The sequence below is a fragment of the Lissotriton vulgaris genome, chromosome 1_1 (genome assembly GCF_964263255.1).
Source record: "Lissotriton vulgaris chromosome 1_1, aLisVul1.2, whole genome shotgun sequence".
NCBI classification, from domain to species: domain Eukaryota; kingdom Metazoa; phylum Chordata; class Amphibia; order Caudata; family Salamandridae; genus Lissotriton; species Lissotriton vulgaris.
The window spans coordinates 1,744,143,690-1,744,215,778 of record NC_141685.1 but is presented as its reverse complement, the minus strand read 5'-3'; positions in this window follow the sequence as shown (position 1 = coordinate 1,744,215,778).

The following is a 72,089-nucleotide window of genomic DNA, read 5'->3' as shown; positions in this document are numbered from 1 at the left end:
TACGACTTAAACACATTTTATTGACTGTTTACAGGAGATGCACCAGTGCTGGATTCAGGATCCACCGCTGAGTAAGAAAAAGTAACGACAACACTACTTACCTGCTAAGTGAATTTCCTCCCTCAGGATAACATTGGTGATTCTATGTGAAAAAGTTTCTAAGTGTCAACTTTTAAAATACAAAAATATTCCTTAAAAATCACTACTGTAACCAAAAAGCTTTTACTCAACTGTTTACAGGTGATGTCTCAGGACTAAATTTAGGATCCAGTCCTGTGGTTAGAAAAGTTATCCAATAAGTAACTAATTGCATTTAAGTAGAAATTCACATTGACCTCAATGTTGCATTGTGTCTGAAATTGTGTTGCACATTACAACAACTGTAACTATTGTACTTAGAAGTCTATTGCCTATTTACAAAGTATTTAAATAAAAGTAATTCATTCTGAGAAAGTATATTTTGTAATGTAATGTATAATGTAATTTAAAAAATAAAATATCTAAAAATAAACAGTTTAAAAAAATGTAGAAAATCAGTATAAAAAAATAAAAATAACAATTAATTCATTTAAAAATTGTCATTTACAAAAGCTTTGAGATTCACTGAAAAACCATAGGTTTCAGACAAGTTATAGTTAGGAATTACCATTAAAAAAACCTTAGAAATTCACTGAAATAAACATAGGTTTTAGGGGTGTTAAAGTTAGTTGGACATTTCACTCGTACAAAACCATTGAAATTTCCCTGTTATAGATAGTTGTACTAACTATAACTCGCGTGCCCGCAATCCACTGCTGATGATGTCACATATTACATCATTCATGACATGGTCAGTGACATCACTGATGACATCTCAAATGGCATCACTGATAACATCACTGATGACATCATCCACGTGGCAATCTGATACATCTTAACATACACTAGTATAACTTTTCAACACTCATTATAAAATATGAAGTACCATATTTTAAACCATTGACACACCAATATAAGTTTCTATACACCCACTCAGTGATTCCTACATCTACACACACATCTAAACACTTACCTATAGATTCACTCATACATGCTAACAAAGATCAATAGACCATTATTAAATATACTTATACACCTACATCAACATTACACACCAGCACACATCCTATTCACTTATGCAGTCATCCTACTCACTTATGCAAACACTTGATCAAGCTTATATTTACTAAGCTACACACTTACACAAACACCACTTTATTTATTGGTATAGATAGTAACTCATACTTAGTGTCTTATGAAATCACTATCACAAGTATACAGTTATCCATACGTCACTCATACAATCACTGAGTCTTATGTATACTTATATATATATATACAACAACTGTCACATACACTGCCTTTTATATTTCTAGTGTCTTGGACATGTATAATTGAGAAATATATTTACTCATCACCACACCCATAAAGAGATTCACTCACCCAAACAACTGTTTCCACATACAGTCTTAACCTCATATACCTACTAAATCAAGTATTTACACATCTTTGGACAGTCACACACCTCCCACCCAACCACACACACATTCATTCACTATCACATACAAATACTTACTTAACTAATTAATAACTAATATATACTTTCACATAGCTAGTAACCAACTTATGCAGTAGTTTACACAACAAGAGATAGAGTGATAGAGGTATTCACACAGTTTAATCACTATCCCATATATTTAGTGAGACACTTTAAATTAGTCACTTAGACAGTCAATCACATTGCTACTAAATCCTCTATTCAGACACTTATACATCCACTCAGTCTTCAAGGTAGATTGCTATATACATATACTACTTATTTAAATATCGAACCAAACCGCATTCACTGGATGATGTCATCAGTGATGTCATCAGTGATGTCATTTAAGATGTCATCAGTGATGTCATCAGTGATGTCACTGACCATGTCATGAATGATGTAATATGTGACATCATCAGCAGTGGATTACAGGCGCGCGAGTTATAGTTAGTACAACTAACTATAATGGGGTAATCTCAATGGTTTTGTACGAGTGAAATGTCCAACTAACTATAACACCCCTAAAACCTATGGTTTTTCAGTGAATTTCTGAAGTTTTTTTAAATGGTAATTTCTAACTATAACTTGTCTGAAACCTATGGTTTTTTCAGTGAATATATATATATACAGTTAGGAAAGTGCATCCATCCAGGAATTGTAAAACTTCAACTCACACAATGCTGACGGGCGTGGCATGGCTTACTTAGCTAGCGTGTGGGAGTGCGCACGTATTCTTCGCTTAAAGCCTCTGAGGAAGAAACATTTTGAAACGTGTGGGTGAGACGAAGGAACTGCTGTTATTAAACCTACGTGTGGGCGCTGGTCATACAAAGAATAAAAGGTTCCGGGTCAAACCTTCTCGGCTGTTCGACTGCTTCCCCATTTGTGTGGCAGACCCATGAGCAAGATATATATATATATATATATATATATATATATATATATTCAAAACCAAACGCCCTTGCGCTCAAGTGGGGCACTCGACGCTGTCCTCACAGTGTTTACCTCATGCAGCCCGCTCTCTGTCAGCCCAAAACTGTATTCATACTCGACGCGTTTCGAGGTACCACGCCTCTTAGTCATGAGCTTAGGTACAGAGGCACAGATAACATTACCTGTTTGCTACTTAATTTATTTAGTGAAACCACCTTTAGTGGGCGTGGCTGACAGTCGTTTTTTGCCGGCATGCTGGTAATCGTAGTCCATCAGCTGAGTTCTTAGTGATTGCCTATAGTAGGCTCCGTTCCTCAGTATCAATATTAAATGCATTAATGTCCTTTAGTAGGAAAGGGCTTCCTCAGTGCGGGCTTGTTTTTCGCATCTGGACAGCATGCTTCACACGGAGGGAACATTACCTTCCAAAGCCTTTCCAAACTCCGGAAATGGTGCTCCTCTTGTTATCGCGGCTGGGGTAGCCGCGTTCCAATGTTCAAAACCAAACGCCCTTGCGCTCAAGTGGGGCACTCGGCGCTGTCCTCACAGTGTTTACCTCATGCAGCCCACTCTCTATCAGCCCAAAACTGCATTCATGCTCAACGCGTCTCGAGGCACCACATCTCTTAGTCATGAGCTTAGGTACAGAGGCACAGATAACATCACCTGTTTGCTATTTAATTTATTTAGTGAAACCGCCTTTAGTGGGCGTGGCTGACAGTAGTTTTTTGCCGGCATGCTGGTAATCGTACTCCATCAGGTGAGTTCTTAGTGATTGCCTATAGTATGCTTCGTTCCTCTGTATTAATATTAAAAGCATTAATGTCCTTTAGTAGGAAAGGGCTTCTTCAGTGCAGGCTTGTTTTTCGCATCTGGACAGCGTGCTTCACACGGAGGGAACATTACCCTCCACAGCCATTCCAAACTCCGAAAATGGTGCTCCTCTTGTTATCGCGGCTCGGGCAGCCGTGTTCTAATGTTCAAAACCAAACGCCCTTACGCTCAAGTGGGGCACTCGACGCTGTCCTCACAGTGTTTACCTCATGCAGCCTGCTCTCTGTCAGCCCAAAACTGCATTCATGCTGGACGTGTTTCGAGGCACCACGCCTCTTAGTCATGAGCTTAGGTACAGAGGCACAGATAACATCACCTGTTTGCTACTTAATTTATTTAGTGAAACCGCCTTTAGTGGGCGTCGCTGACAGTAGTTTTTTGCCGGCATGCTGGTAATCGTAGTCCATCAAGTGAGTTCTTAGTGATTGCCTATAGTAGGCTCCGTTCCTCTGTATCAATATTAAAAGCATTAATGTCCTTTAGTAGGAAAGAGCTTCCTCAGTGCAGGCTTGTTTTTCGCATCTGGACAGCGTGCTTCACACGGAGGGAGCATTACCCTCCACAGCCTTTCCAAACTCCAGAAATGGTGCTCCTCTTGTTATCGCAGCTCGGGCAGCCGCGTTCCAATGTTCAAAACCAAACACCCTTGCGCTCAAGTGGGGCACTCGACGCTGTCCTCACAGTGTTTACCTCATGCAGACCGCTCTCTGTCAGCCCAAAACTGCATTCATGCTTGACGTGTTTCGAGGCACCACGCCTCTTAGTCATGAGCTTAGGTACAGAAGCACAGATAACATCACCTGTTTGCTACTTAATTTATTTAGTGAAACCGCCTTTAGTGGGCATGGCTGACAGTAGTTTTTTGCCATTACATGTAATGGGGTGACCCTGTAACCCTCAGAACCTGGGTGGGTAATAGAACAATAATAATGGTTCTGTCGGACTGAAATACACAGTAATATAGTATTTCCTGGTTTGTTACTCACAACATCCGTCCCTATAAGGGTACAACGATAGCGGTACCTATACCAATATGAAACAGAACACACTGACCACACTGACCACAATGAAGATTAGAGTAAAGTTTTAGTCATATACTTTTATCTTCTCTGAATTGTATTAAAACATTGATTATAGCTGTCCAGACAAACACAAAACATATATACCACATACATTTTGAGTAGGACTCATATACATTTAAAACAACATACAAAATTGTCAAGTCACGAAATTATTAGTAGCATCAACTATAAGAGCAATAATCCACTAGGCATATCAATTAATTCTTGGTTCCTAGTAGATTTTATAAAGTTGATTTCACGATAGAGAAAATGCGTCGACGTTTCGACCCTGGGGGGCGATGTGCTGGTTGTGCGGAGACCAAACACCTGGTTTAAGATTAAGAACTACCAGTACTCTTTTTAAAATCAAATCTGCATGTCTAAGCACTGGTTCTTCACTCGCAATTCATTATAACCTCTCCTTCAAATAAATGGGACAGGGACACGCATGGCAATAAAATGCAGGGATGCAGGGTACAATCCTTGATTAATGGTAAACCCACCCCCTTTTTTCAGATCACGGACACAACGCCTTACCGATCGTGTCAACGCTGTATAAATAATCAATACAGAGGTATGTACACACACAGGAACAGTCTTTACATACATCAGTTCCTTACTGTGATAAGCCGAGGTTTTTAGGCTTTTAATGTAAGTAGTGATCATCACAATCTTGTATCATAGATCTAAGAATTATTCCGATATTGGCTGAGTCGGCTGATCACCAATACTACATATATAGGACCAGGTACCCAAGAGAAGCCGAGGTCCAGAAAAGGTGAGCATAGCTAGTGCTATCACCTTTTGTGCTTAGTTCCACTGACCCCCATTTGACACATGTCCATTATGTTCATAGGCTGTCCCACAACCGTACAGTCCTGATGAAGACCCGCCCCTGATGCGCACAACCAGCACATCGCCCCCCAGGGTCGAAACGTCGACGCATTTTCTCTATCGTGAAATCAACTTTATAAAATCTACTAGGAACCAAGAATTAATTGATATGCCTAGTGGATTATTGCTCTTATAGTTGATGCTACTAATAATTTCGTGACTTGACAATTTTGTATGTTGTTTTAAATGTATATGAGTCCTACTCAAAATGTATGTGGTATATATGTTTTGTGTTTGTCTGGACAGCTATAATCAATGTTTTAATACAATTCAGAGAAGATAAAAGTATATGACTAAAACTTTACTCTAATCTTCATTGTGGTCAGTGTGGTCAGTGTGTTCTGTTTCATATTGGTATAGGTACCGCTATCGTTGTACCCTTATAGGGACGGATGTTGTGAGTAACAAACAAGGAAATACTATATTACTGTGTATTTCAGTCCGACAGAACCATTATTATTGTTCTAGTAGTTTTTTGCCAGCATGCTGGTAATCGTAGTCCATCTGGTGAGTTCTTAGTGATTGCCTATAGTAGGCTCCGTTCCTCTGTATCAATATTAAAAGCATTAATGTCCTTTAGTAGGAAAGGGCTTCCTCAGTGCGGGCTTGTTTTTCGCATCTGGACAGCGTGCTTCACACGGAGGGAACATTACTCTCCACAGCCTTTCCAAACTCCGGAAATGGTGCTCCTCTTGTTATCGCGGCTCGGGCAGCCGTGTTCTAATGTTCAAAACCAAACGCCCTTACGCTCAAGTGGGGCACTCGACGCTGTCCTCACAGTGTTTACCTCATGCAGCCTGCTCTCTGTCAGCCCAAAACTGCATTCATGCTGGACGTGTTTCGAGGCACCACGCCTCTTAGTCATGAGCTTAGGTACAGAGGCACAGATAACATCACCTGTTTGCTACTTAATTTATTTAGTGAAACCGCCTTTAGTGGGCGTCGCTGACAGTAGTTTTTTGCCGGCATGCTGGTAATCGTAGTCCATCAAGTGAGTTCTTAGTGATTGCCTATAGTAGGCTCCGTTCCTCTGTATCAATATTAAAAGCATTAATGTCCTTTAGTAGGAAAGAGCTTCCTCAGTGCAGGCTTGTTTTTCGCATCTGGACAGCGTGCTTCACACGGAGGGAACATTACTCTCCACAGCCTTTCCAAACTCCGGAAATGGTGCTCCTCTTGTTATCGTGGCTCGGGCAGCCGTGTTCCAATGTTCAAAACCAAACGCCCTTGCGCTCAAGTGGAGCACTCGACGCTGTCCTCACAGTGTTTACCTCATGCAGCCCGCTCTCTGTCAGCCCAAAACTGCATTCATGCTTGACGCGTCTCGAGGCACCACGCCTCTTAGTCATGAGCTTAGGTACAGAGGCACAGATAACATCACCTGTTTGCTACTTAATTTATTTAGTGAAACCGCCTTTAGTGGGCGTGGCTGACAATAGTTTTTTGCCGGCATGCTGGTAATCGTAGTCCATCAGCTGAGTTCTTAGTGATTGCCTATAGTAGGCTCTGTTCCTCTGTATCAATTTTAAAAGCATTAATGCCCTTTAGTAGGAAAGGGCTTCCTTAGTGGGGGCTTGTTTTTCGCATCTGGACAGTGTGCTTCACACGGAGGGACATTACCTTCCACAGCCCTTCCAAACTCCGGAAATGGTGCTTCTGTTGTTATCGCGGCTCGGGCAGCCGTGTTCCAATGTTCAAAACCAAACGCCCTTGCGCTCAAGTGGAGCACTCAACGCTGTCCTCACAGTGTTTACCTCATGCAGCCCGCTCTCTGTCAGCCCAAAACTGCATTCATGCTCGACGCGTCTCGAGGCACCACGCCTCTTAGTCATGAGATTAGGTACAGAGGCACAGATAACATTTCCTGTTTGCTACTTAATTTATTTAGTGAAACCGCCTTTAGTGGGCGTGGCTGACAGTAGTTTTTTGCCGGCATGCTGGTAATCGTAGTCCATCAGCTGAGTTCTTAGTGATTGCCTATAGTAGGCTCCGTTCCTCTGTATCAATATTAAAAGCATTAATGTCCTTTAGTAGGAAATGGCTTCCTCAGTGGGGGCTTGTTTTTCGCATCTGGACAGCGTCCTTCACACGGAGGGACAAAACCTTCCACAGCCTTTCCAAACTCCGGAAATGGTGCAGCCCGCTCTCTGTCAGCCCAAAACTGCATTCTTTTAAATTGCTAAATTGTATTTATTTTTTACAGTAGAGTTATTAGACATAAAGATCATAAAAATGCAAAAACGATTTTAGTGCAATGAAATATAATAATATTTTACATGTAGTCATTATTGATTGATAATCACTAACCCTTTGGTTGTTTCTATGTATGAAAAGTACGTTTTATTTCTTTCATTTTGTCATCAAATGCATTTATTTATAACACTTACAAAACTTCTTTTGAAGCTAAGTACAAAAGCTTTAATGAAACATTGAAAGTTATTTTACCCTTTGGATGAAAGGAATTATTTACCATCAGATCCACAAATGTGCTTCTTAGGAAAGAAATAGGAAAGAAAGTCCTGACTTTCATCTTTTTCTTTTATCCAAAATAATGAAGCTATATTTCTAACTTTCACGACTAGTTGTCTTTATTGCACATGCTTTTATGTGCCACTTCATACTACCTTAAAACCAAGTTGCCACAGTCTTTCTTGTAGCCTGTGCCTGGGTAGGCTCTGTCTTATTTATCTAGCTGTGTTTTATGACCGGCAGGTGTCAGCTTCAACACTTTCTCAGGAGAGAAGGCATTGTGTTCTAGGACACATAAATCCTCTCTGACAATTAATGACACAGGGCCCCTATGATTCTATCTGTTTCAAAAGGTATATATTGGACTGCCATTTAAATACAAGTCTTCCAGCTGTCCAATATGACAGCAATGTGTTGTATTCTAATGTCCTCATAGAAACCCCAAAAGGGTGATAAACCACTCATTACCTCCCTCTGCTCAGACAGATAGCTTCCTTCAGACAGACAGCTTGAGCAGCTGGTGCTGGGTTTGAGCTCAGTTCATTCTATTAAAAACCAGGCATTCCAAGCCAGTCAAAATCGATTGTTTGCAGTGTGATAAAAGGGAGGACACTTTTATTTTAGGAGTTCACCCCTTCATCAGCCATTTTGCCCAGGAGCCTTTTGAAACCCTAGGCCTGTGTGCACATTTTACTGCCACTTGAGTTGGCCTATGAAACTACTTCCCAAGCTCTGAACTCCTATTTTTCTACAAATAAGATATCCCTAAGTTACTAGGTAGCTGAAAGGCAATACTAACAAAAGGTTGGGCATCTATTTTTAATTTTTGTTATGTCTGAGTTGTGTAAAACATACAAATTCGTTTTTCTCTGTGGGGCCCACTTTTTTCCTATTGAGTGCCTTTTTCTAGGTAAAGTTAGTTTTAACATTACTATGTTAAAAAAATTTAAGTCGTTTTTTAAAAGTATTATATAGCTATACCCAAAGGTATCAGAGCGTTTTATTTGTTATGAGATAACATTTACAAGAGGTACATAAAAAATGAACAATCCCTAATATATCAATTATGTACATTAAAAAAACACAAAATATCTTCCCTGAAACATAGGACAATGTATGCAAAGTCCATTCTCTTTTAATATGGAATACTTGGCAGTCAGTCAGTCAATCCACTTTATTTGATTAGTTAAAATCATAAAAGTACAGAACACATCAGGGACAAACAATATTACAAAACATTTAGACACAATATATAAAACAATATACAGATAAAAAACATCCTGGCTAAAATATTCACAAATATAAAAAATGTCATATTAGCTTGATAATCTTATTTAGACAAAATTCATGATCTGATTTCTATTTTTTTTTATTCTTACAGCAACATCAAGAAAAGGAGCAATGGTAAAAATATCTCCTGGGTTGCACAATGTCTGCAAAAATCTAACACAGGTCTGACCTGGGCAAAACCCATTCCTCTAAAGATAGGTACCAAGAATTTCAATTGAATATTGGAATAAAAATGACAAAACATCATGAAATGTAAAGTATCTTGGGTTTAGAAATGGTTGCACTGACAGGGTTCTGCATCCTCAGGTTTGCACCAGACCGGTAAATCCCCCAATAGGAGATGGATCAAATTGAAACGGAGCCTAATTAAGAGCCAACGATGGAAAGAGTTATTCACCATGACCAAGTAGGGTTCAATAGGAATGGTTGTTTTTAACAAATAGTGAGCCCTAACTAGAGGTTTGGATAGCTCGAGTTCTTCTCACTCCAACATTAGTAAATTCTTTAAATTCAATTTCACCCATAGGACATCCTCCTTCTGAATATTTTCAAGAGCCTCATACAGTTCCGGGCGTCCTATTTTCGATAACATACATTTAACATAGGACAGTTACTTAATTTTAGGAGACTTATCTAAATTAACATAGTCCCTCAGGATCCGCTGGTTCAGGGTTAGCTCGGGATTTAGCCAAATTGTGAGCCAACAAAGCAACGGCGCTGTGCTCAAACTATGAGAGACATAGCCTAGCCCCAGTTCCTGATGTACAGCGTACGTTGGGGTTGACTGTGGTACAGACAGCAGACTTCGTAAAAATTTATTTTAAGCTGTCTGTATCTCAACCCACTCTTTAAAACCCCAATTGCCAAACATTTTGCTTTATAAACCTTTAAAATGGTCTCTATGGGTCTGGCCCCCAAGCGCTGTGCAGACCTAAAAAGACCTAGGGAAGAGCGAATAACTGCATTTTTTTTAGCATTTTGCAGCGGTATCCAGGAGGACCAATCATCGAATAGCACCCCTAGGTAAGTAAAAGAGGACACCGATTTAACTTCCAGCTCATTGCAATAAAAAGATGTAACCTTTTCGGTCTATTCCCTATTGACATAACATGTAACTTTGCGATGTTTACTACCAAATCTAAAGAGTGCATATAGGCCCCAAAGGCATCTAAGAGCAGCTGAAAGCATACCGCAGTACGGGCTAAGAGGACAGCATCGTCCGCATATAAGAGAACAGGAATAGAACAGTCTCCTACATGTGGAATATCTAGTGATGCCTCCACTAAGGATTTGTCAGGGTCATTAATATAAAGAGTAATAAGCAGGGGTGCCAAAATGCAACCCTGTCGAACACCTCTGGTTGATTTAAAAGATCTTGTGCATTTGCCAGCCTGAGAGATCCTAACCATTGCTGTAAGGTCTTGAGGTAAATTGGCCACAAAGAATACTAAACAGGGGCCAAGACCTTTTTCCAACAGAATATTCCATAGCTTTGACCTGTTAACCAGATCAAACGCGGAGGATAGATCCATAAATGCCCTCCTCAAACAACCCTCTTTGGCCATGGTATATTTACTTATTAGAAGGTATAAGTTAAGGCACTGGTCCATGCTGCTTCTACCATGTCTAAATCCATATTGTAGGTTAGACAAGATCTCCCTCTCATTTGCCCAGCCTGTAATCTTGGTTAAGATTACCTTTCCTAAAATCTTCACAGTGGAATCAATGAGGGATATTGGTCTATAACACCGCGGATCGCCTCTCTGACCCTTTTTAAAGATATGGATAATGATTGATTGAGACCATGAAACAGGAAACCGTGCAGAACCTGACGCAATAAAAACTTTTGCAAGAATTTTAGCCCAGAAATTTGTTTTACTTTTATATAAATTTGCAGGAACGCAGTCTGGACTAGGAGCCCTATTACTGGAGGTGTCTCTTATAACTTTCTCCTGATTAAACTCAATTAAGGGTGAAAGTGAAGTCCACAGGAAGCAATCTGTAGCCTCACTAAAATCATAAACTACCTCAAAATGAGAAAGCCACTGGGCCTCTGTGACATTACTTTCCTGGGCCTCATTTTCCTTACCACAAAAGAAAGGGGTATTAATGAATGACCAAAATGTTGAACTATCCCTTAATACGTCAACGGAAAGTAGAGCAGTCCATGCCTCTGCCTTAATCTCTGCTTTCCGACTGAGCACTGCACTCTTATACAGTTTTCGCAACCTGGCTATCAATTCCCTGTCCCGAGGTTGTTTTTTCAATGCTAAGACTAAGGAGCGATGGGCATGTGAACAATTAACATCAAACCATTTTAAACCACATGAAATTCTCGGTTTGGTCGTAACAGTTAAGCCACGAGCTATCTGATTACAGATACCCTCAAAAGCTCCAAGAACCGCATCCTTAGAGCTTAGGGGATCAGCACAGATAGCAAAATTCTATATGCTTTTATCTTGCAAATCCATAAAAAAGGTATCCGAGGTTACTTTGGACCATCTAAGTCTCCTCCCCTGGTCACATGTTACCACCCTGCTTGTGATCGAGTTCTTATCTTTCTTACCCAATAGTCCACAGCTTTTATCAAGAACTAAGGTAACAGGATTATGATCACTAAAAGGCGATTCACAGGCGTTGTAAAAAACTACCTTGTCTAATAGCAAGGGAGACAGAAAAATATAATCTATAATGGTATCTCTAACCTTAGATTTAAATGTAGAACACCGATCTTGAGCACTAACAAAGCCAGGTTTGCATAAATCTGCATCGGTCAAAAGGGTCTCAAGGCCCTCCCGACATGCAGAGTGCTCTAAATGTGGAATCGTAGCATAACTATAGCCAAACAAATCATCAATCGAGCAATGCTGCTCACACAAATGAATATTAAAATCACACATAAGCAAAACATGATATGAAGTGGATTGCTTTATCCTATAATCTTCTAAAAAAAGTTTTAAAATGCTTAAATGCTGGTTCAAAAAATCACTCTCCCCCAAATTATTTAAATTCACTTATAATAGTTTTGGGTAATTTGGCATGCTAACTTCAACTATCAGACAGTTAAAGGAGTCTATTTCCAACCTTTTTAAACAACCCTTTTAATCCAGGGAGAGAAGAATCATGAGGCCGCCTTTTGCTCTGTCCGCTGAAGCTGGACGTGCAGGTAAAAAATAGGAACTGAAACCGTCTAACCAAAGATTGTCCCCCTTATCCCAGGTCTCCTGAAGGGCAATTATATTATATGTTTTTACAAAAGTTAACCAATTTGGGTAATCTCTTTTAGATTTTAGGCCCGTGATATTCCAACTCAAGATTCTACACTGAGCGGGGTATTCACCTACCGTATCAACTCTGCCCAGGTCAATAGTGCCTAAACCAGGTGAACAAACCTCTCTATTATTCATGCTACCATCAATATTGTTAGACCTTACTACAGGTGGACAGTCCTCTTTCTCCTCTAGTCAATCGTTTTAGTCCAGCCCACTAAGTAGGGAGAATCTGTTAGAGAGTGGTAGGTTTACCCCATGAGGCCTTGCCAGCAATCCTAAGCAACACACAGTGCCCACACCACAATTACTCAATACGTGTTTTGTAAAGGGTAAGAAACCAATTTATTGTCGCTTCCCAAGACAACATTACTTTGTGTCCATTATTTTATATCTTTTCTATATTTTCAAAAAATTGATAGCAGAAAAAAGACAATAAATTCAAATATTTACAAGACTAATTGAACTATCTACAAACATTGAAGACAAACATTATTTACACATTGGAAACCGTTTTCACACACATTAGAAACCGTTTTCACATAAAACATTTCACAGAAAAATGATTACAAAGATGATAGAAGTTTTATCACAAACAACAAATATTGCGAACAATAAATGAGAGAAACTAAAGTTGGGAGGAAAAGTATAAGTAACTCAATGACTTATAAGTGTTTGAATACTGGACCAGCCGGCAGCATCGGATTGATAACGCGGGCATTCGGGAAATGCCCGAGGGGCCAGTGTCCGAGGGCTGCTGTGGGCTGCTTTTTTGAGCAGTCTGGGGGGGTATTTGGGTACTGTCTCTGTTCTTCTGATACAGTCAGCGGCCCAGTGGGAGTCTGAGTGGCCTTTCTAGAGGCGGATGGGCGCTCATTACCTCCGTTTAGCACAGGTATCACTCCCTTTGTCTCTCGGGCCGGCCCATTAATGTCTGCACATACTGAGCGGGGGTAGGGGGCGGCCTCACTTGTTTCACCAGTGTAAACTAACGCGTGCATTTTTTTACCCTCCCTAAAGTTTTTTTTAAGATTACACCAACGCAGTGATATGACGAGTGTTTATGCAAATGTGGGCCGATTTTTTTTTTGTGTGTGCCCGGGACGATTTTCAATCCCAATCCAACCCTGAATCCTGGCCTTTTAGATAAAGGTTCTCTCCCCCCAGACAAGCAATCGTAGCGAGGAACTAGACTTAAGGTACTAGACCGGCCCACCGATAGTTGGTGACTACTTTTAGCACTTGCCCTGCCAGGTGCACAGAAGGGGCTCACTGGTGGATAAAAAAAAAACAACAAGAGAGCCCTTATTCCTCCCCCACAGAAATCAATGGCGCCCCAAAACAGCCTGTCAGCTATATCCCATATGTTAAAATTAATTATGATAGTCGCCCTGGACTTGTTTTGGTCGGTTGCATACACAAGACACCCGTCTTGCCATTATGATGTGTTTTGAAATCTCGGATTTCCCAGAACAGTAATTATCATACCAGTTCTTTGCTTTGCGTAGCAAAGCCGCAGTTGATTCAATGTCAGAGACACTTAGGGGGGGAACCCCAACAAGGACTGCAGCCAAAGGTGCAGCCTCTGGGGGGAGGTCAATTCTACTGGTACTAGGGGTTTTGGTCTCGGTATCATGAATTGGGCTCACCCTAGACTCTATGGAACGACCTAATATTTGTGGACTATGGGTACAAAGAACCTTATTAGATACTTTTGCTCCCCTCAGGCCCAAATCATGGGGAACATCAACCATACCTACCTGATTAAAGTTTGCACCCTCCCTTGGGGCGGCAACAGGTGAGGGCCAGAGTTGTTTCCAGCCACAGGTTCATCTATTACTACGGATGGTGTTGGTGGTGGATTTGGCATCATAGTAACATCTGGTACACACATTTTGTCTCTCAGAGATTAATCGAACAGTTATCTAAGCACTCAAATTTTTTCATTAAATCCGCCACACAAGAGTTCATAGTGTCAATAACATCCTTAGCAATTGCAGTCAATAACGATTCAAAACGGGCAGTGAGTAACTTCTCCACGAGTGACAGTATTGTTGATTCAACGTTCTCATCAACTCCCAGTGCCGGCTTTGATACAATATTTTTGGGTCCCTAATGCCGCTTGATTACTTTTCTGGTAATACGTTTAACCCCACCGGAACCTTTCATAATGGCCCGTTGTGACCTACCCTTTGCCAACAAAGAATCCTCCAAACTTTTAATTTTACTGCCTCGATTTTTTTTCAAATTTTTACCATTTTGGGAATATAATGATTGAAGTTTCACACATCTATACTTCGTTACAGCTACACTTTAGATAGTAGCACGTAGCTACTTGACATAGTTTATATAATTAATATTCTTACCTTTATTTGCAGGACTATCTGGTGATGGTTTGTTTTAAACTTTTCTCCCCTGCCAGTTTTTAAACAACTTTCTAGTGGGCTTACCATGCTTTTCTCCAAGATCCACTCTCATGAGATGTGCTTTTTTGCTCACAATGTGCACTTACACCCTGAAAGATAAATACAAAATGTCTTCTACAAAGGAAAAGTTGTTAGGTTGTGGATAGAGGTAGTGAAAAGAGGAACATCAACAGTTATGGACTACTCAGAGACATCACATAAAAACTATTTTGCTTCTCTAATGCAGTAAAGCTCTTATTTTTCATATAATTCAAAGAAACATTTCAAGGAAACTTAGTTTCCTAGTACTGTTGAAGATCAATACACTATTTAAATGCAGTCATTCATCCATGACATACTAACCATATTTCAAAATCATTTCCCTGTGTTCCGGTGCAACCCACAAATCAGAAGCTACACTCACTATATTCTGGGGGGTTTCTTCTTCTGGGGAAAATCAATATCCCATCCTGGCACAGGCTCTTCTGCAGTGGTCCTTATAAGCCCCTAAAGGGCCAGCCACTTGTCAATATTTACCGACATAAATTAACTTTGTTACTTATCAGTCCCATTTCACTTCTTCTTATATGTGTAGGTACACATAAATTATTCTCTAACCCAGGCTCTCCTGCAGTGGAAGACACAAATCAATTATTGTATCAATACAGAAAATATATCAATATTCTCTACAGTCCTCTGGTTTAAATGCCAGTTAATGCCCCTTTTTTGGTCTCGCCTACGCAGCGTGCATGCGCTGCATAGGAAAAAGACGTTTAGAAATGGATTCACTTTTGCCTACGTGCATGTATTGCATTGTTTTCAATGGGAACGTGCGCACGTTTGGCGATTCCCTTGCAAGAGTGAGCTTTCAAACCATCTGTTTGTAATTAACAGATGGTTCCTGTTTGCTCCCGCAAGGGAAACCAGTGCAGGCCCACTCCTCTCTTCCATCTCCTTGCTGCCAGCGCAAGGCGCGTGCGCTTGTTTTTACAAGATCTTACATCATTTCCCACCTGTGCACAATGCAGCACTCTTTGCCACCTGGGTGGGTTTTCGTTAATAAGCCCCAGGTCATGGATACAGGCAACAATTGTCTCCACGATACGAACGATATAGTATATGTCTCTGTACGTTTTCCACTTTACCTTACACTTTGTCCTCCACTGAAGTTTCTCTTTTCATAGCGAGCGCCCTTGCTGGGTCTATGTGTTTGCCATAATAAAACTGACATTCAGGCCTTCCTGACGCCCTCCAAGCGTAGTGTACCACCTGAGGTCCAGGAATGCCCATCAAGTTCCAGGGTTTGCGTTTTGGTTAATTGTATGTACAATTATGGCACGTGGCAATCCTCGACATTCGGCATGGATGAAGTACCCCGGTTCAACGTTTGTTGCCCGTGATAAAAGGTTTTGCATAGTGCTGCTCCTGACTGCACAATCTCTCTCCAGGTGGTCCCTGGCACAATCTCTCTGGCACAGTCTTGCTCCTTGTGCTCCTTGACACACAGTATAACACTCAAACTTCAGTTCAACAAATTATTAAACAATAAATATAACTCAACAGCTTTTCAAATCAAGATGCATAGAAATCACCTTACCAGGGGGAGCCTTGTGTCCGTGAAGTCCCAGGGGTGCTGCCGACCCTTGCCACCTGCAGGGTTGGCAGCTGCTAGCACTTGCAGGTCTGTAGCTGAGTGTGTATGTACAACGTTGTGTGTTTGAGCTACTTGTATAGTTATATGTGCGTGTACGCGTCCATGGAAAGTTGTGCTAGTAATCTGTGTAAAGGTACCAAGGTACAGTTATGCGTAAAGTTGTTTGGGTGGGTGCGTGCGTGCATAAACGTGCGTCTGAAGGTAGAGGCTACCTTTTAGTGCAGGTGCCTTGTTGAGGTGAGTTCTGGTCCTCCGGTCGGTCTGACTCTACCTCCAGACTCCCAAGATTGTTTGTGGAGCGACTTTGCAGCTGCCCTTTTATGGGAATTTGAGGTTTATTGAAAAAAAGTGACTGCAGCGGTGCCCGCCCGCCCGCCTGCTGTTGAATAAATACTTTTAATTGCCTCCTGCGCCAGTCCTCTACACTCGCACACCAAAACCTGCTTCTGTTTAACACATTTCCGAGGTGGGGCTGCTTTGACGGTAGAGTCTGGCTGCGACCCTGGTGAGGGCAGTGGCTGCGCCATGCGCATTCCCACGCCAGGAGTTAGCTGCATAGCACGCATAGTTTGGCGACATTAGAAAGACACAAGGCCTCCGGAGCTCAACTTTCTTCGGAGTTCCTCAGTCTGGGCATCTGGTAGCACCGAAGTTAAAGCAACTAAGGGCCAGATGTAGGTCGGTCTGTAACGGCCGTAAATCGGTATTTTCGGCCGTTACCGATCGGAAAATAGGTGATGGGTATGTAGGGGGCATTATTTTACCGAATCGGTAAAATTACCGATTCAGTAATTTTACCGATTCGGTAAAATAACAAATCGGTAAATTTACCGAATGTGAGCCACCCAGATGTAGGTGGGACTCTTCAGAGTCCCAGAGGCCTTACCGAATCGGTATTTTACCATCAAATCCAATTTGATGGTAAAATACCGATTCCGGTGTGCATGCACATGTGTGCATGCACACCTATGCCATGCGACAGGCAGACCTGCCCTTAGGGCATGTATGCCTGTCACATGGCACCCGAGCCTGTTTTGGGGGTGCCAGAGGGTGTCAAAGTGACACCCCCTGCACCCATGTGAAAATCGGTATTTACCGATTCGGTAAATACCGAATCGGTAATGCCCATTCATTCAATGCCCATTCATTCCTATGGGCTTCAAAGCCCATAGGAATGAATGGGCATTACCGATTCGGTATTTACCGAATCGGTAAATACCGAAATCATCCGATTCGGTATTCCAACACATTTGGAATACCTACATGTCCACCCCATAGATTTACCGATTTTTAATTACCGAATCGGTAAAATTCGGTAATTAAAATTCGGTAAATCTATTTCACCTACATCGGGCCCTAGATTTGGGGCCAAGAAGGTAGGCGCGCGAGCAAGGACATTCGCATAGCTCCTGGCAGACCAGGTGAACTGTGTCTACCCGCGGCGCTGTGGGACCCACCCCACCAAAGGCACTCACTCAGGCCAAGACCCTCAGCGAAATGGCACAACGAAACTACAAGACACGAGCTTAAACTCCCCATTTATCAGGACAGGTATGCAGCAGAAATTCACAATTAAAGGCAATATACATCAAACTCGCCTCACTAGGACATTTGAACAACCTATTCCCACACCCATAAACCTCCCCCAACATGAATAGCCCCCATCCAAACAATGCAAACATTCAGCTCCACCCCCTTCAACGTATGCCCCATCCTTCTACACCTGATCCAAAAGCAGCACCCCTGTACTCCATCTGCCAAGGCCCCCTAGCAAGGCCCCAACCCTTCGTGCCTTGTGCCTGAGCATCATGTTTGTCTGCCACCTATCCTAACATCAGTGACGAGAGATGCATCTATCCACGCCAATAAAGTAGAGCAAAACACTTCTCAAATCTTGCACTACAGCTAACCACGAGAAAGGGAGAGACCAGGAAAGGACGCTGCTTATTATAACCACAGTACAGCTGGCATTGTGCCCACTGCCCTTCACACTGTCCCTGTCACATAAATCCCACCCCTGAACTAAACTGCGCAATCCTGGCGTGCCACTCTCCTTCCGCCGAAGCAACCCACTGTGAATACTTTTCAAGCTGCCACCCACGGGTGCTCCCAGTGGGCAGAACGGAGCTAAATAACCAGGCACTTAAAAGAGCAAAAAGCGCTTTATGAGGTCAGGTATGCAACAGAGCTTCACAGTTAATTACAATATATAGCAAACCTTGCCTCACTAGCCCATTTAGACCTCACCGCAACATGAACCCCTCCTCCCACCGAACAATTCAAACATTCAGCACCATCCCCTTGAATTTACCGTTTTTATTTTTTTTTGCATTGTAATACAGCGTGAACTTGACCCAAAGGGATCAGAGCGCTTTACGTGAGCACCAGTTGCATTATAGATGAACACATTAATTTTTAGGCACGGGGAGATTACGTCATTTGCCCAGAATCACAGGATGCTTGAACCTCACGCCAGACTCGAATCAGGTTCCCCAACTTCAAAGTTGGACGCTGTAGCCATTAAGCCACATCCACACGTGACCAAAGCGTTGCTCTCCTGTACTCCTTCTGCCAACGTACACCCTTCAAGGACCCCACCCTTCGGGCATATTGTCTGAGCCCTATTTTATCCTGCCAACCATGAAAATCCTAACTCCAGGCGTTTCCCTGCACCACCTTTGTTATGAATGTTTATATGTAAATAGTTGGATGTCGCTCCAACACCCTCAGAATACCAAACACAGTCAGTCCTTCAAACAAGCTCAACACTTGTTAGATAATTTGTCCCTTATTTGCAACAAGTACAGCTTGTTTTGTTTTGTGAGTAGCGTTAAAGCAGCCAGTATGCGCTGTGGAAAGGGCTTTTCAGTAACAACAATCATTTGCAATGCAATAGGGATCGCACTTACGCGAGTTTGACCTATTGGCATTGTAAATGACAATGGCTTTTATTTATGTTTTAAAAACCAAAACATAAATAAAAGGCAATCTAATTTACAATACCAATAGCTCAAACTAGCTTTAATGCTAGACCTATTGCATTGCAAACGCTTGTTATTAATACTATGTGTTAAATAGTAATACGCATTTGAAAGACTGAAAGGTCACTTGCAGCAAGGCAAGTTAGTTATTTAGCTTACAGCTCACTTAAAGACCGGTGACATCACAGTCATCCAATATCCCACTTTTTTGACACGATTCTGATAGGGAAATACTAGCACACTCCCAGGAGCAAATTAATGAAACTCACCAGACATAGCAAGGTTGCTCAGAAACAGAGTGAAATGTATTTATTGGTACCAAATGCATGCATCATTACTAATTAGCATAGAATAATTCAAGTCTCATGCTTTAGGGGTTCTCAGACTGCTTCTTCCCAGAGTGACTGGTTTCTGGGTGCTATATACATTTAGTAATGCCATGTCAGCAGAACTAGAATAAGGCACCAAGCCAAATATGGCTAACAGGGATGTGCAAGATCGGTACCATGCCAATTATAAAAAGCTAGATATGGGTAGACCAGAAAGGCTGGCTCGGCACTGTGTAAGCAACTTGCACAACCAGATAAGGAAACTATCACGAAGTCAGGACACTCAAAGTTACCTCTAAGGGGGTTAAGAAAGCTGTTGTAGCCTGTCCAGTCAAGGTCAGATAGGAAGCCCTTTGGAGCTCCAGACCTCATGTTAGTGTGTCTTAGCATGATATCTTTGAAGGGCATACACATGAATTTATAAGGGCATATATAAATATATTTTTCAACACATGCAACCCCATGCACAAGGGTGCCACACTTTTCATGGCAGGCTCAATGCCATGAAAAGTGTGGAGTTCTAGAAAGTGGTAATATGCTTGATGGTGCCACAGCAGCATTGCCAGCATAATGCTGCCTCAGACCACCATGCCACTGCTGAGAGAGAAATCGTGGATCCCCAGTGGTTGTGGCGGTCCCATGGTGGTACAACCACCAAAGTTGTAATACGGCAGTCGGAGCACCACCAGCGCTGCACCACCGAGAGTTTGGTGGACCATGGACTGCCAAACTCATAATCAGGCCCTGAGTCTCTTTCTCTCATAAAACCATTCATTTGAAGTTGCCAGAGCTAAACACGGCATATGTAGATAATAATATGAACCCCTTCCTATTGCATTGGCAAGGTCAAGATAGGTGCGTTCCTGACCGTACCTCCTTATTGGTCCCAGGAGCAATTGCCCTAGTTTGGCTTTGTTCAAGAAAATACTGAAATCCCACTTGTTCAAGGAGGCATTCCCATCCTGCAACTGACCAGTTCTCTTCAAACAAAAAAAACCTCAGAATTGTGGGGTTCCTCAGGACTCAGTCCTACCCATTTCACTGTATCTCCTCTAATGTCTCTATCGAATCTTTTGTTATCACGTCTATATCATATGCCGACGATACCCAATTTGTTTTGTCTTTAGATAAAAAATCTTCTGGCTCTGAGATCAATTTTAAAAACTGCTTTTTAAGTATCATCCGGTGGATGGAACCTAATTCCTTGAAATGTACTGAGACTGAGATTCACTAATTTCGTTAGGATAATTTATTCTCTCCTCTTTTGGAGTGGTCTTACATTCTCCTGTCTCCTCCCTCTCCATTCAAAGTGGCTCACAATTTCAGCATCAAATTCAATTGCTAACTCTCTTTTCACTCTCAAGTAGTATCTGTCTCTGGTACTTGTTCTTCTCTGATTAAATCATTAAAGGAAGTTTTTGAATGCCTTCCTCTGACAAGAAGGAAAACTGTGGTCCAGGCACTGATCTTGTTACAATTAGACTATTGCAATGAATTATCTTGGAATTTATAAAAATGTATCACATGAACTTTAAGTGGTTCAAAATATTGCAGTCAGATTTTCATGCAATAGCTCAGTTTCTCAGGGAATTAGGAAACTGCAGTGGCTTTCGGTCCACAAACAGATCCCTTTTAAGACTCTGTCGTTGGTCTGCAGAGCCTTCCACCGCTCAGGCCATTATATCTTTGTGAGCGTTTTAAACATTACATGCCATTAAGAACTTTGAGATCATCTAACCTTAAGTTGTTAACTGTCCATATTTTCAGATGCAAAACAAAGGGTAGCAAATCTTGCTCTATACTGGGGTCCAAAATCTGGAATCAGATTGCTGTTCAACTCAGGTTTACCAACACTGAAACGGAACTCAGAAAACTTCTCAATACCTGGATTTTCTCTCTATCTGATTATTCCTGCAGGCTCCTGACCAACTGATTTCTAGGTTTCACTTTACTTTCTTCAAGTTGTAATGCTACTGTCAGTCAGTCAAAATAAACCTTATTCGGCTGATTAAAGCCATAAAAGTACACAGCACAAACATTCTATAAAACAGAATAAAAACCTATATAGAGATCATATTCCAATAATTTAAAAAAGCTTTAAGAATTTTAAGCAGAGAAATCACTCTTCCACCTTTTTAACAATTATCTGATAGCACACAGAAACAATTGAATAAACAGTTTCTTCATGGCACAGAAGGACAGTCGATCTAAGACTCAAGTTAACACAAATCATCATAAATTTCATGAGAGGAATATGCATAAAATAAAAAAAACAGCCCATTAAAACTCAATTCATCCTAATAGAAAAATTAGAGATTCTAATATTGCACGGTAAAGTGGCCCTGAATTCACTTTCCCTGGTGGCCGCGAGTTGAAAAGATAATTAAAACAATGATACAACAGCATCATGGAAGCAAACAGATTATCTAATCAGAATTATATTCCATTATATAGCAAGGAAACATAAATATGCTGCCACAATATCTGGGGAAACGAGCTCAATGACAGCCTATTCCTGTGTCTAATAGCCCCAATTAGGAAACTTACCACCCCAGCACACATAAAGGTGAGGCTAGCATTTGTAAATAAATCAGAGCCGCCCTTACATGATTAAATTTGCAGCCTCTAAGCAAGGGGAGGATGAATTTCCTGCACAGGGAATAGTAATAAGAGCAGAAAAACATTAGATGAAGAGTGTCTTGCTCAGAGAAGTTGTCACAAGGACAGGGTTTTAATGAATCCGGTTTAGAGTAGCCTTTGGGAAAAGCCAGTAACCAGGGAACCATATTCAGTTTGAATCTAGTCAAAACAGCAAGGTGGTAAGCTTGGTTTACATATAACCGATGTGGTTGCATCTGCTGGCCCGGGCTCACTGTAACAAACCTTCTCACTGAGGGTTTGATTAGTTCAATCTCCTCCCTTAGACCTTGACGTCTGTCTAAAAATTGCTGTTCAAAAACTCTAATAGCAGTCTTGCCTAGGGTAGTGGAGGTCAAAAACAGACCGGAGTAGCCAAGTTTCTCAGTCTGTTCCTTAATATATTTCAGCTAGGGAATGTGTGATGACTTCTCTTGGGCTAAAAAATCTAGACTGATAAACTGATTTAGATTTGGGGTAGGTTGGGCCCAGATTCTCAGCCAACATAAAAGCGTCGCAACAGCAATCTGGTCTGAAATATAACCCACTCCCAATTCCTCGTGTAAATTAAAAATCGGGCTGGCTACAGGGACCGAGAGAAGTTTCCACATAAAATTATTCTCGGCCCCTTGGATTTCTTTCACATCCTTATAACCCCAGATATCACTGCCACAGGTGGCCATGGGGCTACACTTCGCATTATAGACCTTCAGAAGCGCAACAAATGGTGTTGACCCTATTCTTTTCGCAAAATCTAATGTAGCCCCGGCTGCTCTGGCTAAAACATTATTTTTTTGCGTTGAGCGTACCATGAGCATTGGTCATCGAATAATACCCCTATGTATGGGAACATAGACACTTTTGTTAACTCTGCCCCCTTGCAGTAGAATTTGGCATTGATTGCCTTCCGTGAGCCTATGGTCATGGCATGCGGTTTTTTAAAATTGGAAATTAAATCCAAAGAATCCATAAAATCTATAAACAATGTAAAAGAAGTTGCAGCCCCCTTGCTGTTCTAGACAATAAAACCGCATTGTCTGCGTACAGAAGTGTGGGAATCACTTTCGAACCAGCTCTTGGAATATCTTTACAGCAAGATGTTAAAGAGTCCCCCAATTTGTTAATGTAGAGGGTGAACAGCAAAGGAGCCAATATGCATCCCTGCCTACACCTCTTCTTACTGCTCAGGATTCAGTCAGGCTCCCATCCTCATTAAAGCGTACCGCAGCCGTTGTATTATCACGGGCAGTAGCCAGAAAGGAGATTAAATCAGCATCTAGCCCCATATCGCGAAGGATCAACCACAGCTTGGACCTATTGACAAGGTCGAAGGCTGAGGTTAAGTCCATAAAAGCCAGATGTAAATCCCCTCGCTTGGCAACAGTATACTTACCAATCACCAAATGAAGGTTAAGGCAGGGTCCCTTTCCCCTGCCTAAAGCCATATTGGAGGTCAGAGACAATGTTAGCATGATCAAGCCAGGCTGTTATACGCTCCAAGACTACTTTTCCCATGATTTTAGCTGCAGAGTCAAGGAGCATGCCGGATCATCCCTTGCACCCTTTTTAAAGATGGGGATGATGACCGCCTTTGCCTACGATAAAGGAAAACAGGACACACAAGCTACATTAAAGACTTGTGTTAAGATCTTAGCCCAGGCTTTTGGGTCAGCCTTATAAAGGTCAGCCGGTACTCCATTTGGGCTGGGAACCTTTCCCCCTGAGGTTGAAGTGATGGCTTTGTGGACTTCATCTACAGTAAAAATAAGAGGGAACCTTATTTTGCTTAAGATGAAGGTGTACAGTGTCTGTTGCTGAGCTAGCGCCTGGATGCTCAGTGTTGAGTGATAGTGCTCTTTAGAAGTGCCTCCTTATTGCTGTAGTGTTTCCTTGCTTTCAGTCTGTTAATCTTGATAAAATCGATGCTAATGTATATCGCATCAATATTAACAAACTTGCCTGGCAAGAACTCTTCATCATCCATGACTAAGAAATACTTGGTCAGGTAGGCTCTGCAACATAGGCCTGAGGTTACAGATTGATACATAACGGGTGGGGTGGAACGTAGTTGGCAGACAAACACATGAACAGGAAACACAGGTCCGTCCTGAAGTTGCCATAAGAGGGTAAGAGACCACATCTGCTCCTTAGTCCCCAGCATTTGGCATATGGCAAACTAGGAAGAAGAGCAAAAATTTAACCTGAGTGGCCTGTCACTGACAGAAATCTGGCATGTTACCTACTTTTTGTTCCCAAACTGAGTTGTCGCAAGGCAGCCTTGGGGGCGTTCCCGTGTTGCTATTTTCACAATCATTATTTCATATCACAGTAAAGTCTGATATTTTTCTGCCAAATGAATTTCATGATGCTTTAACAATTGCACTTTCTTCCCGTTTGTGACCCTTCATATGCACTGCTGTTTGTGTTTGTGAAATGCTTGTATTGATGCGTCTGTAAATTCCATTGGGCTCATTGTAAATAGTTAGACTCAGCAATACCTGTATATAAAATTTCCCCACAACTAGCGTATAAGTTAAAAATTACCTAAACCCAGAAAAACTAGGGTGCATCTGTTCTTTTAAAGTAGTACCCATCTGGTCTTGGAGTTGCCACTAAAACACATACAAAGCAGGCTAAAACACAACTTGTGCAGCGAATGCCACGAACACACTATGGTACATGAGTTTCCCTGGCCCAGTTTAGTGCTATTTCGATCCCCCTGCCCGTCGCCTTCTACCCATAGAACCCCAGCGGCACGGAGAGTATGCACTCCCGCCAGGTCAGGTGAACGCACCCGAGTGACATAGCAGTTCTGGATAATAATACAACTAGCGGGGTGAGGAAAAGGATCCCAGTCCTCCGGAATCAAATGACCAGGGTGGGTACTTCCGGCCTCGAGCACATAACAATTAACCCCTCCCACGCTTATGACGGAACCGCTCCGTCATGGCCCTCGGGTGGGCTGTGCTGGAGCGGTTCCGTCATGGCCCGCTCGCCGCGCCTGCGCGGCGCTGATCTCGCGCCTGCGCTGACGTTCTAAAGAACGGGCGGGGCCATGATGGAACTGCTCCGTCACAAGCACAGCCCACCTGAGGGCCATGACGGAGCGGTTCCATCATAAGCGTCGGAGCGCTGCAGCGGAATTGCCGCCGCAGCGAAAGGGTTAAAGGCTGATCCCAAGGGAGAGAGCAGCGAGAGATGAAGGAGAAATGTTTGCACGCCCGTTCTGCGACTTGCTAGCAGACTGGGATCAGGAGTGGAACCAATTTGACCTGTCCTGGCCTAGAGGAGAGTCATTTGAGCCAGAGGACATAACTATGGCAACGGATTGCATCAGATACAGGAGGGGAAAACCAGATTGGAATTTCACCTACATTCAGCAATGCCTCATAAGGTGGGAGAGAAGGCAAGTACAGAAAAGAGGGAAAGGAAAGATAATAGGAAGACGGAACTAGAACACCACAGCAAAATCCCTCAGCTGGGAGCTGGCAGTCCTGGTCAGAACAGCTGTGGTCGCAATGGTGCAAAAGGTGGCTGCAGCAATAAAGGTGCGCCGCAGAGGCTCTGGAAGGACAAAGCGCGTAGTAGCAGCCATCGAGGAAGTAGTACAGAGAACTCCCAAAGCCAGGACAGGCTCGTAATTTCCCCTCCGCTCCCAGAACTAGATGAGCCGCAGGGCCAACATGGATCGGTACTGCACCTGGTGGATGACACACACACACCCATTCTTATGAGCCCCGTGCTGTCAGTGACCTAACGATCCGAGGAAGAACCCACCGTAACGGTGTTGATAAATAACACAAATCTCAGCTTGGAATCTGCTCCTGCTGGCAATTTAGTCTACGAAGCATGTGTTATTGTTTAAGAAGAAACTTAAAACATGGCTCTTTGCACAATTTAAGCCTCTTTTCATATTCTGATCCAGCGGCTTTCGCGCCGGAATACTCCTTGGAGTAGCTGTGTGTGCTATAAAATGAGATCATCCTAATTGACACGGGGCAACAAAGTCATGTCTAAAGAGTCTGTTGACCTGCATGGGTTCTCAGGCACAGTTATGAGGGTCCCCTTCACAAAACCCCTGGAGATTGAGATGGGAGGCAGCAGTGTAAAGGGTCCGCTGCTATATCACCCATTATCCCAAACCAATCTCCTAGGAAGAGACTTAATGGGCAAACTAAACATGACCATTCATTTCTCAGAATATGAGATAGTGACTTGCTCAACCCCTGGGGTTACCCCGTCAAGACTCATGTCTCTAACCTACCCATATCACACAGACAGGCCGATAAGAGTGAAATCCACTGACCTGACGCCCTTCAGTTACGCTGTTCTCACAATCCTTGGTGATGCACTGGAACTGCTGAGTGGAAAGCTACAGCTGCCCTTTTAATTCCTGTTCCGCTGGTATAGTCACCATGATATGGAACCCCTAGAGGAGGTGCTGTTTTGCTTGGGGGCGTTGAAGTGGAACCCAAAGATGAGGTCTTGCTGGCTACCTACCAAGTGATCGTAATCTGGGTATGTATTATCATTGTTATGCCCAGTTTCAGTATACGGGAGGTAACTGATGACCAGTTGTTCAGTGAGTGTCCAGGGACCTCAGAAATCATCTTTGTCGATTCGATTAAATTTAGGATGAAACTGCAAAATGGGACTCCGTAGCCCATGGCGGTATTAGCAATGTGTCAGAAAGTACCACCACAGTTATGGGCAAAGGGGCTCTATGATGTGGGGCTCATCAATACGGCCGAACCAATAAGGATAACATTGCGAGAAGGGACGCCAGTAGCCGTTCTCAAAAGCAGAAGACCCCTCCATCATACTAACCACCATACTCGCAGATGCCGGCTATTTTATCATGACAGACATCAAGCATGCGTACTTTAGCATTCTGATGCATCCCGACAGGCAGTACTTGACTGCATTCACTTTCCAGGGGGTTGCACTGCTATACCAGAGGCTACCACAAGGGTACTGTCTTCAATCAAATACTGAAGAAGAACCTCACCCAACTTTCAATCAAAAAGCACCCTGATACAGTATGGTGATGACAACTTGATATGCAGTTCCTATTTTGGCAGGACATGAGAACTCTCTTGACTGCACTTTGCGAGAGAGGGTACTGCGTAGAGAAGGGGAAGATGCAGAAAGAACAACAGAAGGTTAGTTATCAGGCCAACTGACCCCAGCGGCCAATCGGCGGATCGCGTTAGAAAGCGCCGATTCTTTCAGGGCTATGCCACCATCGAAAATGAAAAAGGGTATGCAAAAGGTTTTAGGACTATGCAACTTCATCCGGCAGTGGGTCTTTGACTACAGCTCACTCATTGTCCCCTTATTCGAGGCCATGGAAAAGGTGAAAGCCTGTCACGAGGAGTTAGCATGGATGCCTAAGATGCATGATGCGTTCGGCAAACTCAAAACAGAAATTAGACACTCCTGCATGCTAGGAATGCCAGACTTTAGTAAGGAATTCTTGTTCAGCCACAGCGACGAGTGATGCATGCCAGCAGTTCTAACACAGGGGCACCCCTGGGGACAAACCCCATGCATACTACAGCGGGCTCTTAGACTCAGTCATGCAGGGCCATTTCCCATGCAGGTAGGCGCTAGCATCAGATGCCCTTTGCCATCATAAACGAACCTCCATTGTGATGGGGGCTCTGCTGACACTGTATGCAGAACACTCAGTGTTTGCGGTTATACGAGCTGATGCTCTCCAGGTCTTCCTTAAAAATAATATGATGCCATCTAGTGAACCCAGCCACCTTCCTAGCCCTTGAGGTTCAGAAGGGGGAGGTGATTCATGACTGTGTCACATACATCCCCAAGGGGATTAGCCAGGCAGAGGAGGTACCCATCCTGGACAGCGAAACATTGTTAATCAACAGTTCCTCCATGATAGATCAAGAGATCGGGTAAGACACGTGGGGGCAGCAGTAGTGATGGCCCATAGCCACGCACCCTCAGAAACACTGCAGGCCACCCAGCTTACTCTCCTCCCCACCTTTCTGCAAGGCAGGGGAGCTGGCAGCACTCATCGAAGCCCTTATCCAAAGCACAAGGGAACCATAACGATCTACTCAGATTCAGCCTATATCATCACCATGTTGCACTCTAGCACAGGAAGGTGGAAAAGGCGAGGGTTTCTGAAATTAGGTCGGCACACCCGTTGCACACATGGACCTCCTAGAATTACTAATCAACACGCTAACTCTACCTAAACCATGGCTGTGGTAAAGTGTGCCGCCAACACTGGGAGAAAGGATTTCATGTCCCGCAGGATGCATTAGCCTACCATTTTGTGAAGAAAGCAGCGGATGGAACGATCGGAGACCCACGTGCTTAAGGGAGTTGCAAAAACAGCATTGCATGACGAAAAGGCGCTATGACTAGCCAGAGGCTGCACTCAGACTGCACACGATCTCATATACAGACACACACCTACAGGGAAAACCATTATGCCCCAAAGCCTTGTCCACATAGTGTTGCACCAATTACGCTCACCAGTACATACAGCAAAAGACAACATGATACCGAAACTCCAAAATTACTGGTTTATTCCCAACCTTGCCGAAACCACGACAATGTATTTTAATGGATGCACCATCTGCCAATTATACTCACCCCACCCTACACTAAAGGTCGTGTCATCAGCTATCCTAAGACCAACAGGGCCTTTCAGGGAGATACACATCGACTTTGTCGACATGATTGATCAATGTGATAAATACAGATACCTGATTGTAGAAGTCTGCCCCTACTCTAGATGGATTGAAGCCGGTCTTTACATGCACTTCACCTCCAAGGCAGCCGCATCGTTCCTTGTCAGGGAAGTAATACCCAGATGGGGGATACCTGACATCATCTGGTCAGATAATAGAAAACACTTTGTTAACTCAATGTTCACTCTCATCTGCATCCTTATGGGGATAACTCATAAACTGGCCTCCATGTATCACCCCCGAAGCAACTGCATAATTGAGGGACTCAATGGGCTGGTGGAAAATAAAATAACCAAACTTTGCACTAGCTGTAATAAGAAAAGGCTCCACTGTCTGCCCCTAGACTTGTTTGTGCTTCAAAAAACACTGGTGAGAGATCACCACCTCACACCGCAGCAGATCACGACTGGTAGTCTGATCGGGATGCCCATCCCAAAAACCAGTACCAAACTGAGCTCCAAGGCTAGCTTTCAAGAATTAGTGGACGAATTGCATGTGTATCTTTCTGAATTAACCAAACCCACCAGATTCCTATTGTAACAGGTCCACCACCAGAACACCAAGTGCACCAATGCGAAGCTACCATACCAAGCACCTCAACCTGAACAGGAAGTCCACATTCAAAACTTTGTAAGGAAGTGGAGCAAAATTTGAAGGGCCTTACCAAGTAGTTCTAACAACACCAACCACCCACAAAGTGGAAGGGGAAAAGGCATTGGTCCACCTCTATGATGCGCGGCTGAAGCCTTCCAAGACAAATCCCTCATGAACTGCACCCTGCACTTTTTATCTTGAACTTTTTGCTTCAAACATTCATGTAAATAACCCTAATCACCAGAAGATTACAGACGTATCCCCTGGATCCAATCCTAAGACTTGCAATGTTCAATAAGTTAAGTATTGTTGCACTTCTATGTACCCTATGTTTACTATGGGTGTTTTCGCATCCATTCATCACCAAAGTACTGCCCAGCCTAATGGGGTCTATTCCGAAGCTATCACTGCGCTTGCATAGGAATCTCTCCCACATCACTTATAATTACACCGAACCCAACAGTAGCATTCCACATGCAATACATAGCACCCTCTTGCACAACATGTGGTATCAGCGCATGACCACCATGTGCTTCAAGACAACAGCCAGGCCATGTTATGTCTGTTCACTGATAATGCATGCAGTAGGGGCAGACAGGCTTTACTTGCCCCAAGAGGTAGCCCCTAAAAAAGTAAAATGCCGTCCCCAGCTACACCTATGTAGTATTAGGGCCAAGATACAACCCAACACAGTAGAACCCCATAGAGTAGTAGTGAATCTGACCCAATCCCACAGCATTGTACCCTTTTACAGAACCTAGCGATATTCAGATCGAGATAGATGAGATGCACAGGATGGGCACCATAGGGAGGATACTGTTTGACCCAGAGACTTTCCAGAAAAGAGATTCTTGGAGGTAGACACGTCCACACCCCCTCTATCTGTGGTCCCAGGGTGGATCTTAACATTTCTGGGGCTTCTTCTTTAATAACAAATGGACTCCAGACATACAGTTTCAGTGTAGGGCCAGCCGCCTCCATGATACAAAGGAAAATGAGTCTCGTAGGGGAGGGTTGAGCCACAGCATAAATACCCTTTGTCAGGAAATCTGAGATACTGAGGTGAATAGGTATACGTGGTTAGAAGAGAAGGGGCAACCCCTAATTATAAGGAAACTTACACTGTATTCCTTGTGTTTTGGAGGTAAAGGAGACATTCCACTGGGGACAAATTAAAACCTGTTGCACAGTACTGCACATTCTGGACATGCAATGGAGCACTTCCAATCTGATGAATACCTACTGGCAGCGTGGCAAATTTGCTTACTGTCAGTTTGTCCCCGGATGGCATGGCCTCTGCTCCCTCATCACCATACACACCGGCCCTAGTCATTCCTGGAGATTATCTGTCAGAATTGCACTAACATCCGCTAAAGAAGAAGACAACTCTGTTGCATTAGGCTCAAGAAAAAAGAAGTGCTGAGTATTTTGGCTGGGCTCAGTACAAGGACATACCGCACAAATTCAGACTATTTTCAGACATACAAACGCAGGAGGGTCCATACCCTTCCTCAAAGTGCAGATGAAAGTGAATGCTTGCTGGGTACAAATAGCCAGGTGGGAATTGCTCAAGATGATGAACAGCACTGAGCTTGGCCTTAATGCAATCAAGATAGAACTAATAACCATCCACCTCATGGTGATACAACATCTATATGTGTTGGAATTAATGACCACAGTGGAGGAAAGGGTGTGTGCAAATATTGGAGCATCCTGTTGCACTTTTATCCCAGGCAATGATCTAGACAAGACTTTAACTCTTGCTATCCAAGCACATCTCTATTTACAAAGAGATATGTGTGAAGAGGGAGGTGCTCCTGAGCAGGCATAGTATTTGAACTGGTTTTCCTGGCTCACCTGGTGGCTGACTGGACTGTTCACATCACTGTTGCCCATTTTCATATTTTTATTCTTCTTATTTGGTTTCCTACAATTGGGGGTTTCCTGCTGTAAAAAACACAGTCCTCAAACTAGGTAGAATGCAAATAACTAGGAAAGTAGAAGTAGTCAAAATTGAAGAAGAACATGTCCCTAATAATGTGACTGTCATGAAGTATGGGTTAGAGTGGGGAATGTTAATATTGATAAAATCGATGCCAATGTTTATAATGATACACTTGCATATACTAGTGAAATCCCATCACTATTAACAAACTCACCCATCATGAACTCTCTGTCAACCCCAACTCAGAAATACGTGGTCAAGCAGGCTCTGCTACATAGGCTTGAGGTTAATGTTTGACACATCACAGGTGGGGTGGCACGTAGCCAGCAGAAATATGCTCGAATAGGATACTCAGGTCCTAAAGCACACATGGCCTGAGGGGCACGTGTTTTCCCAAAACATTATAAAGTCAGATACCACATGAAGCTAGGAACACATAAAGGAAACAAAAGGAGATGATGGACGGAGCGTTGAAAGTTTTCAGACACTCACCCCCAGTCACAGATCTGGGTTGAATCCATCATCGCTCTTTAGCTTACTTCGCCACCCCAGTTCAGACACAGCCATATGCAAATCAGTCTTGACCCTTTTTCTCATGGGAACAGTCCAGCCCGAACTGCCAGGCCAGGTCTTCCCTGGACAGGAAACATGTATCTTGGGGCCAGTTTCGGGGTAACACCCATCATCAACCAGGCTAGCTTGCATCCAGTGGCAAAATGAGCAAGGGACCCACTTCTGAGCATACCCTGCCAACTTAGGGCGAACAAAGCAAACACAAGGAGAAGATAGACGGAGTGCTGAAAGTTTTCAGACACTCACCCCAAGTCACAGATCTGGGTTGAATCAATCATCATTCTTTAGCTCACTTCGCCCCCCCCCTCCAGTTCAGACCCAGCCATATGCAAATCAGTCATGACCCTGTTCCTCATGTGAACAGTCCAGCCCGAACTGCCAATCCAGGTCTTCCCTAGACAGGAAACAAGCATCCTTGGACCGGTTTCAGGGTAACACCCGTCATCAGTCAGAAACAGGTCCCAGGATGCTTGTTTGCGTACCATAGACTGGGCCGAATAAGCAGCATACACACTGATTTTTAAGGCCAAATTCTTAGCCAAAAAAGTCTTCTTAAAGGTTTGAATCCACCTTTGATTCAGTGGCATCTTATGGTGTACAATCCTCTGGATTAATAGATGAATTCCCAATTAACGTCTCGAGAATTGCATCTACTTTCACAGTATGAGGCAAAATATCCTCTCCTTCCATCAAGTATAACGTTTTCAGGAATTGATGGACTGACAGTTTATCAAGATCCTTCCATTTATCCATGACCATGTCTCTAATTCACCCATGGAATGGCATTGAAAGTGTGGAAGGTTTTACATACTGGGGAAAGAGAACCTCTTCACCCTCCTCTGAGTGAAAAGAAGCAAGCCCCAAATTACCTCTGACATGAGAGAGAATGTCCCACATCTCTTCTCTTCTCTTCTCTTCTGACATACTTTCCAAAAGATGTGGAAGACATTTCCAAGTCTGAAGCCACAGAATCATCCACATTGAGTGAAGATGGAACTTTGGGGGTATTTGACGCTTGTTTGGATTGAGACTCCGTCACCTTTGAAACCGCCTCCTCAATCATGGCTTGAATCTCTTCTGCTACGGTCTGATAAATAAAGGATAGGAAGCTGGCCAATAATCAAACAAACAGACTATGCCCCCAAACTAAATAAATGTCTGTATTCACTGGGTCAATAACCTTCCAGAGAACCATGCAAACGAGCCCCACTTCACCGAAAACAGCTGCCCCAATACGCGACCGTTGGCCCGGGAGTGAAGCTCCAACCGCTAAAGACCACCCCAAACCCGCCTGTGTCAAAGCTGATTTCCACATTCCCAAGCCTCGCTCTTGGATTATTGCGGAAGAAACAAGTGACTCTGAGGACCATGACGAAACCCTGCACCTCACCAACCTCATTCTGCCTTCCAGATGGCCCCACCCAAGGAAACAAAAGGTATTGCCAGATGTTGTACATCACAGATAAAAAAGAACAGGTGTAGCTGGAGGGGAGGTTATATTTGAGGTTGACTTGGGGATTGTGTCTGATGAGGCAAAGAGGCCTCATTGCCTAGCGTGGGAGGGATGTGGAGGTAATAAGGCAAAGAAAGATGAAGTGATTTTGTAGGATCGCACATCTTGGTCATATGAGGAAGCTGAGAATAAAAATCAGATCTCCTAAAACCAGTCGCCAACTTCAGTATAAAACAGTTCCACAAGAAGGTCATGCACAGCAAGAGGTTCTCATTGTGAATGAAATGCCACAATTGTGTGCACAAAGTACTGTGAATCAAGCTATAGGTGAGCCTGTGCAGTACAACTATTGTGTAACATAATATAAAAACTGATAATGTTGCTTCAGTTAATTATATTGAAACATAGGATTCATTGAGTGAGTAAAGTGTGCAAAAAGCTCTCACACCAGGTCATTCATTGCTTTGCAATTCCTGTGAATTAATACATCTGGCTATTGATCAGCTAATAGTTAGAAAGCCATTAGCTATTCCTACTTCATTGCCTTTGTAATCGTATGTTCTGCAACAAGATTTCTGTACATTGTTTAAAAATGACTTGCGTTCCATCATGGGGTCATTACGTGATGTAATTCATCAGTGTCATAGGGTACATGTTTTTACTTCCTCTATTCTAATTTTCATGAAATCTCTTCACTGATATCAAAGTCCTGTATGGATTACAATGGGTCCATCATTGTTAAAGAAGCTATTTGATACTCCCTCTTAAGGACAAGCTTGTATCAGCAAGGGCAAGTACTAGTATGACTTTGGCAAAAGTGTGGTCCTTTGCACGGCATCCTGTGAGCAGATTAGTGATGGGAGGGATCCTGACCTTTTCAGAACAGGATTGGAAACAAACAACTAAACTCCAGATTTAGATACCTACAATTATGTGATAGATCCATCAGTTGATCACCTGACATTAAGTATGCCTTAAGATTTTCCTACGTGTTATTGCTGCTTTATTGTCTTTATAGTCACTCATTAATATGCTGCGTCAACCACTTCAAAAGAATACAGGTTATAACAATTCTTGCCTTGGATCAGGAACAGCAGCTTCATTGGGGCCAGGGCCTATAGAGTGTTTTCTCTAAAGAAAGCTTAGTATCAATAGAGCCTCCTTTGAAAACAAGCATTGGCACCCCCAAACAGTCTGGCACACAAACTAATAGCAGTTTGGGTTTGTCAGTAATTGTTTTTTGTCATGATATTTGCAAAACGTAATTGTTAGGGAAGCTGCTGTGGCTTTTTCAGGCACAAAAGAACATATTGGCTAAAAGTACAAATATCTTTTGGGCTCAAAAAGCACACATTTTTATAGTAGTCAAAGTTTTTGGAGGGAAGTAATTTGGACCTTCGTCATAAACATACACTTTTGTGTAAGTTTACTATTTTTTTTTGTTATTCACAATTACGAGTTTAATTTGACTATTAGTAACTTTACAACTGTGGGAACTCTGCATTCGGGCGGAAAACTCAGCATACGAAAACATATAACAGGTCTATTTTTAGGTCTTGCCTAGCGTTGCAGCGCGCATGCGTTGCTCGCTCTGCGAGACATATTGTGGTAGAGGAGATTTCAGAAGGGGACTTGAAGCCCCGCCCATTATTTTCATTGGCTGGCATCATCATTTATGTTAAACAGTGGCCTCCGATTGAAAATTAGGCTTCTTTGTTTCCACCCTGTCTCTTTTTGGGACGTCCCATCCGGACTAGATCATTTGCTTGACGGCTGTTGTGTGGGTATTTCTTATCTTTAGGAAGCGTGTAATGACGGATCATGTTTCCGAAGTCTTGTTTTTTCAGCTTGAAAAAATAAAACTGATGGTTCTCGAACAGCTCGAACAGCTCCCTACACACAATCCTGTTTTTCAACAATTGGTGGATTTTGATTAAATAAAATTGTGTGTTTATCCAGTAATATTCTCTCTGTGACTTTGTCATTTGGTTGTCCGAGTGTGGATCGCAGATGCAATTAAAGGTGATGCTCTGATAGCTGATTCACGGCGTCCATGTCCTGGCAGTTTTTCGCTCTCCCTGGCTGGGTGAGATGAGACGCAGCGCGCTGCAAGTCTCGAGCTCATTAGCATAATGAGTGGACTGGCTCTTTGCACCTGGTCATCAGTGTGTCTGGGACTGGCCATATGGTGCCCGCAGTGCAAGCAAACGGCTCTACAGCGAAGAGGTGTGCGCAGGGAGACCTGCCCTGCTCAATGTTGATTCTCTTCAAGGATGGCAAACTGTTGAAATCTGTTTAGCCCCACTGTGAGGGGAGGGAGGTGAGGGCTCTTTGAGTGGATACTGCTACTCATACACAAGACTGCCCTCCCCCAGAACGTATCAGTTTAATGGAGGCACTCCGGCCTCATCCCAGCAGATGCAGCAGCAGCAGCGGGACCGTGCGGACTATCACTAGCAGCTCCCCACTGGCGAAGAGAGGGCCATGCACTCCAGGGCTACTATGGGACAGACAGGTGCACCCCAAAACTGACGACGATACTTTTGAGCGGGGGTAGAGCGTTTCTGAATTATTATAGATTTTCTGTTTGGATCGGGCATCCAAAGCCAACATGAAAGAGAAGAGGGAGACTGTGTTCGTCAGACTTTTAACGTGGAGGAGCTGGGACCGTCTCTGCGCCATCGACAAGGCCCTGAACTTGACCTACGAGGCAGAGCTGAAGGTGAGTGAGGCTAGATGGAGGGCAGCTGGGGCAGCGCCCTTACTACTTCCCTGTGCTACACAATGCAGAGCTTTTTTATATATGTTCCATGTACTGCTTTCATACATATTTTTACGTGCTGCATATTGTAAACTGGTTACTTGTGTCCAGAAATCTAACGCTGTTCATATGTCAGGATGAAAACAAACCCTGAAATCTAGTAATATTTATCCAGATATTTTATTTTACTTTGTTTTGTCTAACGTAGTATTCTTAGTACTTGAAATGGTAAAGAGCAGAACATGCAAAACAACTTGGTGATTAATTGTTTGGTATTATGAAGAACCCTAACAACGCAGTTTACTGACTTTTTACACTAACATTATTCCTGTGCTCTCTGAGAATTCTCTAAATGTTTACCGTTTATTTGGCTCTTGCTAATTCCCAGAAGCAAAAAAAGGGGTTAAACTGTAGTCGCACTAGGAGGTCCGAGGTCTAATCTCGGTTTACTTAGAAGCATTGTGTGATCCTGGGCACATCTCCCTCTACATCTCTATATCTCCCTCTACATCAGTTACCTTGAGGGGCTCCTAGAGAGTCATGTTCACGGTAGTGCTCTCCAGCACAGCTCACTCGTTAGAAATCTGTGCGCGTGTTCATATTGCATTAAGTATACCAAAGTGAGGCCACGCCATTATGGACATGGGGATCCTTCCCCGGCTTTGCTGTTAAAAAGCTTTTTCAGCCGCTTAGTCAAAATGAGTGTTAAAAGGGGTAGCCACCTGGTATCTTTAAACTACCAGTGAAGGGTTGTGCTACTACGGATGGGTCCTGGATTCACATGTTCGCCTCCTTGGGACTAGGGGCTTTCACAGGAGAAAGCATGAACGCAACTAGTCTCCTGCTCAAAATTATGGCTGTGTCTGGACTGACAATTAAACAGAAAGGGTCGGAGGCTGCACATATCGTAAGGTGCAGCGCCTAGACGCCATTGACATGCTCCCAACAGGTTCCTGCAACTTACGGAAAAGCCTTGCTTCAAGTGTTTTCATTGGTTGCATCAGTGACAACACTGACAGAGGTCACATGTGCAGCAATGCCTGTCTCTGCATGCAGGATGTCACAGCAGATGCCGCTTGTGTTTGGTGAATGGGGTCTTTGTCAGCAAGGCCATTGCGGCCACGCCATTGTAAAGCTTTGCACCCCCCCACTCCTCCACCCCTTCAGTAAGTAAATGATGTAGCAATGTGCATGTAGTTATATATGTCGCTTTTGTTTATGTCCAACGTCTCATCCATACGTGCACGTGCCCCTTCAGTGTATGTCCTAAAATCACAATGTGCTCATCTGCAAGAAACAAATCGACTTCTTAGGTCTCGCAGACCTAGAGCTGGGATTTTGCTCTTTGACCTGATATATCTAAAGCACCCTTTCTGTTGGTATAGAAGGTGAGGTTCATTGCATTTTATTAAGCTATTAGTATTGTAAATAACAATGCCTTGAATGTATGTTTTAAAACACAAAACATAAATAGAAGGCATTGTCATTTCCAATGCCGATAGCTCAAAATCGCGTGAATGCGAGACCTATTGCATTGCAAAAGCTTGCTTTATGTGTGGAGTCTCTGCCAAGAGTAAATAGTCTCTGTGGCGTAAAATTGCTATTCCGGCCTCTTTCTCCGGCTCCAGCAGGGGTGGAAGGATCCTCTATCTGTGCGATGACCGTCACCCTCTGACCCCAGACATTACCCCCGGCCTCGGATTGTCATCTTCACTGTCCCAGGCCAAGGGAGACAGAGCTCTGAGCAGGTGACTGCGCAGGGTTCGAACACTGCAGTCTCCCTAGCTCCACAGGCCTGCATGTGACTCCACCTCCAGTGTCCTCAGGTTAAAGGAAAAGGTCTTCATCCACTCTCTGTATGCTGACTCCTCCTCCTTGGCCCTGAAGAAGTCTCTTCGTGAGATGAAACGCGTCGGCTATGGCCTTCTGTTTTTATGAAAAAGACAATAAAAAGAAATCCACATCTGGGATTTAGACATCTTCTTGTGTGCTCACTGTCTTTTGAATACTGATGTTGGTTGTTACAATTTGTTGAATAGTGCTGAACCTCCCAATATGGCAGACATTGAAAAGTGCTGTTACACCCCCTGCGTTTGGAGTATCCTCCTGGATTGGGCCAAACTATGCTTACTGTAAAAGCATGGTTTGTGGGGCCCTGATGTCTTTTGAGTCTTTTGAGTCTTTGGTTTACACTGCTATAAATGTTTTATATTGCGTTAATATGGCACTTTAGAGTTTATTGTACATACTGCATATAATTGTAATAATTGTAGGATAACTACCACCCCAGCCTACCATTCAACCATGCGCCCGCCTAACCCCACCCGGATCTCTAATCTCATGCGTTACGGACCCAACTCCTGGTCCATTAACTACCCAGACAAAATGACCAGTAATGCAAAAAAGAACTTCAAGCACAGTACTCTAAAACAACGCCCAGAAACACTCATTGTAGATAACTACCACTCAGCGACCAACGGCAACACGAAAACTAACTTCATTTTTTACACTCATCACCCGACTAAATGGAAAAACACCTTCTCTCTTCACCTACAAGTCGCCAAGTCAGTAATCATTCCCTATGGTGAAAAAATCTCCACTATCATATCCCCGACCTTCAAAGGGGAACTCACCATTTCCATCTACAGAACTGGAACCATTCTCATACAAGCCACCGACCCACACCTCACCACTTTTGACTCCCACTTCCCCACACTTCTCTCCTTTTTTAACTGAACTGAGCCATCAAACCCTATCTCCCCAATCCCCCACCACCCTCACTAATAACGTGGAACTGATACAATCTCCCTGTCCTGAAGAACCTCTGTTCAACTCATGGGCATCCCCCATGACTCACTACAATCACACTACCCCTTTCATTACTCTGCGTCGCCAAACACCCACCATTATTACATCAACTGATCACACCAGGAACAACAAACACCACAAGGCCGATCTTGTTCTTGACAGCTTGGACTCTAACCTCAGCCCTCCCGCGACTGAAATCCCCACACCACACTCCCCTCTCCACCCCTGATAATCTGAACCCTCCCTCACAATCTAGCCCTTCCTCCAATACAGACCCTGTTCCCCCGACCCTTACTTCCCCCTTGTAAAACATCATCTCCAATCCAGCGGTCACTCTCCCTCCTACTACCACTGCACACTCCCCTTCCGATGTCCCACATCCACAGGCACATCCTGCCTCCACTTCTAATCTCATTGACATTCCTCGGAACTCTGACTTCCTACCTAGAATTTCTCTCCCTCCTCACTAGGACAGTAGACCCACTACTCCTCCTCTGAACTCCTTGAATGGGAACATTACTAATCCGGCTCCCTGCGTCCAACCTCTCCCCTCTCCTAATCCCACTGATTCCGTCCAATCCCCGACCACTGTTCACTCTCCCTCCATAGACTCAAGTCATTCTCGGCCCCTGCCAAAAACCTTAAACTTTTTCAGCTCAATAACACAGCAACTGAACAGAATGGAGCGGAAAATTAAATTTTTCTGCTGATTCCCTTTACTTACAACAAGACCTTCTCAACAGGACCAAGCAACCGTACTCCCTCTCCCCAGGTAGATTTGCTCCTACCCCCCTCGATACCTCTCCCATGGCCCCACAGAGCACCCCTCGACCTTACAGTCCGACAGCGAGTCAGGCACTTCGAGCCAACCCTTTTCGGTACCGAAACTTGATGAGATCAACGACTCTTACCTCGCTTTGAGCCAGAAGTCAGCCCCTTTCCCCATCCCTGTTATTAATGGCACTAACAGAATCCCTAAAACTGTCCACTCGCCTAGACCTCCTGTTCAATACTCCTCTATCCTCCTAACTCCCCCCATCATCGAGGCTCCCTGCCCTCTCTCTTGAATGCTCCTAAACTACAGATCAGTAGTACAACACGCCACAGCCATTGCTGAAGCTCTACTCGCTGAAGAAATTGACATTGCATTCCTCACAGAATCCTGAATCAATGTCCACTCCACCCCTATTCTTGACATTCTCACCCCTCCAGGGTACAACATCATCAGAGAAGACAGGCCGATCAAAACTGGGGGGGACTAGCCATCATTCAAAAAGCTGGAATACAGATTACCAAACTTAAACCTCCAGAATACCTATTGTTTGAATACCTGGGTATCGAACTCACTGCAAGGGCACCTCACCCATGAAATTCCACACCATCTACCATCCTCCTGGAGAGTGTACCCTTTTCCTGAAGAACTAATAGACCTAATAACACGTTTCTCCATGACAGACACAAAAGACGTGTTCCTGGGTGACCGCAATATCCACTGGAACAACCCAGAAGACTCCACTGTCCAGAACCTATCCAACCTACTTGAAATATACAACCTCAAAAACTCTGCTATAAACCAACTCACATCAAAGGTGCAGCACTGGATGCGATCATTACGAACAATGAACTGGTCTCTCTGAGAGCGATTTCTCCCATTGACTGGTCCAACCACCACTTCATTCTGTTCAATATTGACACACTTGTCAGCCACCAACCTATTTGTGATGACAAACCTAAACACTGGACCAGAAAGATCAAAGAAGTCCCTTTACCCGAACTTGAATCCAGGATTCATGCCCATTTTCAACTCCAACCCTCATAATCGACGGCCGGTGACCTCACTACACACTTTAACTAAAAAATGACAGAGGTTTTAGACCACGTAGCTCCACTCAAACTCAAACAAATGAGGCAAACCAAATCTAAACCCTGGTTCAACGTGGATCTGAATGACGAAAGGCGTCAACTCAGACAAACGGAAAGGTCTTGGGTCCCGATGTAGGTAAAAGTCATTTACCGATTTTAAAATACCGATTTTTACCGAATCGGTATTCTGAAATCCGTAAATGAGATGTAGAGAAAAAAATCGGTAAAATACCGATTCGGTAAAAATCGGTATCGTGTTTCGATACTTACCAATTCGGTAATAACGAATCGGTAGATACCGAATCGGTAATGGCAATACAACCCTATGGGCCAAAAGGGCCATAGGAATGCATTGGAAATACCGAATCGGTATTTACCGAATCGGCAAATACCGAATCGGTAAATACCGAATCGGTAAATACCGAATCGGCAAGCAAGTAAAAGTGAAACCAATGAAAACAGCCAATGAGGTGGAACCACCCTACCAGGGAGTGGCTACCCAGGCAGGTGCAACTCATTAGAACTTTCTGGAGAGGCAGCCAGAGCTGAGCAGTGAGAGGGAGCAGCAGAGAGAGTGGTAGCTGATTTTGCAGACTGTGGAAATGGCAACCAGCACAGAGAGCCAGAAGGCTGAAAGGAAGCGCAAAGTGAAGTTTAGCAGCATGGAGCTGCAAGTACTGGTGGAGGAGGTGGTGAGGGTCCACAGACAGCTCTTTGGGAGGCAGTCCCTCACAGTCCCAGAGTCTACCAAGAGGAAACTGTGGAGTGCCATAAGTGAGAGGGTCAATGCTGTTGGTGTGACCCCCAGGAGCCTGGAGGACCTCAAGAAGAGGTTTTATGACATCCGGAGCCTCACCAAGAGGAAATTGTCAGAGCTCCACAAGCAGGCAGGTCTGACCAGTGGAGGCAGGAACCCCGCACCCCCCCTGACTGACCTGGAGGAACTGGTGGCCACAACCATCGAGACGGAGAGTGTTGTGGGAGTAGGGGACATGGACAGCTCAGCCAGAGCTACAGCAAAAGGTAAGAAGCATGTGCAGCATGACACACCCAACCAGACACCTCCCCTTTAGCCTCAATGTACAGCCAAACCCAAGTCCAGTACTGCTAGCACCATACATGAGCAATACATTATGGGAAATGTAGTCAGCTAATGTAGGACCATTTGTCAGTGCACATTAATTTGCAAGGCACTTTAAAAAATAATCAAAAAAAGTAATGAAAGTGACATGTGCAATGCTTTTATTGTAGTGACTGTAAGACATTTGCACTCAGTTCACAAATGCTTCTTTATACCTAGGGGCAACATCAGGCAGTGGAGCATCAGCTGCACAAGCGACAGCTCCAGCGACGGCGGAGAGTGTGGTGGCAGGGCCAAGCACCATGGATGCCTCGCAGGAGGAGGAGGACAGCAGTGCCATGGTCAATGAGGATGACCCTGTACATGCCCTCTTATTTCCCCACTCCCCCCAACTATCACAATCCCCCCATTGCAGTTCTCACCTGAGAACTCCCCCTCACGGTCCCAGCCAGCACCTGCCACATCACCAGCCAGGAGGAGTATTGTGGCCCCAATGACAATCATGGCGGAGCTGCGGGTCAGGCACCAGCAACCACACCAGCGACACCTGTAGCACAGCAGTCCACCCAGCAGGCCAGCACCAATCGCCGCCGCCCACGCACTCCCAGCAGTGCATGTCCATCAGGAGAGGGCACAGTGTTCCAAGGCCTTGTGGGGAGCATGGTGCGCATCCAGCGCATGCAGGCAAAATCCATCCTGGCATGCCACCGCTAATTGCGTGCACACAACCTGCAAATGGTAGAAATGGCAAAGGGCTTTGGTGAGTTGGTGGCAAGCAACAAGGAGGTGGCTCAAACAAACAGAGACATTGCCACAGGAATGGCACGCATGACGACCGCCATCACACAGCTTTGTGCCAAGATGGAAACAACTGAGCACACAAGGCGCAGGGATGCCCGTGTCCAAAACAGGGCAATGAACCGGCTTGCCGCCGCGACGTCCCAGCTATGCCGCCGAGGTGTAAATATGCAAGAGTGCCTGACACAAAACACTGCGCAGGTGACCAGGGGCATGGCTAGGATCACCAGTGCCATGGAGGCCCTGATCATATCAAATACAGTGGCCAATCCTGCCCTGGACGTGGCTGAGGCTGAGGACAGCAGCCGCAGCAGCCCGGCTAGCGCTGTATTGGAGCCGCGCAAGAGCACCAGCCGCTCTGCAGAGGCAGCAGGCCATGCTGAAGGGGGTGAGCAGCATCCCAGTGGCACTGTGAAGGGCAGCAGGAAATTACTCTGCCAGTGTGGGTGAGGCAACCCGGGGAATTTCCAGTCCCCACCTTTCATTTCATAATTTCGTGTGTTGCACATCAGTGCTTGAACGTTGTGCCAACATTAAAACATAATTTTTTCACATCCATTACCTGTCTGTTCATCTGTACTCACTCAGAAATAGTTTTCAGTTATCTCCTCACGTCTGTATCTGCCATCACTTGGTGTAGACACTCCAGCAGGTAGTGTTTGTGGCACAGCAATGTCGTCCTCATGGTCCTCGTAGTCTGACAACTCCACCTCAGTGCCCTTCTTCACCGCAAGGTTGTGCAACATTGCACAGGCAGCTATTATCTTACAGCAGGTGATGGGGGTATACTGCCTTGCACCTCCACTCTTATGCAAGCATCTGAACCTGCTTTTCCAGATGCCAAAGGTCCGTTCTACTACATTCCTTGTGCTTTTGTGGGCCCGGTTATACCTCCTTTGGCTGGGTGTAGAGGGGTTGAGGTAGGGGGTGAGTATGAATGAGCGGAGGGCATATGCACTGTCGCCTAGAAGGAAAAGGGGTAACATTACTCACATGCATACATGTACTTCACAGTGCTATTTTTGTTATGGGGGTCTGATGATGTATCTCACCTAGGAGGTATCCTTCACCAAATTCCCCTGCCGTCAGCCGTGCATAGATGCCGCTGTTTTGAAATATGTAGGAGTCGTGGGTACTCCCTGGGAATTTTGCCACCAGGTCTGTGATGGCGCACTTTGCATTGCAAATCACCTGCACATTGATGGTGTGCGTAGACTTCCTACTGCGGTATATGTATTCTGTGTCAGCAGGGGGGCAAATCGGAATGTGCGTGCCATCAATGCAGCCAATGATGCGGGGAATCGTGCCATCTGGTAAAAGTCTGCTTTTGTTTGTACCAGTTCCGCATGGGTTGCAGGGAAAGAAATGTATTGGTCCATCCTCTGTATCATGGCGTCAAGAAATTTGTGGAAAAACCTTGACAGGCTGCTCTGGGTCACCCCTCCTACCGCAGCAACTGCACTTTGATAGCTGCCAGACGCAAGCAGGTGTAGGCTGCATAGCACCTGCACGTGCGGTGGGATAGCGTATGCCCTTGGGGTGGTGTGGTCCAACAGTGGTTGTAGGTCCCTGATGAGCTCCAAAATGGTGTCTGAGTCCAGCCTGTACCTCTGTAGGATCTCTGCCTCTGTGAGCATGAACAGGGTGATCCTCTGTCTGTAGACCTGCTCCTCTCTCTGCCATTCCCTCTCTCCTCCCTGCTGTAGCCGAAGCCGTCTTGCAATGACATAAAATGCCGCCATCCTGCAAGTTGCATTGCATTTTGGGTCTAATTTTATAGGTTGCAGTTGGTTACCACCTGATTCTAATCCATGGTAAATACCGAATTTCAAATACCGATTTGAGCCGAAATCGGTAGTTTTTGCCTGTCCGAATCGGTAATTTACCGATTCGGTAACTCTACAGAATCGGTAGATGGTCCGATTCGGTATATTTACCGATTCGGTAACTCTACCGAATCGGTAAATGGTCCGAATCGGTATATTTACCGATTCGGTATGTTAGCGATTCGGTAATTTACCGATGCGGTGTATTTCCGAATCGGTATTTTACCGATTCGGTATCTTTACCCATTCGGTGAAATTACCGATTCGGACGGATTTCTGGCTCCTACATCCCGATGGCTCGATACCGCTCGGTAACGGCCGAAAATCGGTATTTTCGGCCGTTACAGATCGGTATTGGGCCACCTACATTGGGCCCTATGAGACTAAACCCCTCGACCTTGCACCTAGAGCAAATTAGATTTGCACAGCAGGAATACAAAGAACACATTTTCAGTGAAAAGGCATCTTTCTTCCGCAGCCAACTAAATCTGGCGAAAAACAGACCGAGAGAACTCTTCAACATTGTGAAAAGCCAAACAAACGGCACTCCCTCTCAAGAAATCAAAGCCACCAACGAGCGATGTGAAGAAATTGCCACCTTCTTCACTAATAAAGTCTAAAAACTTGATCAATCCTTCATCCCTTTAACCACCCTTGACCAATTAGAAAGAGTTCTTACCAAGGACAATCAGGTCTGCCTCCAGCTAAAAAACAATGTGCATTGGTCCGACTTTGAGCTAATGTCGGAAAAAGAGGTCTTCAGTATAATTTCTAACCTAAAACCTTCCTCCAGCACTACGGACCCCTCCCATCCACAATTATTGAAGAACTCAACCACACCATGTCCCCTTTCTGGACAAAAATCATCAACGCCTCTCTCACCTCAGGCAGGCTGTGTCCCATACTCCCTTCAACTAGGACAAATCACACCCATTCTCAAGAAACCAGGGGCCGACCCTAATGAGCTTAACAACCTCAGACCTATCTCCAACCTCCCATTCCCTGCAAAAACATTGGAGAAAAGCGTTCTGCAGCACCTCAACAAACACATTGAGGAGTTCAACCTCCTCAACACCTTTCAATCAGGATTCAGGAAAGGCTGTAACACTGAAACAGCTATGCTCAACTTCTCTTACGATATTCACAAGGCTTTAGATGAAGGTGATACCTGCCTACTCATCCTTATTGACCTATCTGCGGCATTCGACACAATAAATCATCCAGCTCTTCTGGAGACCTTGTCGAAGCGCTCCGGCATTAATGGCACAGTACTAAAATGGTTCACCTCCTTCCTTCAACACCGCTCGCAACACATTAAAATCAACTTGTGTCACTCAAAACCAACAAAAGTCACACTTGGCGTCCCGCAAGGCTCGATCCTCTCCCTGTCCCTCTTCAATCTCTTCATGGAGCCCTTCACAATCATCTTGAAAAAAGTTGGAGTGAATTACCACCTTTACGTTGATGACACCCAAATCTATTTCAAAATCAAGTCTCCCAGAGGCATCCGACACCTAAATGTCACTCTAACCTAGATCCAAACTTGGTTGAATGCTAACCACTTACAGCTCAACCCAGATGAAACAGAACTTATCCTATTCTCTCCAAAAAGCAACCATCGACCAATCCAAGAGTGCCTCAAGAATCTGGTTGCCCTAAACTGCCCCCTCGTCCTATCCGACTCAGTTAAGTCTCTAGGCATCTCCCTTGACAAGAACTTATCAATGGAGGCCCACAACAAAAACTCCTCAAAAAGTGCTCTTTTCTCTCTAAAACACCTAAAGAAATTGAAACCTTTTCTTCCCCATGATGACCTCAAGACAGTAGTTCAATCCCTAGTTCACTCTAAAATCGACTACAGGAACGCCATCCTAGCAGGGACTCCAAAAGCTCACCTAGCCCCACTAAGGGCAGTGCTGAACATGGCCGATTGGCCGCTCAACTCATATCTGTAGTAAAAAGATTTGAACACATCACTCCAGCTCTCAACTCTCTCAACTGGCTTCCCATGGAAAGGAGGTGTTTTTGCAAGCTGGCCTGCATTACACACAAAACCCTTCACTCTCGGGCCCCCAACTACCTGAACAACAAACTGGTAAGAGCAGGTCAATCCACAACGCTGAGAAGCTCTAACTCCCTCCTTCTTATCCCTCCGAAGCTGAAAAAGAAAACCACACAATACTGATCGTTTTCTGGCAACACTCCCAGGATGTGGAACGCTCTCCCTAGAGTCCTCAATCAATCAATCAATCAGTGACACTTATAGAGCGCGCTACATACCCGTAGGGTCTCAAGGCGCTCGGGGGGGGGGGGGGTGCCGCTACTGCTCGAACAGCCAGGTCTTCAGCTTCTTCCTGAAGGAGAGGTGGTCTTGGGTCAGGCGCAGGTCGGGAGGGAGGGAGTTCCAGGTCTTGGAGGCCAGGTAGGAGAAGGACCTTCCTCCTGTAGTCGCTCTTCGGATGCGGGGGACGGCGGCGAGGGCGTGGTTGGCTGATCGGAGGTGGCGTTTGGGAGCGTAGAAGTTGATCCGGCTGTTGAGGTAGCTCGGGCCTTGGTCGTGTAGGGCTTTGTGTGCGTGGGTGAGGAGGCGGAAGGTGATTCTTTTGTTGACGGGGAGCCAGTGAAGGTCTCTCAGATGTCCGGTGATGTGGCTGGTTCGTGGGATGTCGAGGATGAGTCTGGCTGAGGCGTTCTGGATCCGCTGGAGTCTCTTCTGGAGCTTGGCGGTGGTACCGGCATAGAGGGCGTTGCCGTAGTCCAGTCGGCTGGTGACGAGGGCCTGGGTGACGGTCTTCCTGGTCTCGGTGGGGATCCACCGGAAGATCTTCCGTAGCATGCGTAGGATGTTGAAGCACGCCGAGGAGACGTTGTTGACTTGCCTGGTCATGGAGAGGGAGGAGTCCAGGATGAAGCCCAGGTTGCGTGCATGGTCTGTCGGTTTGGGTGCGGTGCCCAGGGCGGGAGGCCACCAGGAGTCGTCCCAGGCGGAGGGGGACGAGCCCAGGATGAGGACCTCCGTCTTGTCAGAGTTCAGTTTCAGGCGGCTGGTCGTCATCCACTCGGCTACCTCTTTCATCCCTTCGTGCAGGTTGGCTCTGGCAGAGGTGGGGTCGTTGGTCAGGGAGAGGATCAGCTGGGTGTCGTCGGCGTAGGAGATTATGCTGAGGTTGTGTTTGCGTACGATGGCCGCGAGGGGGCTCATATAGACGTTGAAGAGGGTGGGGCTCAGAGATGATCCTTGAGGGACGCCGCAGATGACTTCGGAGGCCTCTGACTTGTACGGTGGTAGGCGGACTCTCTGTGTTCTTCCGTCGAGGAAGGAGATGATCCATTCCAGCGCTTTGTCCTGGATTCCGCTGTGATTGGCTCGGAAGCCGGACTGTGAGGGGTCGAGGGATCCGTTCGTCTCGAGGAAGGCGGCCATCTGCTTGTTGACGGTCTTCTCGATGACTTTGGCTGGAAACGGGAGGAGCGAGATGGGGCGGTAGTTCTTGAGTTCGGTGGGGTCCGCTGTTGGTTTCTTGAGCAGGGCGCTGAGTTCGGCGTGTTTCCAGCTCTCAGGGAAGGTGGAGCCACCGAATGATGTGTTGATGATGTCTCGCAGGTGGGGTGCGATGACAGCGTCGGCCTTGTTGAAGACGTGGTGAGGGCAGGGGTCGGTCGGTGATCCGGAGTGGATGGAGTTCATCGTGCGGATGGTGTCTTCGGTGCTGATCGGGGTCCAGGCGTGGAGGGTGGTGGTGGGGGGTGATTGTTCGGTCATGGTGTGCGTTGGTTGGTTGTTGAAGCTGTTGTGTATGTCCGCGATCTTGTTGTGGAAGTATGAAGCGAGGGAGTTGCAGAGGTCTTGCGATGGGGTGATGTCGTTGTTTCCTGCGCTGGGGTTGGAAAGCTCTTTCACGATGTTGAAGAGTTCCTTGCAGTTGTGTGCGTTGTTGTCCAGCCGTTCCTTGAATGCTGTTTTCTTGGCGGCGCGGATCAGCTGGTGGTGCTTCCGGGTGGCAAGCTTGAAGGAGGTCCTGTTGTCCGGTGTGGGTTCCCTTCTCCAGACTTTCTCGAGGGCTCGGCAGTTCTTCTTGGAGCTCTTGAGTTCGTCGGTGAACCACGGGGCTTTCTTGCTTCCGGGTCTGCTGGGCGGGGTCCTCAGCGGGGCGAGCTCATCCGCGCAGATGCTGATCCACTTCGTGAGGTTGTCGGCGGCCTGGCTGGGGTTCGCTGAGCTGGCAGGAGGGTGCTGGCTCAGGGAGGTGGCGAGCTGGTCTGCTGTGATCTTGTTCCAGCTTCTGCGGGCGGCCTGTTGCTGGTGGTGGTGGGTCGTCATTCTCTTGAAGGTGAAGTGGACGCAGCTGTGGTCCGTCCATTGAAGCTCTGTGGCGTGGCTGAAGTCGATGTCTGTGCTGGAAGAGAAGACTGCGTCGAGTGTGTGTCCGGCGAGGTGCGTGGGGGTGGACACCAGTTGCTTGAGTCCCAGGTTGGCGAGGTTGTCCAGCAGGGTGGTGGTGTTGCGGTCGTTGTTGTTCTCCAGGTGGAAGTTGAGGTCCCCCAGGAGGATGTAGTCAGCGGAGGGGAGGGCATGCGGGCTGACGAAGTCGGCGATGTCCTCGCTGAATTGTGTTTGTGGTCCAGGGGGTCGGTAGATCAGGGTGCCTCTGAGGGTGGTGTTCGGGTTGGTGTGGATCTGGAAATGCAGGTGTTCGGCGGTGGTCAGGGTGTTGTCGGTGCTGGTCGTGAGACGGATGGTGTTCTTGTGGATGATGGCGATGCCTCCTCCCATCTGGTTGGCGTTGCGGTCCCTCCGGACGATCTTGTAGCCCTCTGGGATAGCGATGGCGATGTCGGGAGCTGAAGAGGCGTTCATCCAGGTCTCCGTGAGGAAGGCAACGTCAGGGGCTGTGGCGTCTAGGAGGTTCCAGAGTTCGATGGCGTGTCTGTGGACGGAGCGGGTGTTGAGCAGGATGCACTTGAGGTGGGTGCTGCTGGTGTTCGACTTGGCGGGTGCTGGTGTGAGGCAGGTCCGGATGCAGGTGAATTTGCAGGCGTGGCAGCTGAAAGGTCCGTGGGTGCGTCGTGGTGTGGCTTGATGGCATTCTGGGAGTCGGCCGGAGTTGAGAGCGATGAGGGTGGCGGCGGAGTACGTCAGGCGGGTCGGTCGGGGTCTTCGGGGGCCAGGGGTCCTGGCGCTGGTCGCGATCCGGTCGCGGACGGGCGCAGACGGGCTTACCTTTGGCGCGCCTTCGGCGCACAATCGGCGCGCCCGCTGCGCGTGACCGCTGCGCGTTCGCACGGTCGCCATATAAAGGCGAAGTGCGCGGGTGGGCGGAGCAGCTGGGAGGCGGGAGCGGGGAGGGAACAGAAGGAAAAAAGGGGCGGGGTCTGCGGTGGTGGCGGGAAGCGGGGAGCGGGGAGGGAAGACGGAGGGCGGCGAGGTAGGTGGGCAAACAGGAAGGACGCAAGCTGAAAAATAAACAGGCACTAATGGGAAACAAAAAACGCTAACAAGGGCTAGAATACAGTTGAACAAGCACAAATGGCGGACAAAACAAAAACAAAACAAACGGCAACAGAGTCAGCCGGCGGCGAGGCAGGCAGCGCGGCAGGGACAAGGCTAAGGGGCAGCAAGTCGCAGCAAGGTTAGCCAATAGCTGGTGTGGACTCACAAGAAAAATATAAATGCCACAATAATAAACCAATGGATGATGATGGCTGGCTGAAATTGCCTGTAACTAAATGTATTAAAATGTAATGTTAATAAAATCATACGGTCGTTCATAACGCCATAAGTAAATAGGTGGCAACCTCGTGAATTACTGCTAGAGCACCCAAAACATTTATTTTTCTGATAATTCACTTCGCATCTTGGGACATGACATTTTCCAAGTCCATAAACACACCCAATGTCCCCGACCTTCCGACCTGCAAGCAATCCTGCTTTCTTTATAAGACCACCCAAAGACAGAAAGGCAGCATCACTTCCCCCACCAGGACCTAGAGTTAGGAATCCATGAAACGTGCTGCTTGCTGCCTGGGGTGATTCACAAAGAGATAACAATTTGTTGGTTTGCGTTGTCCTCCTGCTTGCGTCTGATCTCGTAGATGCGGCTGGTGGGCCTGACACGGGGTTAATTAGCAGAGGCCATGTGTTTATTTTAGGAAGTGCCTTGTTATTAGAATAATTAACGATTGTTGTCCTTGTCTTATGCAAGCCTGTTATTATTACAATCAGGATATATAGATCATGATACTATTTTTACATTTAAATGTTTACAGAGGGCGTTGGTGTCCGAGGGAATAAATAGTATGTGTCCCCCCATGTGTTTTTAATGGCAGGGCACTTGCACAGTGCTTTCTTCTCGGAGTATTCAATCACCGCTTCCTTCGTGTGACTGTTTCGTTAGAATAGCAGAACGAAGGTAAATAATAAAACGAAGAATGCTGTTTATAATCCCCCGAGAATCTTCAAACGGTTTCCTGCAGATGACAGGCGTCTCTGGTGAAGAGCTGTCCGGCCTCGGCTGGCAGTGCTCAGGGGAGGGGGTCCTGTTTACTCTAGCGACAGATGAAAGGCATTCACTGCGCCACCGCCGCCATTTTAGGGCAGCCTGGAAAGTGCGGTCGGTGGACAGCAGAGCATTGCGTTCCGCTGGAAACCCAATAAAGTCCAGGGATTCCTTGGCGGTTTAGTCTAGCGGTAGGGTCACGAACAATCGTTTTTAAATCACTCCTTTTCTGGAATGGCTCACCCAGATGGAGTCACGGAAGGAGAGGATGAGAACTGCAGCTTCTCAGCACTAGCCCACTCCTACATCACATTTTCATCACCGTTTTAACTATTATATTGTTTACTTATTTTATTGCATTTAATGAAACGCTATGCAAACATTTTCGACCCCTAATTGTCAGCCAACATCACTACTGCAAGTATGATGGGCCTACACCTCCCAACAAACCTAGGGCCTTATTTATGAAGGCCTTGCGCCACCGGTGCGTCACTTTTTCCCATGTTAAAAGTGACGCACCGGTGGCGCAAGGCCTTCATAAATAAGGCCCCTAGGACCCAGATTTACAAACCTGTCACACAACGCGGCGCAGCACCCAAGTGCTGCCTTGCGTGAGAGGGAGAGAACAGGAAGACGCAATATTTGCAAATATATGTCACTTTCCTGCTCCATCTCTAGCGCCAGCGCAGCATCATGCTTCCGAGTGCCAAGAATTCACTATTGTACCACAGTGCAAAGGTGTCTGTGTGAGAATAGCAGAGGATTTATACTGGAAGGGTATCTTTCATTTATGAAATAGCAAGCTTAGACTAACTTGTAAATGTTTCCTACTTTGCACGTGTGCTGTACAGTGCAGCACACATGCAAATTGGGAAAAGTTAGGACAAATACAAGAATTTCTCATTTGTAACTCCTACTTTCAAGTGGTATTAATTTTTGGAGAAAAACACTGTCTACTGTTGGTAGTAGATAGGGCTTTGCGTCAAAAACCATGGGTTGTTATGTAGGAATGGAACGCCCATTTCCCACCCAAGGAACGCTCCCTTGGTGCACAGTAATGCAAAACCGCGTTTCCCGCTGGTTTGTATTCCTTTTCCTTCAAACCAATGCAAATACCAATTTCCGTTGGTTTGTAAATTCTGAAACGGATTTCAGGTCTGTTCTAAAAAAAAAAAAGTTATGCAAACCAGACAAAAAACCTTTTTAAATCTGGCCCTTAATGTTGTTGGCTGAAAAACCAGGACTGACAGAAAGTTGTATTTATGACATGGGGACACTTCATAGCTAGCGCAAAGAACTTTGGACCCTTTTATTGAGGGTCTGTTGTCATCCATGTCAAGGTCATCCATAGCTTTCCACAATACTTTGAAATTATTCTTGTATATTAACCTATATCGGTATTTCTACTTTGGATTCTGATTTGCTGCTTTGTAAACCAGTTAAAATTACGTTCATAGACAGCACATACATGAATGTATGAGATGAGCCAGTCCCCCCTCACTGGTTAGTTTTGTGCAGTTGGCGCAGGTCATAGGGAGGAATGGTAAGGGATAGGTTAGGAGTGGAGACGTTAGGGGTGGGAAGTGCAGGACCCAGCTTATTTAGGATGCTGGGGGAGAGGAGTTCAGCTTTTCGCTGACTCCCTTACCCTGTGGGCAGACAGAGGAAGCTTAGACATGTGCACCCACCCAGTAAGTATTAAGAGGAAAGGGGTCCCAGTTACAGAGGGGTGTGAGTGATCACAACCAGTTAATTAAATCAAATGAAACTAAATGCGTCTATAATGTTTTATTCACATTATAGGAGGACGTGAAGTCGTGAGGGAAGTGTAGGTAGGGGATAGTGACAATAAAAACACGTATATATCAGACGTTAGTACAAATTCAATGAAAGATATATAACAAAACGGTCACAGTTCAAACCAATATTTCATAGTACACATGCCCCATTGGGGCATGTGTACTATGAAATATTGATCACTCACACCCCTCTACAACTGGGACCCCTTTCCTCTTAATGCTGTACACCCAGGTCCCAGTGAATTATTTGGGTTAACCCTTCTCCCTGATACTATACTTCACCCAGTAAGTAAGCAAAGAGAACCATTGATTAGCATCATAGAGTTAGGGGCATTGATGTTTCTTGGAGGTACATCAACAATTACATTTATGGAAGCTGTAGATAAAAGGGCAGAAAGAGTACTGATATATTTATGCCACAGTAGGACAAGCATAGTATGGTGAGTGTAATGGTGTAGTCAGGATTTTCAGGGGCTGTGAGTCAGCTACAAGACTATCCACCACTCCGGAGGTGGAGGGGGGGCATGGGAGGTGTAGTGCACAGCATAGTGGAATGGGTACGTTTGGGGCTTTGGAAGAGGCAGAGGGGTATTGGCTTGGAGCTCTTCTGTGAGGTCTGAGCAAGAGATTAGGCAATGCAGGGAAGGAGGAAGGAAGTTTTGTGGTACGGATGAGTTGTTTGGGCACTGTTTACATTTTTGGGGAGGTTTAAGAGAGAGGGATGTCCAGAATGTTAAAGCATGCGTGATTTACTGATGTATTAAAAGTTAATGAATTAAACTACAGTTCAGACCTGTCCTAATGAATCAGCATTTTATTCTAACAGAAGGGTCAGTGATTATTATTCAAGCTGCCCGCACAGCTTTTTAGTGGTATGATTAAAAAAATTGGGAGGTAATGAAAGTAATATCTCATTTCCTAGTCAGAGGCAAACAACGAGTGCACAAACATATAATAGGTAACAAACATAAGTAAATATATATATATATATATATATATAATGCAGCACCTGAGTTCTTTCCGTGACGAAGGTGGTGTGTGTATGTTTTTTATCTCTGATATACAGTTGCATATGAGATTTCTATACAGAATGATACGACTGACTGTCAAGGTCAATTGCATAACAATAATAAACATTCTATTATTTATTATTATCCAAGTTTGTCCATGAAACTTTCTGTCACTAAGTTCAATGTATTTGCAACCTGGAATAAATAAACCGACTGAGAATTAGACAAGTCTAACTCCAATGATGAAGTACTAAAAACGTATTCACCCTAGGGCAGATCAAGTAAAAACCACCCTCGTGATGACATTTATATAAGTAATTCTAGTGGCTAACGGGCAATACAAATAGCCCTGTATGTGTTTGATAGTGGCTTATGTCCTTAATTGTATGTGAGACTGTAGAGGTGGGCCTCAGCCAGGTCTACCAGTGCTAAGGTTCACCCTTCTCTGCACGCAAGTCCTCAGACAAGTAAATAGAAGTTGGCACAGAAGCTGAAAGGTTAAACGATATATTTATTAAACCTCATGAGGTGGAACCACATTCACACAACACACTTCTGTAGTGTATAAAGTAGCACAAGGAACAGAAGAACCATGGGTCTTTTATACCCACAGAGGGGCCAAAAGACGGCGGTACTAGCACACATAGGAGAGTTACATACATAGATGGTCATACAAAAATATATCATCAACACAAAAGGAGGAGCCAGCAGTTGCTGATTCCGGTAAAAGCAACCTGACAGTTACAGACTAAAACATGTGCATGGACAGTTACAGATCTCTCTGCACATGTGCAGAGTAGCAGAATCTAAGTATAGCCAGTCCTCTAAACAGGGCACAAGGGTAAATGACAATGAAGAAGGAAACAGCACATGGTGAGCACATGGCAGACAAAATGGCTGCCAGAAACAAGATGGCTTCAGCTAAATGCTAACATCGATCACTGTCAATTTTCCACAGACTATTATTAACCTTCAAGCCCTCCCATCTTGTTTCCCAGGTCAGACATCAGAATCATTTGGGGAAAGAGTTAGCAGATTATGAGTTAACCTGGAGACAATTTGTTCTAGAGAAAATTTTTGCCTCATTCCAGATTGGAAAATCTAAAAAGTAGACATACAGACCCATGCCAGGTAGACCACCTGCAAAACCCTCTGACCAGGTACTCGCCTAAAGAATCCTAACAATGGATACCAGTCACTGTGGCCTGCACATTTCTAAGCATTATTAGGTTCTTGGAGTCCACCACACTTACCTGCTTACTGTTCAGGTGCTCCCTGACAGCTCAACACCTTCTTACTGCAGAAGGGTGGCCCCGTTTCTTTTAGTCCAATCTTTAGGAGCGGAGATAGTGTCACTCATCAGAGACTTGGTCCGGACCCACAGATTTAGTGATCATCTTTTAGCACTCTAAGACACTGCCTTGAACACGTGTTAATACACTAGCTTTTATTTTATTGCATGGTGTAACCTTTCTTCAGAAAACTTTGGCAACAGCAATAGGTCTGGCTTTAAAGAAAGGTTGTATGGTAATGTGAAGCATTACACGTAAATATCATGGGAATTAAAGAACCGGATTAACTCACTTACTGGGTCTCAGCGGCGGGGGAACCACCCAAGCCTTCCATACCCTTCATACGAAGTAGAAGGAGACACAGGAGCCTTCGTCGTTAGGAGGAACCCAGATTTATTCAAATAGCCCGGGCTATGGAACAGAGTCCCAAGCTCGTCAGAAACAAGACAGAGGAGGCTGCTGCTTTACTCCGTAGCTTACAAGCCTTTAATACTTTTTCATTCTGGTCTTTTGGCTGTTAGTTTATTGTTCAATCAGGGCATTGTTTGCAGTTGATAACCAGATCCAGACGACGTTTGTAGATGGGGACCTGGTTAAGGCTTTGTACACAAATCATTGTTTGGCTTGATCAAGGCTCAGTCTTCAGGTCATTGTTCACTCAGCTTGATCAAAGCCCGGTCTTTCAGGTCATTGTTTAATCACCCTGATCAAGGCCCAGCAGTCAGACCATTGTCCAGATAACCTGATCATGGTGTCAAGGATGTTTACCAGGCTGGGAGCAGGAGATGGAAAACAAATCATTTACACAGGGTGTGAGTGTCTCATGACTTTCTGTTGAACTGCAAGAACAGGGGGGGGTTGTCGGGTGGAAGTGTTTGACACGAGATGGCAATGAAAAAACAATGGAGTCCCGGTACAATTATGCCGATCAGAAGAACACTTTTCCTCAGACCCTCCTTTTGCCATTGAGTGGGAAATACTTTAAGAAATGTCAATGTTGATAAGGCCATCGGTTTTTTGTTGGAGCATCATCATCATATTGGTGTTGTTAGAGGGTGGAGGCTTGATGGTCTGGACGTACATTGTACCAAGCACTGGCAGGCACTGAAAGCACAAACAGCAGGAGACCAGGACAGTTACTCCCAAGGCAAGGAAGATGAGGATCATCCACCCCCACCCGGAAAGGAGGCCCCAGATCCAGCCTGTGAGGGACCAGTTGCCTTCATCCAGATGAATTTCGGAAGAAAGGTGATGCAGACGTTGGATGGCAGCGTACACTGTAGGTGCGTTGTCTGGGATGTACATGCAGCAGCTGGAGCCGATCAATTTACACACACCGCCACGATCAGCAAGGATGTCATCTAGGACCATGCGGTTCTGAAGCATTATAAGGCGGTCCGCCTGTAGCTCTGCAGTAATGTTGGAGAGGGCACCAGCTGTTACTGTGATGGTGGCTTCAAGGACCCTGGTCAGTCCTCGTGTTGGCCATGTCCCCAGAAAGGAAGGAAACCTTTAAAGAAGTCCCTGGTTTCCTGGCCTGCTGTATCCTCGGCTAATATGACGCCCCTACGTGAGCGGCACAGAGCGCCCTTCATTGACAGGTGATAACCTCCATGGGTAGAATACGTTGGTGGAAGAAGGCCAGATAGCAGGTACCAGACAAGTTATGGGGGAGCCAAGTGTAGGTGGCAGTGCCACAGATGAAATAGGTGTTGGGGGATTGCCATCAGCTTTGGAGGAGATGTAGAGTTTAAAGCTTTTGTGATATCACACGTACTGGTACCAACTTTCTTACAGCTAGATTCATGAAGCATTTTTGCGGGCGCAAACAGTGCGAATCGCAGAATTCGGCCGTTTGCATCCGCAAAAATGGAAATTGAAATTCATCATTGGGTCATGTACTCGCAATTAGAGAAATCGCAAAAAATTGCGATTTCTCAAATTGCGATCGCATTTAAGGAATCTCAATTTGAGATTCCTTAAATGCTATTCATGACCCATTAAAAAATTGCGAATTCGCTATTTATTCCCGCTATTTACCGCAAAGTCAGACTTCGTGGTAAATAGCGAAAACTGAGAAAAATGCACTTTTGTGCATTTTTCTCAGTTGAATGTTACACACACACATGTCCTTTGGACATGTGTGTGTGCAACATGAGTCTAATTTACATTTCAGGGGTGCTACAGGGTGTCCTGTGGACACCTCCTAACACCCTTGAAATCGCTATCTTATTTGCGATTAGCAAATTGCTAATCGCAAATAAGGAATAACTCCCCATTCATTCCTATGGGCCTTTAGGCCCATAGGAATGAATGGGGAGTTATTCCTTATTTGCGATTAGCAATTTGCTAATCGCAAATAAGGAATCTGTAAGAATCGCATTTAATTTTGCGATTCCTACATGAATCCCGTTTTGCGCGTCTGTAATAGCGATTCCTTATGAATCGCTATTTCAGACTCGTAAAACGTGTCTTTCATGAATCTGGCCGTTAGTCCCTAGGCCATGGATGAAAATACAGCCTTGCACATTTATGACATTCACCGTGTCTCGTTCATCAGGCAGTATCCTTCTTGTGCGGAATCTGGAAAATGTTAGTCGATTAGTTGAGTTGAATACTATCATCTCACCGAGTTCATCTGGTGATAGTAGCGATGTGGATGAGCTGGTCGGGCAAAAAGGAGCATTGACATGTCCAGATCTGTTCCGCCAGAAGTCATCCCGAAATATTCCAAGGGCAGAATTGGCAGTACCATTGACAGTGTAGGCCTCCTGCATCAACATCCACCATGCAAGACAAGACCCAGAGATTGAAAAGGGGTAGGGAAAGAATGGGGCAGGGTGTATCATGGAATGCGGCATCAGTCCACAGAACCAGCAGTTGGAAGTATTCATGATCAGCTGATGATGATGCAACATTTGGATGAAGGTGTTATTGAAGAATTCTGCACGGCGAGGTAATTCGTGGGCTGGTAGCGTGAAATACTGGTGTTCTGCAGGAGTCGCGGTAGGAGTTGGTGAGGTAACAGGGTGGTAGATCAGTAACAGCCAACCAAGGATAGGCAGGATGAGGGAGACAAACAGTGTTACCACGGTGGCCATGAAGCATTTACTATGTCGGAGACTAACATATTGTTTCTAGATTCTGGTGTTTTGGACGGCAGCCATTGTGCTAAGCCAGGGACCTCTAGTGGCTGTCTGTGATTGGTGGTTGCTTCACTGGGCGCAGGTGCCAAGGGCCCTATAGCGTACCTTAGTCTGACACACCAGCACTACTCTCGGCCGGGGAAGATCACAGCCGTACAGCCTATAGACAATTGGCGAAGTCAAGGGCAAGCCTTCACTCGGGGCGCAAGTTATATCGGTCGGAAGTAGGGACAGTATGGTCGGGAAAAAATTGTTCTTGGTGTTGAGCAGAGTAAAGGGAAGGTTCCACCCTTCCTTTCAGTATGCTGTCACTCTCTGCTTCTGTAGATGTAGAATGCAGTCTGGCATCGCTGAATGGGACAAACATCAGGACTGTGTCTGTTTCTGAGTCTCCTTGTCCTTACCTCACCCACTGATCATAGGGGAGGGGCAGAGGCACACGCCTGCAGTGCGACGAATGCACCCAGTTCTTCCGACCTTCTACTTTCACGGCGGTGCGGATGGCCAGCAACACCTGACGGGGCTGTGTCCAGCGGGGCTCGAGGCTCTTAGTCCATTGAAAGTTCCAGATCAGGACCCAGTCACCAGGTTGGATAACGTGTCCTGGGCCCTCACGTTTGTCAGGTATGGCCTCATGCACCTGGTGATAAAGAGTACAAAAGGTATTAATCAGACTGTACAGATTATCAGTTAATTCTGAGTATTCAGCATCAGACAGTTTCTTAGGCCGCGGGATACCCCATACATTGGCAGGCCTCCCAGACACAATTTCATGGGGGAATAGCCCTATCCTGGTGTGGGCCGTTGTTCTTGTGGACAGTAGGGCTAAGGGCAGAGCATCAACCCAAGTGACACCTGTCTCGGCTACTATTTTGGCCATTTTAGTTTTTAGGATGCCATTGTACACCTCCACTAGACCTGCTGACTGGGGGTGGTTAGCTGCATGAAATTTTTGTTTTATACCCAATGCTGTACAGACATATTCCATAATTTGAGCCGAAAAGTGTGTCCCGTTGTCACTCCAGACCAAGCGGGGCAAACCGAATCGTGGGAGGTACTCTTTTAATAGCACTTTGGCAGTAGTGTTAGCGATGCAGTCTTTGACGGGGTAGGCCACCACCCATCGGATGAAGATACAGACCACCACTAGGACATATTTCAAATTGTTACATCGGTCCTTGTGGATGTAATCCATTTGGAGGACTTCAAAAGGGAAGGTAGGAGGAGAGAATCCTCCCTTAGGAGTAACTGTGCCTTTTCCTGGGTTATACATTAAGCAAATCATGCATGTTTTAACCAGCTTTTCAGCATATGCTGGGCCGAAGGCGCGCCTAAGACAAGCCCGTCTGGGCCCGTCCGAGCCCGGACAGACCCAGGCCCAGGGACTCTGTCGGATTCACCTCCCGATCGTCTGGTGTACACAGGAGACATGCTCCTGGCTCTCCAACCGGGAAAAAACCAAGGGTGTCGCTATATTCACGACAAAGGTAAACCCTTTTCCAACTGCACGCGCTGCAACCCAGTTACTCAGACCTCAGCCAAACCTGGACTACAGATGGGCCTTCTTAACTGCCGCTCCCTCCCTAAGCATGCACATGAAACCAATCTGATGATACAAGATCATGGCCTGGACGCACTGTTTCTCACTGAAACTTAGCTTTCTGACAGTTCTGACTCGGATATCATCATCGCCCTTCCCCCAGGCTATCTCATTCAAGCCCTGCACAGACCCAGAGGGAGAGGAGGGGTTTGGCCATAATCTACAGAGAACACCTTATCTGTAGAACCAACAACACCAACATTGAAGACTGAGAAAGCTGCCATTTTTCCATCCAAACCTCCCCGACACACTCCCACTCGGGACTACTGATTTACCGCCCTCCGGGTACTCCTGGGAAATTCCTTAATGCTGTCACTGAAACAGTATCACAATTAGCCTCCTCCGCCTCTAAATTTCTCATTGTAGGGGATCTGAATGTTCACTTCACAGACCCCACTGACCGGACAGCTTCCGACCTTCTGGACCTGATGTCATTTAACATCCGGTTGGTTAATAACGAACCCACCCACGATAAGGGACACCTCCTAGACCCCGTCCTCACCAATATCGCTAATATCACCACCAGCCCTCCCCTGCCTCTGCCATGGACCGATCACTTTCTAATCCCTATCTCTTGGGATTCACCTACTGTCCCCCCCAAACCGTGAAAATCCAGGTCACCGATAGACGGTGGCACAAGCATGTACCAACCGAATGGGCCACCACTCTCTCAAACTCCATCCCCACGTTTTCCACCGATCCTGTTACGGCCGATAAACAGTTCAACTCCTGGATCACATCTTCTCTAGACAAACTCCTCCCTAAAACCGCCACTCTCAAACATACCAAACGAGTGCCTCCTGCTTCTTGGTATACTCCAGAGCTTAAGTCTCAGCGACAGGAATGTAAAAGAACAGAACGTTCCTGGAGGAAGGATAAGTCCAAGGCAAAGAAGGACGCTTATCTCACCTCCCTACTAACTTACAAAACTTCCATTTGCAAGACAAAAAGTCTATTCTTTCAGGAAAGAATAGAAAATTCAGCTTGCTCTAGCAAAGAATCTTTTATCATCTTGAAAGAACTCCTTAAGGTCCCAGACACCGGTCCGAGAAATCCCCCAGACCCCAAGGCAGATCAGGAAAAATGTCATCAGCTAGCTAGCTTCTTCCAAGAAAAAATTCAAAAAATCCTCGACTCAATCCCTCCTACAAATTCGTGCGAGGATAACGATTCCCCCGATACTCCTACCTCCCCCGCCTATCCTCTTGGGGACAAGTAACCACCGAAGAAGTCGAAAATACGCTAAATACCATCAAAAGCGGATCTCCTAGGGACCCCGCCCCGCTACGGACCCTCAAGGAAGTAGCCCCCATCATCGTCCCTCCCCTCACCCATCTTATCAACGCCTCATTCCAACAGGGACTCGTCCCCCCTAGCTGGAAGGCGGCAGTTGTCAAAGCGCTATTAAAGAAACCCTCCTTGGACCCCGTGAACTTGGCCAACTATAGGCCAATCTCCCTTCTCCCCGGGACCAGCAAGATTGCTGAAAAACTGGTGAATAAGAAACTATCACAGTTTCTGGAATCCAACAACCGGCTAAAAAGATCACAGACAGGTTTCCGCCCAGGGCAGGGCACGGACATCGCCCTCCTGGCGGCGGTAGAGGAGGCCAGAGCACTCTTAGATGAAGGAGGATCAGTGGCAGTGATCCTCCTCGACCTTAGCGAGGCCTTCGACACCGTCAACCACCAACTCCTTATTAAACGGCTTAAGAGGGTCGGTGTGGAAGGTACCGCACTATCCTGGCTCTCGTCCTTTCTGGCCCAACGTTCCTTCCAGATCTGGGAGAATAACACCCGCTCCTCCGAAACACCCCTCCAATGTGGCGTGCCTCAGGGCTCCTCCCTGAGCCCCACATTATTTAATATCTACATGTCCCCATTGGAGGAGGTTGTCACCCCGTTCGGAGTGAGTATCGTTAGCTATGCTGATGACACACAATTAGTTGTGTCCTTATCCCACCCTAGCCAACAACCTGCGGACTTATTCAACTGTCTGACGCAGATACAAGGTTGGATGAACAGTTCAGCCTTAAAACTGAATGGGTCAAAGACTGACATTCTCCTCCTTGGTCAGAAAGGACTCACCCTCCCCCAGAACATCTGGCCACCCTGTCTGGGCCCGCCACCAGACCCAAAACAGGAAGTAAAAAGTCTGGGTGTGTGGCTCGAAACCGATCTTTCGTTCACCGCGCAAGCAAAAAAAGTAGCCGGGACTTGCTTCGGGCTCCTGAAATCAATGAGAAAGATCCTGCCCTTACTTCCTTCCACCTCGCAAAAACTACTAATCCAAGGCCTGATACTATCTAGGCTTGATTATAGCAACTCTATTTACTTGGGCGCCCCTGAGGCAACTCTGAAAAAGTTACAGAGAATCCAAAATGTCGCTGACCGGATCCTTACTAACACTCCTGCCAGAGCTTCGGCCAAACCAGCATTGAAGCTCCTTCACTGGCTCCCAGTGAGGGAGCGAGTGAAATTCAAAGCCCTCTGCCTGGCCCACAAACTGCTGCAAAATCAAGGCCCCCCTATTCTAAGAAAATTCATTAGACCTTATAAAGCCTCAAGATCCCTCCGATCGGACAAGGAATCTCTTATCATCATCCCCAGATTCAAGAAGGCACGCTCGGGTGGAAGACGCTTCTCGGTCCACACCGCACGCCTCTGGAACGCACTCCCCCGTGACCTGAGAACTGAACCAAACTACTTACGATTCAGGAAGCGGCTGAAAACTCATCTTCTCCCCTAAAAAACTTTGCCTTCCCTGAACTCTGACTTCCCCCCCCCCTCTCTTTGCCCACGGACCCGCAGACGTAGGGATCTTAGCGCTGGGATACCTCCGGGTGACTACGCGCTTTATAAATTTTTTTAATAATAATAATAAGAGTTGTACCATGTAGGTTCCAACAGTTTACATATCCCTTTTGCATTAATGTGAGCAGGACCATGGGCCATTGTAACTACTGGTAGCACGTGACTGTCAGGTAACATCAATTGTCTTTCTATAGTCGTACGGACCCAGCAACCATCAATTCCCTCCTTTGCTAATTGCTCCTTCCACACCCTTAGTTCCTCAGGACTAGTATGGGACTGAATATCAATCACACTCTGTACTGTGTTTTCAACCATGCCCTTGTCTGCCACCCATCTAGTGGGACATCCTACATACACTCCTTCCCTTTTCCTAAGAGCTGTTTGTCTAGCCGTCTGGTCAGCCAGGGCATTGCCTTTCCCAACATCATCTGTCACTTTCTTATGGGCCTTACATTTTATAATGCCCACCTTTCTGGGGAGTGTCAGGGAGTCTAACAATCGGTGAATTAGGGGGCCATGTTGAATATTGGTCCCATGTGAAGTAAGGACATTTATTTCTTTCCATAACCTCCCAAAGTTGTGGGCGACCTCGAAGGAATATTGGCTGTCAGTATAAATATTTACCGTCATCCCTTTGCTTAACTCACAAGCTCTAGTGAGGGCCACTAATTCTGCTGCTTGAGCAGAGCACTGCGGAATCTGATCTGTACTGTTCACCCTAATGTCGTGAGGGCATAGGCGGCTGAGGTGTTACCATCTGACCCTCTGGGACATGAACCGTCCACATACAGTGTACCTTCTGGTTCTGCTATTGGGGTGTCCTGTAAGTCAACCCGTCCCTTCGTCTCCTCCTCTGTTTTTAATATGCAGTCATGTGGGTCTAAGCGGGCATCCTGAGTATCCAGTGGGAGTAATGTGGCAGTGTTTAGTACAGTGCATCTTTTGATGTTAATGTGGCTGGCAAAGAGTGTCAGTACATATCCTGTGAGTCGTGCGCTAGTGAGGTACTGTGTCTTAGTGTTATTAAGGAGGGTATCTACAGAATGGGGGTCCATCAGAGTCAGGGGGGGAGTTCATGATGATTCCACACTCTGACGGACCATGAGGGTGGCCGCAGCGGTCGCCCGTAGGCATCCTGGGAGAGCCCTTGCAACAGGATCTAAGGTGGCTGAAAAATAGGCACATGGCCGATGGTGACCACCGAACATTTGGGTCAAGACAGCGCATGCACAGCCGTCTGTCTCATGTACAAAAATTTTTTTTTGTTATAATCAGGAGTACCGAGGACTGGAGCAGTACACCGAGCCTTTTTTAAATCTTGGAAGGCCTGTGCATGCTCTCTAGTCCATAGAAAGGAACTGTCTGATATGTCTTTAGTGGTAAGGGCAAGAAGAGGTTTGACCATGGCTGAAAAATCAGAAATCCACTGTCTACAGTATAAGGTTAGGCCTATGAAGGCTCGCACCTGCTTTTGTGTTCGTGAGGCCGTCATAGCATTGATAATGGCTACACGATCAGCGGTGAGCTGCCTTCCCTCCTTCGAGAGGAGATGACCTAAATAGGTCACCTTCTCTTGAAAAAACTGAAGCTTTTTCAAAGAGACTTTGTGATTATGGAGGGCAAGGTGGCGTAACAAACAGAGAGTAACCTCTTTACAGGCTGGGGCAGAATTTGCAGCAATGAGGAGGTCATCTACATATTGTAGTAGTGTGGAATTATCAGGGAGTTCCAAGGAATATAGTTGACTTTTTAGGGTTTGACTATAGATACTGGGGCTCTCGGTGAAACCTTGAGGGGCGCAGCAGAATCTAAAGCTCCGCCCACCAAGGGAGAAACCAAGAAAATTTCTGCTGTCAGGATGTATAGGAATGCTGAAAAAAGCATTCTTCAGGTCTATGACAGAGAAGTATGTTGCATCAGAAGGGACCATCGTTAAGAGGGCTGTAATGTCGGGGACAACAGGATATTGGGAGATTGTTATTTTGTTAAGGGCTCTCAGGTCAATCACAAATCTGTATATTTTAGGGGAGAGAGCATCTCCATTGGTCTTTTTAAGAATGGGAATAATGGGACTGTAACAGATATTGCCACGTGTGTCCTCCACTACACCCTTGTCCATTAATTCAGATATTATTGTTAAACGTGCTATTTCTCCTTCTGCGGGCAGTCGATACTGCCGGAGGCGGGGGATAAGTGCACCTGCCTAGATGCGTACCACATGAGGGGATATGTTGAGACACCCTACATCAGTGTCTGATGATGCCCAGAGGGAGGACGGTAAAGACTGCTGTGGTTCCGTGATTCCGAATTGGGTTCGATAGTTCTGAAACCCGATTTATGAAGATCGTCGAAAAAGGACGATATTGGTGTCAGCAGACCGCAAATGACGAGTGTAACGTGTCTGAGTGTTTTCGTATGAATCGATATAGGAGAACACTCTGCATTTGAGGATTTAGTTTGAACCTTCGGGTTCCATTTTGTATGTGGCAGCCATCTTGTATGGTTGCCCTAACATAGGCCCTATGATTGTGGCCGAACAAGTCCTTGACACGTACGCCTTAGCTGACTCCTGGTTGACCTGGCCGAACTGACTCCTCGCCTGGGGCAAATCCTGCTGAGCCAGTTCCTTGTCCAGCAGCTGCACTGATAAAGATCAAAGAACAGGACGTCGTCCGATTTTATGGCCCACCGTTCCCACTCCTCTATCTCCTTTCTATCTGTTTCTGCCTTTCCTTTACGACATGTTCATCGATCTGGGTTGAAGGTTTTATGATGGGTTTGTCCGGCCTGATCGAACAGGAAACTAGCATGTGTGCGATCGTTTTTGGTGGGCTGGACAACGGAAAGTGGGATTAACTTTGACTGTCGTGATTCGATACTTTTTGAAATGCTACTTGTTCATTGGTTAGTTTTGTATGCACCGAATGCAAATTGTGATGTTGCCAGAAGCGTAATTTTCGGCATAAAAGACCGAGTTTTGTTCATTGAGGGGGTGCAGTCTCTGTCGAACTACTCGTGTGTACTTCGTAGACCTCTGTCCCTGGTTGCAACCAATAAACTTTGGTCTTTGACGTCATCGAGAAGTATCCCGTGTCTCTGTTTGCCAAGACAGGGGAATCCGGGGTCTTTGGGTATTGCCCTGACACCGCTGGGTTATTGTAATAGTATTGGTTCCGAAAAAAAAACCAGTACCCCATTTGGCGCCCAACGTGAGGCAACTTTAGCGGTACCGGTCCAAGCCAGGGGTTCGTGAGGAGCGTTGTGTGAAAATTCCAGAGGTTGGCCAGCCACTTCAACGACCCCTGTATGTCGACGTGGTTCCGAAGGTCTTTGCTGCGAGGCTTCCCACGTCCCGACGGCTACGAAGGACTGCTGCCCTGACTGTCGCCCTGTTTTGGAGCCTTAGACATTTGTAGAGCGAGACGATTGACGGGTCTTCTGGTGACGCCATCGACAATTCAGTTAAGTATAAAAGGGAGCGTCTCCTAGTTCTTAGTTTGGTTTGTATCCTTTAGTGGATAGCTTTGATTTGGTACCTGCAGGCCCCAAAGCCAAGGGATTCGTGTATTCACGAGCTTATCGATTTTAGATTACCCTTGTTGTTTGAAGCTAGACTAGTGAGCAAGATGCCTGGTTTTAGCAGTCTTAGGAATTTGTTTAGTTGTGGTACGTCGAGGGATTCCCGGTTAGAGGATTTGTGTCCGGTTCCTCCGATCGGAACTCCTACATACGAGTTGTATGTGAAGCATGGAGAAGGTCCTATTAGCTATAATGAGATTTGGGTAAAATACACAAAGAATGACGGTGTCCTACAGTGGCCCCGTTATGGTAGTTTTGAGTCAGAAGTCCTAGATAATCTTGAAGTGAAATTGTTCAAGAAGAAAGCCCGGCCGGCAATGTTTGACTCTTTCCGCATATGGCGCAAGGAAGCCAAACAGAAAGAAATTAAGTTAGCGAAAAAGAATAAAAAGGGTATGTCAATGGTACAAGCCGAATGTCTGACATAATATCGACAGACAGAATATCGACATGCAAAAATATCGGAGCAAAAATATCGACAGCAAAAATATCGGAATCCTATCTTCATTAAGGTAAGTACAAAAATATCGAAAAAATAATATCGTAGTACAAAAATATCGGAATCAAAAATATCGTTTTTTTAAATGTATTAATAATAATGTTAAAATAATATTTAAATACATATAATTTTACAACTATTAAATAAAAATATTAAAACAAAATTAAAACTAATACATATACATTTAAAATAAATAAAACACTTAAAAATGTATAGTAATTGTTATTTTTTTCATCTAATTTATTTGATTTAATGTAATAATTTTTTGTTTTTACCCTGTACGCCTGTACCCCAAAAACTGACCCTGAACCCTAAAAATATCCCTGTACCCCAAAAACCCAAAACTGACCCAGAACCCTAAAAATACCCCTTTACCCAAATACTGAAAACTGTCCCTGAACCCTAAAAATACCCCTTTACCCAAAAACTGAAAACTGACCCTGAACCCTAAAAATACCCCTTTACCCAAAAACTGAAAACTGACCCTAAACCCTAAAAACACCCCTTTTCCCAAAAACTGAAAACTGACCCTGAACCCTAAAAATACCCCTTTACCCATGAACTGAAAACTGACCCAGAACCCTAAAAATACCCCTTTACCCAAAAACTGAAAACTGACCCAGAACCCTAAAAATACCCCTTTACCCAAAAACTGAAAACTGACCCTGAACCCTGAAAATACCCCTTTACCCAAAAACTGAAAACTGACCCTGAACCCTAAAAATACCCCTTTACCCATAAACTGAAAACTGACCCTGAACCCTAAAAATACCCCTGTACCCAAAATTAATTAATATTATCTAATTACCAATTAATTATTAATTAACAATAACAATAAAGTAAATATATTAGCACATTTGCTGTAATTAATTTAATTTAATAATTAATATTATTTTGTCCAATTAATTAATTAAGAATAACAATAAATTATATATATAAAAAATTACTATAATTAATGTAATTGAATAATGAATATTAATTAATTACCAACTAATTAATAATTATAAATATGTAAAAAACTATAATAATTAATTAACTAATTAATAGAAATTAATTACCAATTAATTATTAATTAAAATTTGTACAAACATATATCAATTAATTAATTATTATTAAATTACTTCCCACCCTATTCCCCTATAAACCCATAACCCGCTACAGAACATATTTATCAATTAATTAAAAATAATAAAAAATTAATTCTCAATTAATTAATTAATAATTCCTACTAATTAATAATTAATTTAACATAATTAAATTACTTCCCACCCTATTCCCCTATAAACTCACAACCCACTACAGTAGTAAAAGACAATATTTAATTAAATTACATAAAAAATAAATAATAAAACATAATAAATACAATATAATATACACTAAATGTATTTAAAAATTGATATTAGTAACATCAAAGTTATTAATTTCGATATTATTGACATCGATATATACAACTTCGATATTACTGATATCATACCAATATCGATATTTAGACTGTCGATATTACTTACCTTCGATATTTTTGTATATCGATATTTAAACTTCGATATTTTTGTATATCGATATTTAAAAATAGATATTTTGTCTGTGTACCGTACAAGCCGCCGTTGCATACAGAGATAATGAAGAAGAGAAAGACAGTGAACAGATGCTTAGAGTGAGGAAGTTAGCGGTAGACAGATGCTACCCAGTCTTGCCGGCTAAAGAGCAGAAAGACGAAAAGGATCTTGTGAAAGACCCTTTGATGTCGCATTTGCTAAATTCTCCGCCACCTTATGTGCAGAATGCTACGGCGCCACCACAACCTGTTGTGGCCGCGCAAGCTCCTGTTGTTCTGCCTCCTGTTATTTCTCTACAGCCAGCTTCTTCGTTGGTTGTTGTTCCTAATGCGCAGCCGTCTCAAGGGTTGCTAACTTTGCCTCTTCCTGCTACTACTGTTTCTATGCCTGTTCCGACTATGGATCTTACTACTACTACTGTTTCGTCTCCTCTTGTTCTTCCGACTGTTCCTTCTCCTAGACAGCGGATGACCGCTGCCTTTTCTAATTTTCTAACTCCTATTTTGGGACAAACGGGTATGTCTCCTGTGAGTGAGCGTAGACAGTTGCGTAGCCAATTGCCTGATACAGATGAGCGAGTGGTTTTGGACCATATAGCACATAGATGGGTGATGTATAGGTCCCAGTATGACCTAGAAGGTATTATGGATGTTTTCCGACAATGGGAAGCACCAAAGCAGCGTTATGTTTTTGAGCTTATGTGTGCATTCCTCCATGAACAATGGATGTAAGAATTGGGTAGAGTTCCTGTAGAATTGTCTCGATTGCGTTCGGAGTTTGCCAAAGGAACGATTGAAAGTCTACCCGATGTTGAGAAAGCGGTATCGTCGTTACTGTTGCTCCGTAGCGATGTTCCTACTGAACGGCTGTTTGAGACAGATTCGTCAGTTAGGAGACATGCGCGTCAATATCCGATGCAAGAGGTTCCTCCGGTATGGAGACCTGCTGATGCTGCTGCTAATCCACCGGTTCAAGCACACTTTCAGCGTGTGTGGGTTCATGTACCATGGAAGCATGCAGAAGTTCTAGCGCTTAAGCAGACTTTACCAGATCCGCGGAAGAATCCGGCAGGATATTATAAAGAACTTGCGCAAACTGTGAGTTCGTGCGTCATGAATTTGGCAGATATAGATATGTTGTTTGGGAATGTTGTTCCACAGCCCATCTGGAATGTCATTCGACATACAGATCATGATAATGAATTGGGCGATTTGTGGGTGAATCTTGTTGCAGCGAATGACAGACAAGTTGGAGGTGCTAAGCCTGAAGATGTTATTACTGAACTTCCTGGTAGGATTATCACTTTCATGAAGACTTTAATGCCTGAAGTCCGTGTTAATTGGGATAAACTGTCAGCTTGTAAGCAGAAGAAAGAAGAGTCTGTTTCAGACTTTTTCTCGCGTTTCGAGGAAACTTTTGTCGATCATAGTGGTCAGGATATGGCTACTGAAGGTGGTCAGAGATTGTTCGTTGATAAATTCGTGCACAATCTTCTTCCTGAGTTGTGTACTAAGTTGAAAGATTCCGAGAGTGCTTGGGCTGTTTCTACTTCGGCGCAAATTCTTGCTACGGCTCAGTACTACGAGAATAGGCGTAAGGATGAGTTAGAGAGAGCGGATAAGAAGACTAAGGAATTGAAGACTAAAGTTCTTCTACAACAAGCTTATCCACCTCGTGTTAATAATCAGCGTGACTATCAGCAGCCTCAACAGTATTCGAGGAACTCGCAAAGAGACGAGACTCCTCAACAACAGCGTATTCCGTATGGGCCTAATCAGTGTGCGTATTGTAGAGAAGAGGGTCATTATAAGAATAGTTGTCCCGTTCTGTTGCAACGTGCAAATAGTGCTCCTGGTGCTAGAGGTAGAGATGCTCAACAAGTGCCTAGAGGTAGAGCTCACGGACAGAACGCGCGCCCTTTGCCTCCGCAGAATTCGATGAATAGCTTTGATCAACAGCAGAATTCTTCTGGTAGGTCTACACAGTACTACGTAGATGATTACTATGTTGAGGGCGATGGAGAGCAAGGCAATGATTGTTAGGACAGCCATGGACAAAGAGAGGGAGTTGTTTCAGTTCCGGTAGATCAGAGTGGACCTTACGTGGAAGTGATTGCATCAGGTGTGTCAGAGCCTTTTCTGCTAGACACTGGTGCTACAAAGAGTTCTATTATGCATTTTAAACTCCCTGGCGCACCTTTGTCTGGCTTTAATAATGTTTCTATAGGTTTTTCTGGCGCCCCCGTTATGAATCCGATTTCCGTTCCATTGCCTCTTTCTGTTGGTCCTCGTAGGTTTGAAGCACCCCTTCTTTTGACTATAGGTTGTAATGAGAACTTACTAGGCCTTCACTTGTTGAAGAGATTGTATACGACTTTGTACTGTTCTCCGTCAGGAGTACATCTTACGTTGGGTGGGAATGTGATTTCTCCTATTTATGTGTCGAAAGATTGTCTACCACCTGAATTGTCTTCGCTACCAGATTCGTTATGGGCTACGGGTCCAAATGATGTGGGCCTGTTAGACATTCCTCCATACGTTGTGACGTTGAAAATGAATGCTCAGTTACCACGCATTCCGCAATATCGTATTTCGAGTGATGGTGAATGAGCGCTTTTAGCGATCATTTATGATCTGATTGACAAGGATGTTATTGAAGAGACTCGAGGTAATGTGTGCAATAGTCCGGTGTTGCCTGTTCTAAAGAGAACTGATTCTTCACAGCCTCCTGTATATAGGTTTGTTATCGACCTTCGTGAGGTGAACAAATTGTTGTTCCGCAATTCCCTGTTGTACCTGACATTACTGCGTAACTGACATTGATTCCAGCTTCTGCTACCTGGTTTTCGGTGACCGACTTGAAGAATGCTTTCTTCAGGTCCCGATTGCCATAGAGAGTAGAGATATCTTTGGATTCTCTTTAGGAGAACGAAGTTTCCGCTTTAAGCGCGCTCCTCAAGGCTATTGTGAGAGTCCATCTATTTACAGTCAAGCTTTGAAGACGCAACTTGACTTGTTGGCCTTACCAGAAGGTGCGGCCCTTATCCAATATGTTGACGATTTGTTGGTCGCTGCCGATACTGAAGACATATGTAAGGATGCCACTGTGTCCTTGTTGTCTCACTTATCTGGTTGCCATCACAAAGTTTCTCTTTCCAAGTTGCAATTTTGTTGCCAAGAAGTTACCTACCTAGGTCACCACCTATCGAAGGAGGGAAGGAAACTGACCCCAGAAAGAATCCAGACTATTGCGAGAATGAGTGTCCCTACGACACAGAGAGAAGTACGTGCGTTTTTGGGTATTACGTCGTACTGTAGACAGTGGATCCCAAATTTTTCCCTTCTAGCGAAACCTTTGATAGCTCTTATGGTTAAAGATACTCCAAATCCGATTCCTTGGACTGAGGAATGCAAAAGAGTTTTTCTGAACTACGTAATGCGCTGTGTTTGGCTCCTGTGTTGGGTACTCCCGACTACAGCAAGCCTTTCACATTGTATGTCCATGAAAGAGAAGGATGTGCATTGTCGGTTTTGACTCAACAATTCGGCGGGAAGCAA